Source organism: Trematomus bernacchii, unplaced genomic scaffold (assembly GCF_902827165.1).
Source record: "Trematomus bernacchii unplaced genomic scaffold, fTreBer1.1, whole genome shotgun sequence".
Classification (NCBI taxonomy): Eukaryota; Metazoa; Chordata; class Actinopteri; order Perciformes; family Nototheniidae; genus Trematomus; species Trematomus bernacchii.
In genome coordinates this window covers 4,394,897-4,466,985 of record NW_022987840.1, presented here as the reverse complement: position 1 = coordinate 4,466,985, position 72,089 = coordinate 4,394,897, and the positions used below count along the sequence as shown (strand labels likewise).

The 72,089-nt window shown below is 38.7% G+C and overlaps 1 long non-coding RNA gene across 1 annotated transcript; it reads left to right on the top strand.

The window, feature by feature from the left end:
- The first annotated feature begins 36,084 nt into the window (after positions 1-36,084).
- LOC117468611 lies at positions 36,085-64,552 on the top strand. Its single transcript, XR_004554497.1, has 3 exons — positions 36,085-36,166; positions 44,106-44,218; positions 64,297-64,552. It is a non-coding gene; the product is annotated as an uncharacterized LOC117468611 (long non-coding RNA).
- The last annotated feature ends 7,537 nt before the right edge of the window (positions 64,553-72,089 follow it).

Here is a 72,089-nt window from a genome sequence, read left to right as displayed (position 1 = left end):
CTTCTCATTTCACACTATGTGCTTTGGCTGGAGGCAATGCTTTCCTGGAGCCCCTGGCCTAGAGTCCAAAGAACAGCTCCAGTTGGCTTTCCTTTTTTTTTTTTAAGGGGGGGGGGAGGGATGGAAGACGCCACATGTGGAGGATTAGGCCCAATTTTTCATCCTCCACGCTCTCTGCTCGCCCTCTACAACCAGAGCCATTACTGCTCCCGGTGAGCTGGTGAACCAGGCCCATGGATATGTAGTTGTGCACGTAAGCTTTTTATTTCTACCTCCAACACACACCTGACTCTCTCTCCATCTCGGTCCCACCCTTATCCCCCCCTCCGGCTCTTTTAACCGTGCACAGGGATTGCAAACATGAACACACAATCTCTCTCTTTCTGCCCGCTCTCTATTTCGCAGCTCAGATTTAAACTTTTAGTTTTGCGGGGGCGCGAATATCCCCGGCTATTGTAGGAGGAAGTACTCCTGACTTTGACAAAAGCTGTACAGTTGTGATTCTGAATATACTTACAGTAAAGTTTGCGGGGTAAGCTGACACAGTTTTAATTCCATAAATTGTCCTCATTGTGTATTTGTAGATTTTCACAAACACCCGTGCCTGGCACCCATAGCATACATCAGCAGTGTACATATGGCGCTTCAATGGAGGAACCTGAGCCATTGACTGCAAATGTATTCCATTTCAGAAGTGTATAGCTTGAATAGACTTAACCTGTTAAATGTGTGCGGTGCAGCAGATGGATCGAAGGATGAGAATAAGGTAAACATGATACTTAATGCTCTTTCTAATAGAATTGTCTGGGTTCAGATCTGAAGGCGAGTGGCACCCGTCAAGGCCCTTTGTCTCCAGCTCAGCAGAGATACCAGAGCGGTTATAAGTGATGCGTGTGAAACGCTAGCCGAGGCGCGTGATGACCCAGGGGCCTTGCCTGTTTCAGGGAACAGATGTGCCACCCACTCGCAACAGTTGTACCCTATACCACAACGGCCTTGTGGGAGACAGCGGGCTCGCTGCGGACTGAAGATGATACCTCACTTAACTAGCTCCCATGTTGGCTGCAGGGGAGGGTGCATCTCTCTGAGAGGAGGGAGAGGAAGGGAGAAACATGGAGCGGGTGAACAGCACACATATTTACAGGATCAATATTTACCAAAAATTCTTCTTCGGGGCCAACACCTGCTGCATCTTTGTGTAAAGTAGAGAAGTTTCTGAAATTAATTCGGCTGATCTCTCTTGAAGATTTCATTAACTCCCCTCCCAATATGAACTTGGAAACTTGATCAAGTTATCAAGGCATTAAAGTCTGCCGTAGATTTTTCTCCCCGCTTATTATTTTTTACTCAGACAGCTCATTAAAGCAAATACAGCTAATAATGAACATTTTAAAGGCTCCTAGTACAGACTAATTTTCTTTATTATTTCTTAATCCTTAATGAAGAGTTTCATTTACACCATGCTTAGAAATCATGCATTTCAATGTACTGAAAGTTAATTCATTCCCTTGTAATGCAATAGTTAGTTTTAATTGCTTTTTAATGTATTCGGTTGACTGTAATATTGCAGAAAACAAACTTTGTGTTGCATTCATTTCATTTCCATTTTGGATTCACAGACATTATTTCAGAATCTTTAATGGCTCACTATGATATGCTTCATATTTGCTGGCTTCCCTTCGCAGTTTACTGCTCCCTTTTAAAGAGCAGAGCGACGGAAACATGCTATATTATGATAATTCTGTACAATTCTGAAATATTATTCTTTAATAAAAGGATGTTTTAACTCACAGCTTGCTGTCAGATCAAGGCAGAGATATGTGTTGTGAGTGTTGGCACTGACAAGAATGAACTGTGACACCTAAATCAACAACTCGCAGAAGGACTTTGCCCCCAAATTCATTTGTCAATAGATTGAGTCAATATGGGTTGATCTGTGTGCAGCTCCTCAGCCTTCTGTCTATCCGTCAACACACAGAGGACAGTGTCTGGCTAGACGTCAGGCCATTAACTGCATTATCTGTGCGTCTGTTGTGTAAATGCATCAAAAATCTGGTGCAGTTTTTTTATATTTTTCGTTGCCTGTCCTGACGTCCCACTTGTTTAAGTGAATGAAACCCAATACGACATAAATGGCGTCCAAATTCAGTCTTTATAAGTGAGGTCTCGACTGATTTAATTATACTAAGTGGTAGGAAGCCACATGCGCCATCAAATATTAAAGTGGTAATCTGTGACAGTGTTGTTTGTATTTTCACTCTCTTCTGGTGTGCCCTCACTGCTGCACAAACTTTAACTGTCAGTCGAACAAAGTGGGCGGGGCTTTGATGTCATTTAACTGTGGTTGTTGTATTAAGGTCAGATTTCCTGCCAGTGGTGCTTCAGTTTTCTCAGTTACAGCAAAGCCAGTTCTTCCACGTATTGCGTGGCTGCTAAACTTTACTAGCCATTTGACGGTGGACTAAACAGTTATGTTGCACCCTTTTGTCCTCTTCATGTACCAAAAGTGTTGAGGTCTTTTGCAGGATATTCTGGTAATTTTTCATCCTCACTTCTGCAAATAATGTGTTCAACTAGGCAGAAGTGCTAGACATGGTGCTTGAGATTGACACCAAGCGCTGTGCCATCGGTCTTGTTCTTTGAGGTTTACAGTACACAAAATGGACTGGAACCACAACTTTGGTTGTTTCCTGAAAACATAATGAATAGCTTTCTTTGATGACATATACATGGACCGCACTCTGCCAGTGTCTGCACTTTAAACTGTTCCCTGCCTCCCAGAGAACTAAGAACACATTTACTTATTGTTTAACTCTACCCTAGTATGGCCGTCTGTAAGTGCAGTCTAGAGTTTTCAACAATCGCAATCTTGTCTAGTGGTTTTCCCATCTTCTTCATGTTTTACTTTTTGAACTTTTAGGTTAGGGTTGCTCAGGCGCTTCCAGAAATAATTATACTCAAATATTGATTGTAAAAACTATTTTTTCATCTTTTTTGCCAATGTATTAATTCAGAGTAAATATCACAGACTAATAATTAAAGGTGAGTTTGAACAATATGTAAATATTCAGAGATATATGAAACTTATTGTTGTCCTACTTTCTTAAGATGTATATCGTATTATTAGCTGCATTTATTTACAATTCATTTCAGTTAAGATAGAATAATTTTTTAACAGTTTTTATAATTTTCAGGCAAAAATGCAAACATTCTCCAGTTCCAGTAAATAACTTGTCTGTTTTTACTCCCCTTTATTTGACTAAGTATCTTCAACTTTTATCAGTTGGTTGGACAACATAAGTAATTTAGTCATATTGCATTTGATGTAATTGTGAAAGTGTTTGTGAGTTTTGCATATTCTTTTACCTTTTGACATTTTAGCCAACTTTTTATTGAAATTCTTAACATATTATAATGACAAAAATGCCCCAGTTTTTTGTGTCTTACCTACAAGATACAAATAATCCTGTATTTAAGCAATCGTGAAGCTCACAGATATAAAGCCAGAACCTACTGAAAAGACGATAAACTGGATGTTTTGAACGACAAGCACCCAAACACCGTTCACATTTGAGACAATAAATCATTAGTAACAACCATGGCATCTCTTTCCCTCTCATCCTTTCCGCTCCCCCCTACCCTCTTAATGCCAATCAGAGCAAGATGGGAAGATTCCTTCCAACTCTTGAGATCCAGCATGTGCTTCTCCCAGAGGGGAAAAATTAATTCCTCCTCCTCCTCGGCATCCTCCTCCTCCCTTTTCTCCGCCAAGGTGCAGCGTGCTCCCTCTCTTTTTCTCTCCCCATCTGAAAGAACACAAGAGAATGAGAACCTCTCCTGAGGGGATCCAGCTTATATACTATTTCATCCGCATTTAAATCCTCTGATAAATGCGAATGTGAATGCTTTAGTGGGGAACTTGCGAAATAAAGAGAGATTATTTTCTGGAGATACTAATATTAGTCTTTTGGCATGGGGTAGAGTGAATACGACACCCGAGCGTGGGGAAGTCTATTGATGATGATTTAATCTAGTGTAAGCATTGCTCGTTGTCAAAAGACTGGAATAAAAGGAAAAGGAATATGGGTTGTTTTTTTATTTACATACCTGTGAGAATGATGATCCATTCAAATAGATGACTTATCAGGCCAGAACAGAACCTCCTTCTCCCCACAGGCGATGAAGAGGAAGAAAAATAAGTTAAGTCTCACATTATTCTGACTGAGAGCCGTTATATTGAAAGCTTTTGTTGGCAGGATGTCTATATATCTCTATATACTGCACAGCACAACTTTTTAACTACCTTTAGTTGGCATTTTGTAACAAGTATCCCCATTGTTCCATCCTGTTAAGTTTTAAGTTCTTCAAGAATTTTTGTCTCCTGCGTTTTGATCATCCAGGTACCGAGCAGCCCTTTTTCTTTCCCACTCCGATGCGAGGAAAAGCAACAAACAAATCCTTAAGACACCCATAATAATCTATGTACTTATTATGTGCTCATTGTTCCCCAGGACTGACATTTCTAGCAGCTTCTGTACGAGGAGACGTGAAGGTTTTCGTTACAAATATTCCTTTCAGGATCCGTTAGGCCTTGCTTGTCATCTGGATGAAAAGGAATCGCAGGGATTTTTGTGCTTGCCCTTAATCCCCCTAACTGATGCTGGGAGTGCAAATCAAATCCAATTATAGGCAATGTGGGCCTTCAGCCTCTTTGAGGAACGATATTGGAGACTCTGATGGTTATCTAATGTTTTTTTTTCTCCCTCTGCTTTGAAATAACCAGCAGTCAGTGAGGTCATGGGAGTAGATCTGATATCTCGAAGGACCCCACTGGAGATGCTTTTGCATGTTCCACTTAATTTCTTTCTCTTTTTATATAAAGATTATTAGACCACCAAAGGCTTTTACATGTCAAAAGAAGCACTCGTATGCTAAATAAAGGGATCAAGAGGTACTCTTCTTCAAATTCACAATTCTACATTGATAAATGCAAGTGAAAAAAGCAAGTATCAAATAATCACTCGCAGGATTTTTTTCTAACTTTATTAATGTAGGCTGCATAAGCCTAAACTTAGGTAAAAGTAGTAATACAACATGATGACATACTCTGTTACATGTACAATTGCTAGATAAGTAAGTGTTATTGTTTGAGATCAATATTGTGAATGTATAAAGCTGTACTTGGTGTGGTGTAGTAACTTCATGGGTAATTTAATCTAAAAATCTATCACATTTTATAAACTGATATGTTTGTATGTAATGTAATCAAAATCTAGTGTAAACATATCAATTTATTATAGGGGAGTGATAGCACCTCAACATTTTAAATATGCTTCTGACCACTGGTTGCCAAGATGTTAAATATGCTCATTTGTGATTGGACTATTGTTGATTTCAGTCTTTTGAATCACTTCAACCAATTCAGATTCTCTAGAACAATTCAAACCAGAGATTACCAGTTCATCTGCCAGGTTTTCTGATAGAGGGCCATGAGCAAGAGACTGTGTCGTGTTGTATTCAGAACTGGGCAGCATCCCGTGAAACGGTGAGAGAGTAAAGCTGGGTGTCACTGAATATTAAACAACTTTACCTTGAAGAATTAAGGTCAAAAATCGAAATACAACATGAGCCAATAAGAAGAAATCGTTAGGGTGAAAAGTCCTGATAGGGCCTGAAATACAGATTTTGGATTGACTGACACAAACTCATATCTTTCTTAATCCTAGTTTTGGAGAGCATGGTTAAGAATGTCCCTGTTAAAACTAATCTATACGATTACAAAATATCTCAAACTAAATAAACTACGATTATTCAAATCCCTCGTGGTGTAATCGCACCCAAGTGCCACCATGTAATCTCAACTGAACGTGTTTTGCATTCATCTGCCTCTTTCTTACCGACTCTCCCAGACATCATGTAAATAAACCTTCCTGTGGTGTGGAACGGTGTAAACTTCAGAATTTGCTGCTTATTTTTGTTCATTAAAATATTAATCACAGATTAAGCCCCTTAATACCCAATGGATTGCCATTTTAGAAAACAAATACAATAGTTCCCCCACTCTTTTCTTTGCGGAAACCTCCTGGCATCTCAGGAATCAGCCACATGTTTCGGTGCTGAAAGAAAGACAGGAAAGGATAGAACTGTAATCCCTATCAATGCACTTTAGAAACCACCTTCTTGCTAAAATGTGTGACTAATGGGCACAAATCTGCGGCTTTAGAAGCTGTCAGCGAGGACTGCCGAGGCCGTTGTTCCACTATTCACCGCATAAACGTAATAAACCCGTCCCGTTTGTTTTTGCCATTGCTCAAGCCTTTTTGTCTCTGCTCAGAGCAAATGTACCTTGAGGTCTTGTGTAGGGTTTCTCTTTTCAAGCTGCAGCTCTTCTTTTTTTGCTTCCCTCCTCCCGCCCGGTCTGTTTGCTGCTTCGTGGTGCCGTAATGACATTAAAACACGAACACTTAAAGGGCTTTTGGTGAGAGCGGCATTGTCTGCTGTGAAGGCTTCCAAAAAGAGGCTTTTATTTTGTGGTGGGATTTAATGCCAGTGTGTGTTACCTGATAACATTAAGGCAGAGCAGGGAAGCAGGAATATTCCCTCACTGGCAAAGCTTCAAGAATATTGACCACCAACAGAATTGCAGCTGATGTGGCCATGTATATTCATGTGCTCAGAACGGCCTGATTATAGCTATTACAGAATTACATCCGAGACAGCAAAATTCATTAGCCCTGATTTTTCTTTATCTAGCGTCAGTATGCAGGGGTGACTTCCTGGAGCTGTGCTAGAACGTGTAGCTATTTCTCATCCTGGTGCGCAGAGAAAGTTAAAAAAATATATGTCAATTTCTCAGTTTCATACAGCTTCTTCTATATGATAGAAAAATATATATTTAGTGGAAGGTTTAGTCTAAAATGTATAAAAGGTGAGGTCTCGCACATCAATACTGAATAAATCCCAAAAGTTCCATCGGAGTATATCCAGTTTTTTTTTACCCCGGCAGGTGAGATTTAGTGGATCCAAATCAATTTATGTTGTTGTTTTCGCAATGGCGGTTAAATACACTTTGGGAAATGAGGTGAATGAAACCTATAAAATGAAGTTTGCTTCCAGCTGAATAGTTAATTCAGTGGATCCAGAAAAAAATAAAACATCTTTTTTTTCCCCCTCCCCTCGCTGCCGTATGTGAGGGAGAAATAATGACAGTGTTTCGGCGTTGTTTGATCATCCTTAGCAAATTTGAATGCCAAATTTGTTTTGCAGGTGTTGCTCATGGAATAATTGAGCTGCATAATGTGGATAAGGTGTTGCTACCATACTACACTTAATACGCATTTTAAGCACCAAAACAGCTCCAGCCGGTACAGGAGCCTGAAATCATTACAAGTTTAGTTTTGGAGGCAAAACATTTGTTTTACAACGAACAAAGTTTGTCTTTATAAGGGAAAACAAGATTAGATTAGAAAGACAAAGATAGAATAATCAACCAATTTAACTACACCGAAGACATTAAAAAAGTGACCCACACTGACATAGTTGGTTAGTTTAGCCTACCTTCTTACATAAAACATGACATTGTAACTAAGTACATTGTCTGCTATATAACACGTCATGCAGTTGAAGAATCAACATAACTTAAGGACATTCTTTTAATTTATGTCTTTAAGGATAAAATACTTACATTTTCCATAACAGGAAGTCAGAAAAATCAGCTTGAACATACTTAGATTTCACTTCCTTCTCTGTGACTGACAGCCTATCAGAACAAACCTTACATGATAAACCCCACCCATTGGTTACACCAGGGAAATAAAATAAATGCAAAAAGGAAAATCCAGTCTCTTTCTTAACAAGGTCTGGCTTGCAGTGTGAGCATAGCTACTTTAAGTAGACTGCTGAGCGATTTCACCACAGCTTACCGTAGTATAGGTATAGTGGAGATATGTACACAGCAGAATCAGTCTGCTCTGGTGTCTTGGGTGCATTGTGCTCCTCCTCTTGTCTTCCCAGGCAGAAGCTCTATAAACACACTGAGCCACATGTAAATACACACATGTGCACATGCACGCACACACTCAAGACAATAGCTATTACCAGGCACACCTGGGTTCCCGCCTGCGCCATCCTCCTAATATCTTTTAAATCTTCACATAAGGTATGCCTTCCATAGGGCTTACAATACCATTTGCTCTAATAAATTCTTTTGGCAGCGCTGAGTGCAAGCTGCTTCTCCAAGGCCCCAGGAGGAACATGGAGAGGAGCAGGAAGGGAGAGGCAGCGCAGAATATGAGGATAAATAGTGGGGAATCCTCCAGGACCCCAGCCCTGGTAATCAACATTCTTCCAACTGGAAACATTTTCCAATTCTTCATCTTCATTTAGCTTCCTTACCTAGTAATTCTAAGCAGCGGGCAGCAATAATTTGCACTGACGCCTGAATTGAAAAAGCAGGAAGGGTCCAAATTGAAGGTTTTGGAAGGATAAAGGGAGTGGAGAAGAAAAAAGACAATGAGAGGAGTGATGTGATAAGCAAATGAAATGAATGACGGCGAGTGTTTGTGTAGTCAAGAAGGGAAGGAGCACGGTGTCGGGTACCATGTTAAACACTCCTCACATGGTAAAGTAGCTAATCCAGGCTCCCTCCATCTCAAGCCTCTGTGTGATTACAGCGAACAGTCTCCTCATCGTGAACGCCGTGGAGCAGAGCGGCGGCCCTAGTTACCTCTCCAACAAGAGGCTCATTAAGAGCGAGAAAGAGTCAGGCAAAGAGGAGAGATAGAGAAGAGGGAGGGGGGGAAAAAACGATTTTTAAGTGTTGACTAATAGAAGAGGCTCCAAGGTATTTATTTCTTATTGTTTCCCTGCAAAGTCATTATGCCACACATGTAGGTTCTTCTTTCCGCTCCCCGGCAGAGAGCAAGAGAGTGAAGTACAGAGGATACGTGTGTGTGTGTGTGTGTGTGTGGTGTGTGTGTGTGTGTGTGTTGTGTGTGGTGTGTGTGTGTGTGGTGTTGTGTGGTTGGTGTGGTGTGTGGTGTGTGTGTGTGTGTGTTGTTGTTGTGTGTGTGTGTGTGTGTGGTTGTCGTGTGTGTGTGTGGTGGTGTGTGGTGTGTGTGTGTGTCAGTGTGTGTGTGTTGTGTGTGTGTGTGTTGTGTGTGTGTGTGTGTGTGTGTGTGTGTGTGTGTGTGTGTGTGTGTGTGTGTGTGTGTGTGTGTGTGTGTGTGTGTGTGTCACCCTCCTTCACTCCTACTCTACTTAAAGAGAGAAGGTGATGGCTTGAGGCGAGCCTGGATCTCAAACTCTGAGATGCACTTCTATTGTGGCTCTTTGCTGCTGCAGCATATGAACTGTCACTTTCTACGTTAAATTATAGATTGCCTCTCCTAATTCCCAGCCTGATATTTTTGGCAGTGGGCAGGACGATGCGGACAGGCAGCATCTGTTAGAACCACCGATGAAGGCCAAAAAAAAAAATCGCTTTCTCTGCACCCCTTCGTCATCCGCTCTGACAATGGCCGCTTCACCTGATGTCCTGCAGCCCTCAGAGCAAACTGCATATTATCTTTATCAAAGGCAAAAATACATTCCTGAAGAAGAGAATAGTTTTATCTTCATTAAAAAAGTAATTTAAAGAAACGTTTTGTATGTGTTTTTCACCAACTTTGACATTTCATTATTCTCTAACTTAACACCAGCTGCCTGATTGAGCTTCAGCTCCCCTGCTGAAAATACTTCCAGGTTAAATAGTTTAATGGTAATTATAGTAAAGCAGCACCGTAAAATCTAATATTACATCGTCTAAATACAGTTTTATCAGTTCTCAATTGTCTTAACAATAGTTTAATTGTTAGCTCTGCCGCCCACACAATAGTTGGGCAAAGACAAAACCCACTAATGGCTCAGCAAAGAAGAAGATGAATACAATTAAAAGACACCTGCACACCTCTTCTTCTCTATTTGAATAGATTGCTTTGTTAATTTTGGAAGCAAGTTCAGTCATTACAGAGAACACCTACTGTCCCCTAAGCTTCAGTTTAAAGCATTTAAACATTTATCAGCACAATAGCCTATTCAATTACACTGATAACAAATGCAAAGTAGTGCATCTGTTGCTTCAAACTTTGGAAATACCTTATTCCTTGCTCCAAAAAATAAAACTTGACATTATGGAAGGAATTCTGAAACTTAATCTGAATTAATTTCCTTCAGTGTACGCCTGAGTCTGCCGTCATTAATCAGTCTGTTAATAGTGTGTGCAGTTAATTGTGGAGAGGCGCCCTCGACTGAAATAATCACTTTGACTTTTTAGAGCGTCAAAGCCAAAGGTCAAAGGTGTTTCTGAGGATAAACACTGCGAGGGGTTTAGGAAGACGTGACTACTCAGAGAAAACAGCATACAAGTGAAGCATGATGGGAAAGGGTTGCCTATAGTTACAATATTGTTTTTGACTTGAATATATTTGAATATATTAAATACAAACAACAATTATTTTATTTCATGGTAATTAAAACTGGTTGATTCTAAAATGTGTCATATTTCACAGTTTTTGACTTATTTTGTACATTCAATATTAACACACTTTTAAATCTTACAAAGATATTATTTTCATAAAAATTCACAATGCATTTATATCAAATGCTAGCTGTATTCACACTTTCATAACATTCAAAGCGCTTCAAATAATTCCCCAGCTACTTTCATTTGCTTTACGTACCTGATGGGTGGAGTTAACCAAGGCAATATGAAACTTTAATGATCATGTCGTGTAGCTGCAGCGCAGAAACAAGAATGCAGGAGAGGGAGAAAAACAGAATATGAAAATAAAAAAACAGGAGTCGGGACAAACGCGTGCAGCCGACAAATTCAAGGCATGTTTAGTAGAATGGATATGTGGGAAGACTGGGTGACAGCATGAATAACTTACACGCATGGATTGACTTACAGTTGCTGTTACAGATGGTACAAAATTCATTGCTCACTAAAGTATATATTATTAAATGTAAAGAGGTGTATTACATTTTTTATGCACAATAACGATTAAAAATATCCTTATAAATTAACCTTTGAAACAATTAGCAGAATAATGATGTTTGGATCCAATTGAAAGACAGCTTTGAATAGAGAAAACTATTTTGCACTTGTCTTTTTGCTCTCAATTTTTTACTTGTCCTCTAATACATTTTGGGGCTTTGAATATGTCCTGCTTATCCATAAAAATGAAATTGAGACTCTCAGTTTGTGATCGCTGAGTTTTAGGAGATATTAGTTTGCCTCCTTCCTCTGTGTAAAAAAATCTGTGCATCCTCTGGTTTTTTACACGACACCTCCTGGTAGAGACCGAGGCTGCAGCTCAGAGGCACACACTCACACACTCACACAGTATGGGCTGCTGTGTGTGCATGTGTGTGTGTAGGGAGAGTTTTCGTGAATGCGTGAGGGTCCATGTGTGTACATATGTTGGCAGTGTCTGTTTGTGTCTTTAAGAGGGATACAACAAGGCGGTGTGTGTTTGAAGACGCGTGTGTGTGAGTGTGTGTGCATATATACATACCCCCACTTAGGAAAGCCAACCACCCTCAGTGTCTCCAATGGCTTAGGGCCCTTTTCTCTCTCCCATGGGGGCCCTTGATTGAAGCCAGAATTCCTCCACGTGTGTGTGTGTGTGTGTGTGTGTGTGTGTGTGTGTGTGTGTGTGTGTGTGTGTGTGTGTGTGTGTGTGTGTGTGTGTGTGTGTGTGTGTGTGTGTGTGTGTGTGTGTGTGTGTGTGTGTGTGTGTGTGTGTGTGTGTGTGTGTGTGTGTGTGTGTGTGTGTGTGTGTGTGTGTGTGTTTTTGCGTGTGTGAGAGTGTCGGCCTCCCTGGGATTGCATGAGACAAAAGAGACGCACTTGCCAGCAGCTGTGGAGAAGACAGCAGCATCCCCACCCCACCTAAAGCACCCCATTGGTTCCTCCTTCCACTCCCAGCCTCCCTCGGTCCAGTTAGGCAACTGGATCGGTGATGGCGTTTGCTCAGGAGAAGAAAAGGCCCCTCGGGAGGCTGGAAAGTGAATAAAGGAATACGCAGAAAGAGAAAATAAGCATTTTTCATGCTTTTTTGTGTTTAATGCCATTTCCAAAAATAATGTGGGCCTCAGAAAACAGAAGGTAAAGATTTATAAGAAAAAACACGCATACACATACATGTCCGCACGCAGATACACACAGCACATACACACAGCACATACACAAAGTGCCAGTTTGGGGTGGGTTGTTGTGAATACCTGATTCTTCCCCCTCTTTTTTTTCTCCTCATCTCCCTTTAAAAATCTGCAAATCCATTTGCTAAACAGCTGCACCTCTGTAGTGCACAGATAACAACCTGGGCCAGGCTGGCTTTGCGGCAGCGAGTGGAGGCAGATAGGCCCAAATCTCTGGCCCTTTTTTCAGAAATGCTAATGACGAAGGAACCACTTCCCTGGCCAAAAAAAAAAAAAAAAAAGGAGAGAGATGGAAAGAGAGAGAGTGAGGCAGAGAGAAGGCTCTTGTAGATCTGTCAATTGCTATTTTGACAGATATTTGCTTGTAAGTACACACAGCACTTGTTCCCCGTGTCTTATCTGGTGCTGTGCAGAACACTGACCTACATTACATCAAGCACAATATGATGCACAAACATGCTCTGTTCAATAGCCTGCTTTTTTTTTCTGTTGTTGTTTGTTTTATTTTTCTCACTCCCCCTCTTCTCTCTTTTTCACCTTAAAAACAGATGGATTCAAATGAAATGGCTGCAAATCCTATGAACAGAAGGTATTCTTTCTCAAATAAAACCTTGTGGCTTAAAGGGAGAATCTTCAGACCATCTCCGGATGTTTGATTGCTCCTCAAAGGCCTCAGCAACTGCACTCAGTGGAGGAGAGTAAATATTGGAAATATTGCCACAGCTGCTCGTTCACTCCGTCTCTATCTCTCCCTCTCTGCCTCCAAACAAATTCTCATTGACACACTCACCCAACACATGCAAACAATGGCACAGAATGTATACTGGATAGATAATTATTTTGTTACCACGTTAACAGGTAATTACTTTTTTCAGACCAGCTTCTTCCAGAGAGGTCAGAGTTCAGCAGCCCTGGAGCTGGAAGAACTTTAGTGTCTCACTGAAACACACTTCAGTAAAATGGATGATTTCCAACGTTTTAAATGTAAGTGCATTAGTTGACAGATTGGCAATCTAATCACCAGGGGCTGCATTATATAAACTACGAATCTCTTTATTTGTTTGGCAACCATGGAAGTGTGAGTTATTACCTGATTTAAAACTTTATAATTAGTCGAGAATTTCAACTTTAAAAAAACAAAGCAATACAAGGTCCAACTTACTTTTTGTTTATAAAGCTCTCAACAACATCTCATGGACTTCGTCAGCCCATGGAGTCACAGAGGTTACCACATGTATGGAAATACAGTTATTGTGTTGAGACATTGATAGCTTTTAAAATGAACCCTCACGCTTAAGAATTGTATTTGATCAGGAGGTAGAGTCTACAGATGCCAGTCTACAATAGTAGATGATCACATTTCTATTTATCCAGAGCACACAAAACATTGGCTTGCTAGTCCTAAATGATCTTTAACTAAAGCATACAAATCGATTACTTGACCTATGAATACTTAACAATTGCCTTTTGGGATTTATTTTATAGGGTGTTTCAACTTCCTTGGATTGGCCTCAGGTTGATTAGCTTGATCTGTAACACCTGTCCTTGTTGGTATAAATGGCTTCCAGGTGACTGTTGTTCTCATTCTGAAGAAAGCTGTTGGCTGAAATGTCAATCTTTATATCTTGAAATGAATGAATCAGAGCTTGAGTCTTTCTTTTGTGTGTCTTGTAGCCTACCAGTGCATACTTCAGGCACAGTTGTATTACATATTTGTCTGACAACTAACAAACTTTTTCTGACTGCACTTAAGGAGTAAATATATCTTCAGGTAAAGGCTAACTCATCAACTCTCCAATTCAATTTCTATCTTAGAAACAGTTGATTGATCTGACCCAGATTTCTGAAGCCAGTTAGGATTCGCCATGCTATCGTTTCGTTGCAAGTAACTTTGGTCAAGTCTCTTGTTTTAGCAGCATGAAAATGTAGTGTCTCACAAGTAAAAAGAGCATTTTCGGCAGCTTCAGATGTATTACCGCCATCTTCTCATATTAAATTATGGCAAAGTTGCTGGTTGGTGAGTATCCGTTTACGTCAGATGAGAACTCAAATAATTATCTTGTAGTACTTATAGTAAACATGAAATCGAGAATAGAAAATAGTGTGAATTTCACCTGGTTCATGTTTTCGCTCATGATACGTGACTATTGTCCCTCATCAGTTTGAAAGAAATAAAACATTTGCTGTCAAAACAACCACGTTAGCCAAGTAAAGCCACTGAACAGAAAACCACTCATTTACTATTTATAAATTGTACAAATAACTCGCTTGGAAGATTAATAACAATGTGACCACACGATCATCCATAACCAGCTATTATTTCCCATCACTTGAAGTTTTAATCCTCAAAAAGATAATTACATGTTCTCTTTTCACTGTAATTGTCATTTCACTTAATTGTGTTTTGATATATTGTAGAATGTATAGTTTATTCCCGCCCCCCGATCCATCTTGCATAATTAGATTGTGTCTTAGATTCGATGCCCTTTGGGATTTGACCCTACTTTATTTTGACTGGCAGGTGTGTTATGAGGCAGCAGAAGTGGGAGGTTCGCCCCTGCAAGGCCCCAAGAAAGGTGTGTGTTTGTGTCTATATCAGAGTGTGCATGCAAGTCTGTTAAAGTTCTATATAAAGTTTGTGTAGAAGCTAAAGTGAAAGCAGGAATCATGTTAAACTCATTGACTGTGAAAACTTCAGCAACATTAGTCCTTATAGCACCGTTGTGATGATTGAGGTAGAGGCCAAGGCAATCATCAATCATTTGTATTTGAGAGGTTCATCTACTTATTTATTTGGGTTCCTTTCCAACACTTGAAAGGAATAAGTGTGAAGAGGAGAAGAGTTTACTTTAACAGCCACCTGGACTGAATGTAGTCTGTAGCCTAACTGCATTTTTTCACCCAAAACGTCTTGCATTAAAAAAAATACAGAGAATATGCCGTATGATTGTACAATATTACCTCCCTTTCTGCTTTAAATGTTTATATGAATCAGCCTTATCAAGTAGTCCACAAAAGAACATGTCAAAAAAGCGCGGTGCTGGCCTCATTCAGTACAATAGGCCTTAATGCTGCATTTTAGAGAGGCCGTCGCTGCGTGCAGCCCAGAGAAAGCAGGCAAGACAGAGTAAACAGTTTGTTCCTGTGAACAGCTCGATGCCAATCAGCGATTAATGAGGCGATGCTGGAACCACCGGCTGAGAGAAGTTAAACTGAGCTGAATTAAGGAGCAATATCATCCCTCATGCAGGTGCTCGCCGAACGAATAACTGCTTTAATTACTGTTATTCAATCATTTGCTTTTTTTCCCGCCGCATCCAAATACCACTCTGGTATTATCTCTTTTTCTTGTCAATTTACAAATGCCTATCAGAGACATCCTACCTACATGTTTTGCTCACGGCGCTAAAGCATATGTGACCCCTCAGAGAAAAAGAAAAAAAAGCAAGCATCTCGCCGTCTTGAAGTGTGTATTGTAGAAGAAAGAAAAGCTCAATAGCAAGGTGCAGTTTGCAGAGTCCCTCTGTTTGAATGGGTCCTTATCTTGGTTTACATACTCAGGGTGGAGAGGTTTGTGGGTGCCTTTGATGGGAAACATCTGTGTGTGATATGGGGGCTCGTCAGAGATGGGGGAGGAAAAAGTAGGCGTCTTTGCACCTGCTTCGCTACACTGCTCCACAATGCTTATTATTTCTGCTGGAGGTGCCTCACGTTGTTTGTGCCGCCACAGACTGTCAACATGAGGCGTGTTATATACTTTACATGGAGAATACAATGCTTGTCAACTTTAATGGCATGTGTAAATAGTATATCAATGTCAAAGTCAGTTCTAAATGGTAAATGGACTGCATGTATATAGCAGATAAAGAGTTTGATCAGGTTTGAATGTGTCATGTTATTCAGCATACTCTATTTGTGTGCATATGTAACCGTATCCACCTATTGGTGAAGTAACACATTTGCACTTTGTAAATACCAAAAAAACATCTCCTTTGCTGCAGCAGCTGCTCAGTCCAGCTGATGATCACCAAGGTGTGAAAACCATGCAAGATTGACAGTTTACTAATACATACAGTGGGCCAACGCCAATATGAGCTATTAATGAACGTAATTGTGGATACATTAAACCAAAGCTGCTGATTGACCATACTTTTACTGAGATACTGTAACCCGGCATCTTTTGCCCCATCAAAACTGACATGTATTCATTATTTTTGTCTTCATTTGTGTTCTTTCGTGGGAGAAAAAGCTTTGAAACACCATTACATCATTGTCATTGTCATCACATCTGTTAGTAAATAGACAAACAGGGACAAATCACAGGAACAAATAACCTTGAATGGGGCACCAACCTGGAGGCGGGAATGACAGCACAATAATGTAGTCTCATAAAATAGTCTCATAAATTATCCTAGACTATCAATTTGGAACACTATAATAATTGAATTACTAAATATGAAATACCAGATCAATAGCTAAAGTTGGAAGGATCTATGGATTTCTTTCATCATAGATTGGCAGCAGTCACTCTTGTAACACAGACCATATTTGTATTCCATAAAATAAATGATATCCAGATGATAACAGATGCAAAAACACAATATTCACAATTTCTAACTAGAGTAAGCTTTGTTAGCTTTGCAGGCCATGACCATAGTGAAGGATTTTGCCACTTAAGAGAACTATAGAGTGCTGAAAGGAGAATGACTGGAGGACTTTGTATATTTCAAGGCATGTTTATCGTAACAACTTTACAAGGTGATAATATGTAATTATATCTATAGCTTTTTGTGCTGCCCCCAAGTGGCCAAAAATATATTAATACAGCTTTTTTTTTTTTTTAAAGAATAGGGCCCAGTCAAAGAATGCTTTAACCACGGCAATCAACCCACGTACTTAGAAGAGGAGAACTCAAAACCTTCATCCATTTTTGTATCTTCTTTTGACTGATGTGGTCAATAATAGTCTGGGCTATAAATGCTTTTTCCTACATCGATTCTGAACCCACTCGCAGTCCCATTGTTTCTATAGTTACTCACAGCCTAAAGGACTGATTTATGAGAGTGATTTAACAATGCTTTACCCGTCAGGTTGAACCTGTTTAAGGTATTAAGACATATAGAAACGTTATGTCAACCAATTAGAAGCAAGTGTTGTGGATGGCAAAGGTATTTATTTACAACTGAAGTAATTACTGCTTAGCAAACACATTTAAACAATGTGAGTAAACTCTATATCTCTGTATTATTACGTTGACCTTTTTGACGTGGAGAGAAAATTAATGCGGCCTGCAGTCTCTAGGGAGAGCAGGGGAGGCAGCCGGAGCACAATGGCACCGTAGGATTTGAGGGGATTGACACAAAACAAACGAGGTGATTTCCCTTAGAGTCAGAGGAGGGATCTATCTCTGTAGAGCTGCACACTGACAAGTGCCGGTCCCCGGGGACGACAAATAGAGATGTTACCGCTCCACAGGGAACCAGGCGGCTTCCCTCCTTCATGTTACTAAACATTTGACACATTGAGCAAAGGAAGGAGGAATCTGAAGAGACTGAAAGGCATGTTTTACTTTGTGTTTAAACATAACAATTAAATAATTCTTTTTATTTGACAATTACATCAGATAAAAAAATGTTTCGTTGAAGGCGTATTCTTCATTTGTTGGAGGGAAAAATTGATTATATTATTTGTTTGCGAGAATTTTGTTGTAATGACTTCCAATATTTACCAAATGTTTACCAAATTTGTACCCAGGCTTTAACGGGGGAACATCCTTGTTCATCATTGGGCTGTTACTGGCATGAAATTGAAAGAAGATTGAAGAGGTTATTTCTGTGAATATGTCACAGATGAACAATGTATTAAGGATGCATTTTGTGTGATGTATCCACAAAACTGCAGCCAGAGGAAACAGTGTAAATGTTTGAACCCAAGAAAGCATGCACTGTGACATTATTACATGGCGGACGGCATGCCCATGATTGTTTACTTGGGCTGAGATGCTTCATAAGGAGAGAACTTCACCTCTTTGGTTTGTTCAGTCGCCTGGTAGGAAGTTGAATATATCCAACACTAAAATGTAATCTAGTTAAAAAGAGAAATCATTAGTGACTCAGCTGGTTTGGGGATGTGATGCTCTCACCTTGCTAGTGCCCCACTTTGTGCTTAAAGCTGATAAGAGAGGTATATTTGCAGGTACATTCGTGCCAAGAGTAGCTTTCCAGCATCCATCAATTCAACACTTGATTGACGCAGTCTGGATCTAACTGGTTTCCTCTCTATGACGTGATCTGTCTTTTTGAGACCCTGATGATTTTCCTTTTGGCCTCCAGCCCAACAACACATCCTCCCAGGTGGGCAGGGGGACACGCCCAGCTCTCTCACCAGGGCGTCACCGCATCTCTGAGCTAACAAAGCCCTCTGACTCCTTCATCCCCCCGGAGAATATCTTTCTGTTTCTCTACTCAGTAGCTGAGGACCGAGGAACACAGGCCCGCTGTGCGCCTTCCTGTGTGATCCACAAACAATCACACAATGGCTTCCCCTGTTGTTGTCACTGCATCTTGTTCTGTCTTGGCAACATTCATCTGTAGACATTTTCTCATTGTTGCTTTCGTCTATTGTTTATGGTCAATTTTGCTAAATGAATGTTTATTCTTCTCCTTACTGACAATTGAAAAACTATTTATTTTCCTCATTTTGTAACTTTTTTCTGATGATGGCTTGTTTGTTGAAAATAATTTAAATGTACAATGAAGAATCTTTGTTTCTCAAATCATAAACGCTATTTAGAAAATGTCATCTTGTCTTTAATGCTTCGTTGGATGACTTGATGGCTGGTGCTTGAATTTAGCAAGTCTCTTGGCAACAATGCTTAGTCTTGACAACTTTCATTAAAACGCAAAGGTGTATTCAACAAACATCTTTGTCGAGAACAAAACATCACTAATATTCTGGGAAAAAAACATGTTTGAACTGAGCATGAAGTCACAGTTAACTTTTTAAATATCAACTTACTAAAGTCCCCTTCCAAACAGAAATGTATTTTTCTAATTGTTGCTCAACCTGTTTGTTTAAGCTTTACCTTTTAGAAGGGTGTCAATGCAGACTTTGACACATTGTCGTTTTGACAATAATAAGCTGAAGGGGCTCACCTTAAATCTTTGTTTAAGACATGTACCTCAAGCATGACTTTGTGATATCAAAGTAGTTTGGAAGCTTATCATGGTCCAATATGCAAGTTACACAATGTGATGTGGAACCGTAAAAACACCCTGGTACACTTCATGAGTATGAACATTTTTGTGTCCAACAGCCTCAATTTGGAGGGAAAAAAAAGATTTTTCATTGTTAAACAAAGTTATTTAACCTTTTTGTGGAGAAAACACATATGACACATATATGAATATACTGATTAATTACTTTTTGGAAACAAAACCCAGAAACAAACAGCTTTTACTTTAAATAACTTAAGAGAGACACACTCAGCAGTTGCCCCACTGACAAAGAAAGGGTTTTTCCACTAAGGCATTTCCAGGGTCAGTTTTGAAATGTTTCCAAACCATTTTTCTGCAGTTTCCACTGCAGAGGCGCTGGCACTTGGCTCAATAATTGGTTCAAACTGGGCACCAACATTTTGCCACACCAGCACCAATAGCTCCCACATACAGAATATCCAGCCCCACTGGTCTTCAACCTTCTAAAGTTCTCCCACAATGCACTGCGGCTGCTCTATTAAGCTTCGACACAGTGGTACTGGGCTACTGTGAAGCGAATGCATTGGGCCAATTCTACCCTCAACAACAGGAGAATTTGCAGCAGCGATGTATGCCAGACATTGACATCCTTCAAACAGTTTTTTAGGAGCTTCACAAGTTCCTCCAACTTAAGACCAACACAAGCCCCAGTTCGGAATTTTAATGGGCATCTATTTAGTAGGAAAGGGCCGGAGTGGGACTTTTTTTAGAACCACTGTAAGAAAATTAGGTTGATTTAACTGTGATATAAAAGTGTTACAGTTCAACGCCACAAAAACAGTTTCAGGATTATTTGCCAGGGAAGCAGCTGTGGGTTTTGTCTATTGGTGAAAGTCCAGATTAAAGCTTTTGTTTTGTGGTTTTGTAGCTCAGTGACTCAGGGAGAGGATTATTCGTTTTCATCAATAGTGAGTGAACCATATCAGATCACAAACATTATTGTAGATTTTTTTTGATAGGGTTAGTGTTTTTGTTCCAAAATGTAATCCAACCAGTCGCCTAAAAATTCAGTATTTAATTTATTTTACATTTCTGTTTTATGTTGCCAATTATGAAGTGGGGACACTGTCAAATTAAAAAAAAAAAAATGTTCTCTTCAGCCAGAAAACTTTTAGAATTTCGGTATGTGCCTGTGAGTTTACTGACCATGTTCATACTGTAGTCTTTGACCATTTACTTGACCAAATGAAATATTAAATTATAAACATTATTTTTAAGACGATTGTAAGCAATCATTGTACTGCACTTGTAGCATCACATTAAAATCCTCTATATTTGACTCTTATATTGTATTTTATGTGTATTTTATATATATTTGTCTTCCAGTCGTTTACAGGAGTGAAACATTTGAATAATTTGATGCAAAATAGCTTCTACTCTTATCTAACAGGAATCAGACAGTCTTGCAGCATCTGGAAACCTTATTGTTGTGTTTTTTACTGTCCGTGTGCTGCAGACTAATGGTTCCATAGCACGAGGCATCGCTGCTGCTCAAGCATCAGCGTTGAGCGGAGTAATGGGTCCATAGGAGGACAGGAATGAGCCGGGGCCACTGCATGCTGGAGGCCCAGCAGTCTTCCTCATTCTGTAGAGCAGTGTTGCACAAGCCTGCTGAGAGTACAGTGCCATTACAGCTCCCACAAACATGTGGAGACAGGGGCTCCTCATTTAGCCAAACGATCACTTAGCTCCAAAGCTGCGATGAGACGCCACAGCCCATGGAGAGCAAGAAGTGTTTGAGGAGTTATTCAAACATTTGCAAAGCCAATAACTCCACTAAATCTACCAGGATGCCTCATATTTACATTCGATTCTCTGAACCCTCCCCCACAAAAACAATAATATGGCATCTAAAAAAAATTAGCCCTAAATAACGTAATGGCACCCTCTTTGAATCACGGTTGGTGTCAGGTTTAGACATTAAGCAGAGTGGGTTATAGATGGAACTTTATTAAATGTAATTGTGCTGATGATGGAAAAAGAGTTTGGCAGGCATTATGGGGAAAATTGCAGAGATTATAAACTGAAAAATGACAATTAAATATGTTAACCCATGGAGCAGTCAATCACCCACAGGGGTCATCTGTAGATGTTCCTTAAGTGCCTATTTTGATTAACTCTCAACAGAGACCACTGGTTCTGTCATTATGTCTTTCATTAAAAACACTTGAAGTCTTTCATCCTGTCAAGTGATTGTTTTGTTTATTCAGAATCAGATCTTTGTCCTATGTCATCTCAGAGTATTTTGACTGGCAAGAAAAATAAGACAAAAATGTTTTTTAAAGTGGTAACCAAAAACTTCCTATAAAACAGGACAACACAGTCATACTGCTGCTCTGAGCTTTATATAGTCAAATACCAAACTGCAATACTCAAATCTATGTCAAAAGAACTGAGCATCCAATGTTTGCTAATAAATCCTCCTGGGAATGACTAAATAAATGCATACATTTTAGAAAGGTTTCCCAACTAGAAACTTGAAAAACGAGTTGCAGTTGTATCGAATACATTGTATAATGTGACAACATATTAAACAAAATATCAACAAAGCAACATTTTTGCAACTAACATTTAATGGAATTTGTCTGTTCAGATAAAACGTGGGTCACACATTTAGACACCTTTTTAACTCAACCCTTCTCTTGCGTTTCGGGTCAAAAGTGACCGAGTGACTTGTTTTTGATCATAAATATTGTGTTTTTCATCCAATTGCCTCAAGACCTTATGACACACTAGGCCTCTGAACATATACAATTGATGATCACCACTTGCATTGATTTTTTTAGTGATGTATTCAACACCGATGTTTTCGGTCAGAATTGACCGCCATAGGAAATGAACACACACACACACACACACACACACACACACACACACACACACACACACACACACACACACACACACATGCACACACACACACACACACACACACACACACACACACACACACACACACACTTCTTATGCTTATGTCCCTCCACACCTTCCAGACAAAACAATGTACTCTAAGTTACGGGAACCTCTCACTTTCTCGCGCTGCATGATACAATGTATCATACCTTCTCACAGGTGCGAGCTCTGTGCCCCTCGAGAAAGAAAAACCTCTCAATTTCTCGCAGTAAATGCCCCTCCATTACTGTCTCTCATGCAGTTATATTTGTGCCTTGCTCACATTTGACTCATTGACACAATGAGTAGGCGACCGATTTGGCGATTTTCTGTCAGAGAGGCTCTGGACAAATGTTTTGAACCAGATGAAGAGGAGATTGAACCAAACATAGAGGACGATGTCTCAGAAATGGAAGACAACAGCGATCCAGACTATGAGCCTGACCAACAGTCAACAGACCAGGAAGAGGCCCCTGAGGGAGAGGCCCCTGAGGGAGAGGCCCCTGAGGGAGAGGAGCCCTGAATATTTATTTTTCTTAAATGTTCATTGAGGAAAACAGTATCAGTATCTTAATTTATATTCATCACAGTGAATGCTGAACTTGATGGGCCCACCAGTGGTTCCGGACCCTATACTGTAGTTGAAAGTACACAATGAAACACTGACTTGCTTGTATCAAATCAATACATCCCATACATCATTGGAACGAGAAGAATCTCAGCTACAACACCAACTAACTTTCCATCTCCAGTAAACACAGCCTACAAGGCAAGCATTTTTATAATATACAGTAATGTACAGTAAGCACTATCTTTGAACTTACTGCAAAATTATAACATGAAATTCACCCCTTGATTCTACTTGCTTTGACTGTTGAAATTAGATGTCAACAATCAAAATTGGATAAGGGGTTCCAGAGATATCACTGTGCAAAACACACCGGTCAATTTTGACCGAAAATAGTATGGGAAGGGGGGTATGACCTAACGCAAGAGAAGGGTTCAATGAACAAATGAGTGTCATGTGTTGTTGAATATTTTACATTTGTTTTCTGTGCTCACAGGTTATTTCTGTCTTACTTTATTTCCACACATTTTGGATTTTTTCATAAATCTTACTGTGACACCTCACATGAAGTATTCTGTGCCCCAGATTTCCCAATTGGGACACTCACTGTGCAGGAAAATACTATTTATACTACACCATGTTGCTAAAATAATCTCTTGGAAAGACAGGAGGACATGTTTTTGTTACTAAATAGAAACACTTTTGAAGATGTACACCCAGCAGGACTTGTATGTTAAAATATTTATGGAATGACATTTGGATTTGTTTTCCATGGTGGGTTCTGTGATTTATAAAAGATATATATTTTCCTTTAAATTACATGTTTTCTTGTTATACTGGTGTTCTACAGTAAAATAATATTATGCTATGGTATTGTGGGTATTATTTAAGGAGGGCTTGGGTAGGGCTTATTCAAGGATTGATACTGTCACTCAACACACATTCTCTGCACTCACCAATAAGTAATAGCTAGGACAGTGACCCTAAGCTTCAAACCAATGCGCTCTAGGGTTAGGGTTAGGGTTAAGTCTAGCGTAATATTGGACTTGTCAGGGATGGCTCATTATAAAGCATAATGCAAAGCACCAACGAGTGAAAATTAGTCAAGCTTGACTAATATATCTGAACTTCTTAAACTTGAATATTTATTTTTCTCTAAATGTTCATTGAGGAAAACAGTATCAGTATCTTAATTTATATTCATCACAGTGAATGCTGAACTTGATGGGCCCACCAGTGGTTCCGGACCCTATACTGTAGTTGAAAGTACACAATGAAACACTGACTTGCTTGTATCAAATCAATACATCCCATACATCATTGGAACGAGAAGAATCTCAGCTACAACACCAACTAACTTTCCATCTCCAGTAAACACAGCCTACAAGGCAAGCATTTTTATAATATACAGTAATGTACAGTAAGCACTATCTTTGAACTTACTGCAAAATTATAACATGAAATTCACCCCTTGATTCTACTTGCTTTGACTGTTGAAATTAGATGTCAACAATCAAAATTGGATAAGGGGTTCCAGAGATATCACTGTGCAAAACACACCGGTCAATTTTGACCGAAAATAGTATGGGAAGGGGGGTATGACCTAACGCAAGAGAAGGGTTCAATGAACAAATGAGTGTCATGGGTTGTTGAATATTTTACATTTGTTTTCTGTGCTCACAGGTTATTTCTGTCTTACTTTATTTCCACACATTTTGGATCTTTTCATAAATCTTACTGTGACACCTCACATGAAGTATTCTGTGCCCCAGATTTCCCAATTGGGACACTCACTGTGCAGGAAAATACTATTTATACTACGTACACCATGTTGCTAAAATAATCTCTTGCAAAGACAGGAGGACATGTTTTTGTTACTAAATAGAAACACTTTTGAAGATGTACACCCAGCAGGACTTGTATGTTAAAATATTTATGGAATGACATTTGGATTTGTTTTCCATGGTGGGTTCTGTGATTTATAAAAGATATATATTTTCCTTTAAATTACATGTTTTCTTGTTATACTGGTGTTCTACAGTAAAATAATATTATGCTATGGTATTGTGGGTATTATTTAAGGAGGGCTTGGGTAGGGCTTATTCAAGGATTGATACTGTCACTCAACACACATTCTCTGCACTAACCAATAAGTAATAGCTAGGACAGTGACCCTAAGCTTCAAACCAATGCGCTCTAGGGTTAGGGTTAGGGTTAAGTCTAGCGTAATATTGGACTTGTCAGGGATGGCTCATTATAAAGCATAATGCAAAGCACCAACGAGTGAAAATTAGTCAAGCTTGACTAATATATCTGAACTTCTTAAACGTTTCCGTTAAAACTGGTTGGTAAAAGGTTTATGTTTGTCTTGTTTAGATTGCTGAGGAACCATTGTAACAGCTTTTACAACTGACAGAAAGGTTGCAGAAAAATAATACAAAGACATACATTAGTATTAGCAGCCAATTACACCGCAAACAATCATCCTGCAAAATCTCACCAGTGTGAGTGTGTGTTTAGACAGCATGGTGGGTGGGGTGCAAAGGAGGTAGGGTTGGGTCTCCAGCAGTATGTTGAACCAGTGCATAAAAAAAGACCATAACTAGACAAGATCACTGGTGTACGAGAGTAAAAACAGAGAGTGAATACTGCATCCACTCCACCATTATGATGAAGCCTCCCAACATGGCGGCTGTAAGGCGACCAGAAGCACAGTGAAAAAACATCTATTAGGCTAGTAATTGCAGCACGATTAGCAGACGTTCTGTTTGGCATGGTTTTAGGTTTTTCTGCAGAGTTTGGAAGAAATACACCTACTGGTGCCTCCTGATACAATAGAGCTGCCTCGGCGGCCATACATCCTGCATGTCTTACTCCCTTTTCCCCTCTTTTTCTCTCTCTCTCCACCCACCCCCGTGGGTCTCTCCCTCTATCAATCCTTCCCCCTCCTCTGCCTGTCTGGACTGGGACCAGCTGGCTTCATTAGGGGCCTCCTCCATTCCACATTGCCTGGTTTTGTCTGTTGCACATTTTTCGACTGTTTTATCTTAAGCGCTGTCCATCCCTGGACCCTCATACATATTTTCTTGGCATTTCTGCATCCACACAACTGGCTTCTAATGAAACAATCCATGTGGCCATTGTACAGCTTTTCTTTTTTTAATTAATCTTTGTGTCTGCCACCTCTTTTTTTCATTTTTTGGATCCTCATTGTTTGCAATCATTGGGAGTGAATGTATTTTAATGGCTTGAGAGAGCGGCTGTTGGATAGTCAGGCACTAGTTTAAAAGAATATCGTAAGACGAACACTACCTGTGCATTTTTTTACTTTGATGTCCTACATCATCAGAGGAAGTTAAAATCATTTCATAGCTATAATTATTCCCAGAATACTCTAAAACTGTTTATAATGCACTTCTTTATCTACCAGCCTTTATAAAAAATCTCTCTAAATCCACAAAAGTCTCTTAAAAGCTCAGATTCTAGCTGAGAAGCCAAAGCCAGTACTTTCTGTCACTGTGTTTCTGTTTGACTGAGCTCTCTGGTTGGATGAAACCCTTCCTTGATAGATACACCAGTGACTTACTCACCCTGCTTTTTCCAGTTTGTCATTATTTGGTTTGGAGGGATAACAGGACTGGTGACTAGACTGCAGATGGTTCTGTTGATTGTTTCTTGATAGGGTAAGGTTGATAGGCAGATGGCACGAGGAATAGGCTAAGTTTTCATTGTATAAGCCTTAAGTATAATTTTGAAGAATTTCTTGTTAAACTCTGGCTGACAAAATAAACATCAACAGGACTCAAGAACACTTGGATGCTCTCCTGCCCTTAGGCCTCCCTAAACACAGACGTCTCCTCATCAATTATTACGGATATGATGATGCTCTTTTGACATCATTAAATCCGGACGTTTATTTGCACTTGCTGCAAGTGAGGCGAAATTATGGATCCACCAGGGTTTTGGGCTGAATTCCCTTGATTGGTCAAAACAACAGTGGTATAGATTAAGCTAGCCTATGAAAACAATTATATGTTCTAGCAATCAAGAAGCTATAGTCAATTTTTTTGTATCTACATCCATTAACAATGTATCACATGAATACTGGTGTAATTATCACTTGGCTTTTAGGACATTTTTTGATACCATGACCCATAACTTTTCAGTGAAAAAGCTCTTATAAACAGAAACTACAGTTCCTGCTCAACACCAAACCAAAGATATTTAGATAATAGGTGGTTGGGGTTGGGTTAATGTTAAAATCAGGGTATGAAGATGTTTACAACTCCAATAACACCTTGTCAAAATTGGCCTGGCGATTGACCATAAATGCAGACAAGGGCAAACAGAACATATAATATGTAAAATCCCTAAATACCATGTTTTACAACCTAAGCTAATGAAATAAAAAAAGAGATACATACAGTAAATATATGGTTTAATTCTGAATTACCATGATCTTAACATCACTTTGAAAAAGCTAATGTGTTTGTGGTGATTACCTGAACAAACATCTGTCATGCAGGTCAAAGAAAAAACAAATGAACAACAGATTTCAAATAAGATGTATCTTCTAATACTGTACCTTCTAAAACAATAGACACAGATTTCTCTCTGGGTCTATTTTTGTTTGCTTTGCTTCGTGCATGAGGCTGCTTGGTGGAAAGATTTAATCTGATTCTTTATTTATGGTGTGTCATTATTTATTTATTTGATTATTTTGTAAATTATTTATCTATTGAATTATTAATTCTTCTTCATGACTTTGCCTTCCATTATTCATGACTTAATTTGAGATTATTGCATCAAGATGCGGCATTGTTGCAGTGTTGGGTCGCCTTTTCACATCAAGTCAGACAAGGATATTAAATCTACTTCTCAGGCGATTTTTCGTTGAAGTGAAAGAAGTAGAAAAATTATCCTGAAAGCTCGCTATTAACATACAAACTGTCGTCACGCTAGAAATAGGAGGAAGGATTAGCTTCATGACAAACACTGAAACACCCATTTGATTGGATGTTTTAAGACAAGAGCTGTAGCAGAAACATCAGTATGTTCTACAGTGGATACAGTAATGGGAAGCCAATGTGGAGGAAGCATGTTTTAGTGCAGAGGTGTCAACCATATGGCTCAAGGTTCAGAAATGGAGAGTCTTTTTTTTTCTCGTAATTTTTTTTAACTTTTTGTTGGGAAAATACTGAATGTATTCTTCCAATATCAGAGTAGCACATGATAACAAAGGCCCTACGTAGCTGTGTACGTAACAGGATGTATGATTACCTAGAAGAGCGTCAGGACGTACTGTTTTAGGAATATGATAGCTATGTGACAACGATTAACATGATGATTCAGCCTCTATGGAGACAGACATATGACAAGCATGATCATTTCTGACGTGGGTCTTAGCTAATCTAAAACTAAACATTGTATACTGCTTTGAACCGGTATTCCTGCATCCTGTGACTGTGTAACACCCTCTCTTATATATCAGCATGTGAAGGACACTGTTCTAGGAACTAGTCGTACCATATTCTCTGTATGTGATGACTACTTCCATTCTTGCAAGGATAATAAATACATGTATCCTGATATTGAAGCTCAAGTCGGTGACAAGTGATATTTTTAACAGTAACACTTTTCCTATTTCTTTTTAATTTGGGGTAGCACTGTCCTTATAAGAGTAGCAGGCCCTTTGCTGAATACACTATTACAGATCCCATGTTTTAACGTCAGTCTTGGTGACATAAAAAGTGTCAAGGTTACTATTAGTGCGCGAGCGGCCAGTGGTAAAGTGTGGACGCAGATTGGGGGGTTATTGAAGAACAATTATCTGATTGATGTCATCACACAGCTAAACTGGTGGTACAAGAACATAATCGTGACAGTAATTGTGTCAACAAAACTGATTCCGTTTCCTTGAGTTTTTGCTTATTGCATCAAACTTTCATTAGACTCCTTTGATAAACTATGCAGGCTTCAGTTATGATCTTAAACACTTTAGAATAAACCATCCTGGATTGAGATCAAACATGTAATAAATAAGATGATCTTATCAGAGATCCACTGCCTTTATTCACTCCGTATGTATATCCATTAACTCTTTGCTTCTGCTCTATTTTTATGTAAATCTCTAATCTGTATGAACCACAACATTACGCACACAGTATAAATAGATTCTATTCAGCAGATTTTTAATCCACAGATGAAACAGAGAGAAGAATGAAGTCATCTGGGCGCATTATGTATGCTATTGTAGGAGCATTATTTTAATAGGGACGTAGAAACTTTTCACACTTTCTCTTATTTCTATTAGTCACTCTGCAGTAAATCTTCACAATATGGAGGCGTATGTCAGTGCTGCATATACAAGTGAGTGTTGAGAAAAGCATTGACAAAAAATACCTTTAAAATGTAAATAAAAGACTGTGTGCTCTTTCTAAAGCAAATCAATTTCCTTGCTTGTTATGTAAATGTAAATAATCAAAATGTTGTGGGCTCTGTTGCTTTATCAATCAGTTCTTGAATAGCGCTCTGGAAAGACATCCTGAACACTGATAACATAATCTCTGTATCAAAGAATATATGTATTCTTTGGGACCTGGTACATTTGAAAAGCCCAGTGTTTTGCTGTACGCGTTATTGACAGTTCAATTCATATCAGTCGACATCTCCTAAGCGCTTCATGCCGGATCAAGACTGCCGTGTTATCTGAATTGGAAGTGGGAAACTAAAGGAACCTGTCATGTTGCATTCAGAGGGAAGAGGTGTGTGCATCAGAGTCTGATGTATGTGCTGCAGAGATAACAGTCCCATAGCGGCGCACTAGGGCAACAGGAATATTCCTCTTCATCACTCCAGCTCTGCCACTAGTACTGTGACACAGATAATAACTGTTGTTTGCAGCCCGTCTCAAAGCAGCATCATCCTCTTAAAAGCTCTCAGGAGCCGCTCTGTTCTCCTGCAGTACTGTGTGTGGCAAATAAGGTTGTCAAATGTGTTTTTATCAGAAAGATCCAACAACACCACAGTATATGTATTTATATTTCACCCACATTACATCCAGATAAAGTCACTCTTAACACCTTTAGAACAGGCCAATAATTAAATGATGAATCCTAAAATAACATACCAAAAAACTTTGCTAAAGAATAAACAAATACAAATTACACAATCAAATTAGAAATTAAATTAAAAATAAATTAAATTTTATTTTATACATTTCTTCTCTCACTAATTTTATAAATTAGACAAATAGTTTGGAAGTGAGATCTGAGTTAATTTAAATGTTTTTTTGTACAGATATCCTAACTAAATAAAGAGACCATGCACCATATACAATCCAATTACATTTTTCAATTTTATCCAATAAAACCACTTTTAATCTACTTAAATCCTTTGTATTTACACTTACTATTTGCGTTTATCAAGTCTTTTGTGTAAAATGTCAAAACATTTTAGCATCAAGTTTTCGTCACAGTATAAAAACGTATATATTTATTGCAGCAATAATATATAATATATTATAATATAAATGAGGAAGTACTGTATTATGAATTCAAGCTTGTTTATTCTCATAGTTTAGATTACGCTTAGGTTTTTATCTAAAGTCATTATGTTGACAAATACATTTCTTTGGAATAATGCATTATTTATAGTGTAACCTGGAATTTTGCTTATTTAAAAAATGTTGTGTGCACAGAAGTGTTTTTAACCTGTTTAATAGGCAGTAGGGCATCAGTAGTATGGATAAAGAGGTGTGGATCTTGGGTTTGAAATAAGGAAGTGTTACCTTGTGTAAACAAAAATAAAATGTCAAGTTATGACTTAAATAGGCTTTTTTATGTCCAACATTTAGATTTTCTAGGGTAGCGCCCCCATAAGGCTAATTAAGACCATATTTAATGAGGACATTATCTAACATACATATGACAAACAATGTTTCAAACATCTACATCTTCAAGGAAATGTGCATTCAATGAAAATAAACTGTTAATAAATGCAGCACAGGTAGTCTGAGAAACGTTTTCTCAAGGGGCTCTTTATGAGTGACAGGGGACTCGGGCTCTGGGGTCCAAACACCCCTCACACCCACTTCACATACAAGCCTCATGTGCTTCGTATGAACGCATGTCATTTCACAAACATCTGCCTTAATGAGGCTTCCCCCACACTTCTCCCCTTAAACTTGTGATTGACTTGACTATAAAAAGTGGATGAAACTGTAAATCACGAGACGTATTGTAAAATGTACTTCTGTCTTCCGTAATGAAGCAGTCATTATGATTATTTTATAGGACTGAAGTTTTTAAAAACTACAAGAATGCATTACTCTGCATAATGAACAGATGTTGTGGCAACAAGCACATACATTATGCATAAAAAATTATTTCAATTTTGATTGTAGACGCTGATTTATTGAGACAAGTCTAGCTTACAACAGTAATGGATTTAGGATGTGCTTTTGTTGTGTTATTTCCATAATTAATAATAGGGAGGCAGCACATTATATATGCTTTGTATTCATAAAGATGAGAGGGCTTGAGTTATAACAGATAAAATACTGCTTGCTGAACTTTAAAACGACACCAGATTAATTATACATAAAACTAAACTCTTTTGAATGAAAAATAAGAGAAAATTCCCTTAATGCCATACTGCTTGTTGTCTGTGTTTTGATATGTTGAAAGAGAATAACTCAAGTAGATAACATAAAAGGAAGTAAGGAAGATAATTATTCCAGCATGATGCACTGTACTGCACAATGACTCAAAAGGAAGCCAGGCTGCTTCATATACTATATCTTTATTCTTCACTGTCAACATCAGGAAGCACTCGACTGAATGGAAATACAGTGAGAGAGCAGATGTATCCCACTCTGGTTAAGTGTAGGTTGAATATTTTCAAATGCTCAGTTGTTAAGATTTAGAAACAAACTGTGTGTCGTCTCTGTGTTGGCTGTTATCATATGTCTGCATCAGAAGTCACCTACATGTGGACAACCCTGTCTGTATTCTCTGTACATGTATATGCCCTCTGATCCTGTATAAGGATATAGTATAGTCTATTTTTTGTTATTTCTACAAACTGTAAAAAAGTCAACTGCAGTAAATAGTCTCTTTATTTTGTATGAATGTAAAGCTTAGAAAAAAAGCATTATTTAGTACTTCTCAGTAAGTTTAATACAAAACAGCAGTACCTATTTAATTTAGGAAATTACTTTTTTTTATGTTGGTACCTCTTCTTACGTAATTTTAACATCCTTTAAAGGTAGGGTAGGTAAGTTTGAGAAACCGGCTCGAGATCGCTAGAATTTGAAAATACACAACCGGAGAAAATCTGCCACTTCCTTATAGAGCCCCTCCTCCAACACACACGAACGCGCACATGACCAATGAGGGCACGAGATAAGTTTGTGCACAGATGGAAGGCTGACAGGCAGGTAGGCCAAAAGTACGACCAATCATTTTAGCCGGCCCGGCTAAAATGATTGGTCGTACTTTTTACAGTACTACGGCTTCCACAGATGACATTTTTTTATGGATTTTTTGTCAAAGCACTTCAGATATTCATTGCTATCGGGATGTTAAGAGCGTTCCATGTAATATAACAAAAAGTGTATCTCGAGCCGGTTTCTCAAACTTACCTACCCTACCTTTAAGTAGGATACAATAACACTTGATGAGAGTACAAGGGAGTAAGAAAGTTCTGAAGAATATTGAAATACAGCTAGGAAGATGATGCCCTTCTTAGAGTGTTTCAAATGAAAGAGTGACATAACTGAATGCATATTTGATGACAGTTTTGTTAGACAGTCTGGGCTTGATTTGATTAAAGCTTATGCTCTTGTTTTTATTTTATGATCGAAATTGTCACACCAAAACATTCCTTTACTAGTTCCTTCTCTGAATCAACATTTTTGACCAATAATGCTGAATCTCTCAATGCTAAAAACACTAAACCCATGATAACCCATTTCAAATCATAATTAAAACCACAAAGTTAAGCATTGTATCCATCATATGAGAGCGGACAACAATGACTGGCTAGTATCCAATTTGTAATCAAAGTAATATCAGCCTGATAAATAATACTTATATATGCTGCATATGATGAAATCTGATGTTCCTGAGCTTTTCATTCGTGGTGCACAAATGATGAATTGCATAATTTGAATGGTAAATCTTGAATGGGGAAATTAATTTGCCTTACTATAATGTTTTTTATCTAAATATGTCCATGTGGCTCCTCATCCTCAAAGTGCTACAGATGACCTGATGTGACCCCGTTGTCACTGTTTCGCTGCTGGACACTCAGATGCAGATGTCTTCCAGACGGAGCACAACCTGGTGGAACAAGTCCAAGGTCTGGTACGCAAGGAGGTACATGAAGTGGGACCGCGTTTGGCTCCACACAGTAGAATTAATGATTTGAAGACACATAGTTGGTGAATAATTGATTCCAGCCCCGAGGATGGTTAGGGGCTGAGTAAAAGACTAATAAATCATTTGTGGTGCTGCCAGTTGTCACTTTCAATTATTTCTGGGTTTGTGATAAACTGCTGCACCTGCCAGCTGCTGGTCCCACGATTCCTTGGAGCAGAAAGTGACGACTTTACCCAAACTTTGCTCTGCCACGCCTGATACAAACATCTACCCTTTACAGGCACAGTGTGGAAAACAAATGGGTGAAATAGAGCGAAATATATACTTATCAAAACCATTTTTTACAACAGCACAGTAGGGCATGATATTAAAGGGGCCCTATAATGCTAATCTTCAGGTTCATATTTGTATGTTGGGTCTCTTCTGTGACCTAAACCTCAACTGTGTTTACATGCTTTAATGTTCAGAAAGTGATATATTTTGGAGCGATAGTCAATAAAAGCGCAAGTGTTAAATATTGATGTCACCAAGGTTCAAGGTTCTTTATTGTCAATCTGACATAGCTACAGAGTAATTATGCAGTTGAAAATCTTATGTCACAGGCTTCTCCAACAATGCAACATAATAACATAACATAATAACAATAAGAGCAAGAGCAATACAAAAATAATAATAGTTATAAAAATGAAATAAAGTTATGATGTGGAATAGTGCAGTACGACCATGTTACGGAGGTGAACAACAGAGTCCAATCGATGCATTTTTGGGAGGGGATGTGTGTGTGTGGGAGAGACACTCTCTTGAGGGAACTTCTGGATTTTAGCCTTTGCAGACCCTTTACATGCACACAAATGTATACACCCTACAGGGAAGGGAAACAACAAAAAGCACAATAGGACCTCTTTATGTGTTTAGCTCTGATTTACCCAGATCAATAGGAGGTCTAATAAACTATTCAAACTAATTTGGAAATGTAAATACATACATCATTCACTGATCCTGATCTGGAATATATACGATTCACTCAAAGAAGGAAAAGAAAACCTCTTTTTGCCTGGATTGATAGAGGAGTGATCACATTCTTCTGTCCATATACAATTGTGTATCTGATTCACTTCTTGTGTTTGACAAACATTCCTCTGTAGCAGCTGCAATCAAACACTAGTCCAAAAGTATTTGTAATAAAGATGTTTAGTGGATTTTATTTGCCAATGACGGAGTTGGAGAACGTAAAGGTGGGGTAGGTAATTTTGTAGAAACCAGCTCGAGTGCGCTAGAATTTGAAAATACACAGCCGGAAAAAATCTGCCACTTCCTTACAGAGCCCCTCCTCCAACACACACGAACGCGCACATGACCAATGAGGGCACGAGATAAGTTTGTGCACAGATGGAAGGCTGACAGGCAGGTAGGCCATCCAGTTATTTTAGCCGGGCCGGCTAAAATGATTGGATGTGCTTTTTACAGTATTACGGCTTCCACAGATGACATTTTTGTATGGATTTTTTGTCAAAGCATTTCATATATTCATTGCTATCGGGATGTTAAGAGCATTCCATGGAATATAACAAAAAGTGTATCTCGAGCCGGTTTCTCAAGCTTACCTACCCACCTTTAAGTACTGTATATGCAAAACTGGATGAAATAAGAAAATAAGGCACAATAGTGTCACATTTCGCATGTTATGATGTTGTCGTTCCCTTTCTCCGTCTGTCTATCTTGATTGATTGACTGAATGGCAGATGGATGGAAGCAGATTGATTGATTGAGCGGTTTTAAGAGCTTGCTGTAATGGAAATGTGATAATCTTCTAAATAAATAAATAAAATCAGGTCTGTCAAACCCTCCCACATCTGACAAGTATAAATCTAACTGATTAACACCGTTGTACATTCACATTTCACTTGCTGTTTGCTGTTTATTTGAATATAACAGATTGCATATTGTAGCATTATGAGAATGTGTCTCAAGGTGTAAAGATGTCTTTTTAATTCGCTGCTGCTGTAACACATTGCCATTGTTAACATATGTGAGACTTGTAAAAAATGCTGGTGTTTTGTCACTTGTTTAAATGAGCCTAATGCACAATGTACTACATGGAAGACCTTGTCAAGTGAATAATTACAGTTACGGATCACAAGGTACTGCAGGCCTTCTCCCGGGAGCGAGGCTTGTCGAGGTAAACTAGGTGTAGCGCGCAGTTCATGCTGTTTGAATAAGGAGTTTTAAAAAAACCTCAATTGTACGAACAAATGTTTCTATCCTGAAAGTAATTTGATCAATGTTAGTCTCTAATAGTAATTCCACATGGGGCTAGTCCAATCTGTGAACAATCAGTGATTTGTAATTACAATCAGTGGTTAGGGATTTTCTTTCTTTGCTTTGGAACAAACTTTTTCTACAAAATCATTATTCCTCTAAACACTGTGAAATACTCTCAGACTATACCTTTTATTTCACAGCAGTTAAGGAATTTATCACTGCTTCCACATTGAAATGTACCTATTTAAATATTGGTTAACCTGCACAATTAAAGAATAAAACTGCTCTGCTATAATGTTTCTTATTGTCGTAAAGGTTTAAAAAAAAAAAAGACATGTTCTAACATTATTGTCATAGTTAGTACAAATAGCATCGATGTAATGTAGAGCAGATTATTGTTTATGGAGATATAGAGTTACAAAATTGGTGTGTACATGTTGTTAAGTTGAGCTCCTTAGCTGTAATGTTGGTAGGTGAGACTTTTAGCCAGGCAAATCTGAGGACACCTTTGTCACTGGAGCTAGCCACTTGTTACACCTGCAGGCAATGAACTGATTGGCACTTCCTTGTTTGTGACAGCGTTAAAGACTGAGCCCTGAAGTTAGGTGAGTCATAGCTGAAATGTTTGTATTATTAAATATAAACTGAAAGTGAAGTGCTCTTTACTGGTTTGCAAAAATATTTCTCCTTAGTGTTTTTATCTTCTGTTGCTATGTTTTCCCCCTTTACACTAGTTGTTAAGATATTATCAACAAATCCCATGAAAAGTGATCCTTAAAAAATATAATTTGTCTCACCTTTAACATAAACCAACTAAAAACACCAACAAGCCACACGGTTGGACTAGGTTTTGATGTTACTTCATTACAATGAACATTAGTGTTGTTGTTTATTTGTTGAGTCAATCCCAGATTAAATATCCTCTTGCTAAAATACCCTCACCAGTGTATAAATCTGCAGGTACAGTAAAAGAACACCCCAGCAAATGCACCTTTTCCTCCAATTTGTGTGTTATTTGCCAAGTATTACTATCCAGCTGTTTACTAATTGCAGTTTTTAAATATATGAAACATATATATTACTTTTGACTGAGTGCAGAACAGGGAAGTCAGACTATAGACTGTCCTCATTTTCAAGGGATTGTTGACATAAGAAGACGAGTGTGAATGGAACATGTCTAGAGAAAACACCAGATTTGTCTCATAAAGTGCATTTCAATCAAACATTACATGCTCTGTTTCGTCAACATGTGGCAAAAAATACGTGTGTGTTGCAACTACACTCCTTTCAGCATTTGTGGTGAAGCTCCTGTTGAGTAATTGCTATTTTGGTTGTATAGCGATGTGATAGCATTGCATTTGACAGTTGATAGAGAGCAGGGAAGCGTTAAGTAGACAGTGGTGGAGTGGGGTCCATCTGTGAGGGGGAACAGAGAGCTGAGGCAGAGTGTGAGGCAGCCCCTCAGGGCCCCCAGGCAACTCAAACAGCATTAGCAAGAGGTGTCCCTGCCTTTACCGCAGCTTTCACGCCTCACTCCTCTTCCAACGCAAATCAGAGGCAACACAAGTTGTCCATTTGGGATATTGAGTCGATATGGAGATAAAGCCTGCACTTATGAGCCATGGTCATCAAAAAGATCAGCAAGGGACCCACAGCCTGTTTATCTGTCTCTAACATTAGTGTGAGCAATTGTCGCTGCAGGTGGCATGAAATATTAAAAGGTTAACCTCGTTTTGCTAACTGACCAGAGCCAAGTCGTCACATGTCCTCAGGTTGTGTGAGGCCTCTGACTTATTGATTGTCCTCTCTTTAAATGTTTACAGTTGGGATGTATCATTCAAAATCTCCCCTCAGGGGCTTGTTTCTCACCTTATTAACTACGAGCTCTTTATATCGTTTGTTTAAAGGTCCCATGTCATGGCCATTTCTACTGATCATATTTCCATTGTTGAGGTCTACTAGAATAGATTTAAATTGTGCAATTTTCCAAAATCACATTGGTTTCTCATACAGCATCTCTGTATAGTATGTGTATTCACCAGGTATTCACTCTCTGTCCTAAACGGCTTGTTGGAGGAGCTCCTGCCCCCCCCTCCCTGTGAGCCCAGTGTGCTCTGATTGGTCGGGACGTTGCGAGGCTCGTTGCGAGGCTCGTTGCGAGGCTCGTTGCGACGCTCGTTGCGACGCTCGTTGCGAGGCTCGTTGCGAGGCTCGTTGCTGCTCGCCGCTGCTGCGAGGAGCGGACAGGTTTCCGGGTTGGCGATACAGCGAGAACAAGCGAAACTCATCCTGAGCACACACAAACACTCACAGCCGAAGTAAAAACAATAAGTGTGGCTTGATATTGAGTAAGAAAAAGGTTTATAACGCTGTGAGAATGGGTCTGCGGAGAGCATTTCTCCGCGATCCCAACTCGTCTATTACCAGCGTTCAGGGAGCTCTATGCAAGTCAATGGGACTCCCTGTTAGTTAGCCAAGGGATCCTGGTGTGTGAGGTGCTCCGTGGATTGGTCCATTTGGGCCAATCCGGTCATTTGTTGTTGATCTGGGTGTTCACACGTCACAGAACCCAGGAAGCAAACAATGGAAAATGAGAAATCTCCAACGAGGCGTTTTGGGGCAGCATGTAGACAGGTCTTTTCTGTGTTAGAGGTTTACTCGCTACAGGGTGTACTTTGAGGGTTTTTGACTCTGCACACCGTTTACATGCATAAAAACCTTCATAACACACAAGGGGACGGGTAATAACCGGAAAAGCATGACATGGGCCTTTTAAAAGGATAGATTGTTTTATTTTTAGCAACTGCACATCGGCAGTTAATGAGGTTTTATTTTCGTTAGCATTAGATTTGAATTGTTTGTGCTGTTTCTCACTTGTGCAAGTAACCAGTGACTCAGCCTGTCCCTATGAAATCACAGTCTTATGGTCAATGTAGATGGATAGAGGGATGGATATAGTGCTAATGAAAAATAAAGAACATTAAATATTCTTAAATGTAGTTTAAAGATTTAAAAAAAACAGAACCAGATATTTTTAAACTACCAAACATTTTTGAAGGGCATGTTTCTACCCTCTATAGAATTTGGAGGCACGGATGTGATTCACAGCGTTCACTGCTGGCAGAAACTCAGCAGTGCTTCGAGCTGCCAGCCACGTGACCGGCTGGGAAGCGGTGATGGGTCTGATGGTTTTGGAGTGAGTGGCAGCTGAGGCGGGCGGGGTGGAGGGGCTGCGAAAAGAGTAAGCAAAATGGGGGGGCTGTGTTTTGAGGGAGGCGTTGGTGGGCAGTAGTTTGGGATGTGTGAGGAACAACAGCGTTGCTCCTGTGCGTCTGCTCCCTGACACTTCCCTAATCTGATAACGGATGAGGACAGGTTGCCTTCGTTGTACCTGGCAAGTACCTTCCCCAACCTGCACAGGCGGATTTCGGCGGATAAGGCCAGGCTTGGCAAATGCTGGCATCCTCTGGAGAATAGTTAAAGGGTGATTAATCATTGTTTAGGCGAGGAATGTGCGGGGAAGAATGGGAAAGCGGCGTTTCACACCTCTGAAGCAATTAATCCCTGTGATCTCTACCGGGTTTGTCTTGTAGATAAGTCAGGATACAAAACTGTTCCTAATTTATCAACCCACTCATGCCATCCAGCATAAAACACACCATTTATTTCCAATCATTTATAGTCAAATTTTAAAAAGAGTGACTTTGCCACATCCAAGAGTGCCTTATATTAGCTTCATATAAACTAAGTACCCCAGATTACAATGGGAATCTTGTTTTATTGTGCACATCTGGTGGAGTCACAATGCATTTTCACATTCGCTGTCTGAATTTTTGAGTGATTGTGGCATAAATCATTTTGCTAATCAGAAACATAAGTGACATGAAGGCATCTCCCCTCTTGGAACAAAGGAACAACATATGGCTCTAAAAGCACTCAGGTCTTTTATTTCCAAGGTATATAACCTGTGCATAAACCAATATTATTGAACTAATTTGCATTTTTCTTTCATTCCGGGCTCTTTTTCAGAACTCATATCTTTGCAGATGACTTCAATAATGGATAAGAAAAGCATTGCTTCCTCGTTATATATTTGATTCTCAACTTGAGTGCAGTTAAGCAAAACATAAGACTCGGCTCAATGGTTTGTTGCAAGGTGAATTATGGCAATGTACTCTGTGGTTTGAAGTAAACGTAGACCAGCGCATGCATGATAGCTTTATGTAAATACGCGAGCCACCGCGAAAAGCAGAGTTCCTCCCTCTAATAAACGGCATTAACAGATGAACCAAAAACGACACTGATATGACAAGATGAATTCCTTTATTATGAGTGGGTTCTCTCTGGATCTCTCTGCATTGCTTCCAAATCATATTTGCCTCCTAAAATGGGAGGGGGGGGGGGACACACATTCCTGCCAATAATAGTAAAATGGCTCCTGTTTTAATTGCATCATTACGTACCCAATATCAGCAGCCTGCCTGCCAATATCAATATTGCCATAACATGGGTGGAATATAGATGACCCAGGGTATGCGTGGGTCTTCCATGAGTGCCTCCATGCCAGACTCATCCCAATGCCCGCTGTGCAGGGAATGGGAATGTAGGCCGGATAGCAGCTCGTCTTCCTAATGTCCCCCCGTATTCCCTTAATTGCTGACGGATCTTGTTTGGATTTTGATGGCGGCTTGGATTCTGTGGTTGCTACACATAGGAATTGATAGGCCTTGAGGGAAACATCACGTTACCCACTATGTGTGTGTGTGTTTGCATGTCTGCGTGTGCATCCGTATCTGTGTGTCTACATCTGTTGGTCTGCACGTGCAAAGATCAAATCTATTGTAAAATCAAGAGGCGGAGGGCTTTGCATAATGCATTCGTGCATTAGGATGATGTAACTAATATAAATGGTGGTCAGTGGGGTCAAGTAGGCTGCATGAGGATACACCGAGCAGATGTTTAACTGATGGTGAGAACACACAGGTTCTTCTAAACATGCTTTTACTGGCGTGCAGAAAGAGCAAACACTTCTATAGACCGGAGATAGGTAGAAATAAAGGCTGTTTTGCATTTTAATCCAGCAACACTGCACATATGGCACGGAAGAAAACTTAACAATTAGTTACTGCTTTGATGAAGGAAGATTACATCTTGTAGGTCCCACTTCGAATGCACTTCACATATTCATATTAATGCATTCAGGACTGGAGTGAAAGATAATTTTCCTGTTTAAATATTTTATTCTAGTTTAAAACTTAACCCGTAATTAGAGCTCCCTAATGGCAAGAGAATCCAGTTTGTCCGTTTTAATTAGATTGTTGTTTAACTATTAATTATGTATCTTTGTGTCATATAGTTTTGATGCTACCAGATGGTGCAATGGTTGGTGCGCAGGAATGGGTGATGATTTATTTACCTGCACTCTGTTAGTAAGATCTATACTTACATTATGTTTCCACTGTAGCTTATGACAGAATATGATAAGAGAAGATGTACAATATATACATGAAGCATTCTGTACAAATAGAACAATTATTTTCATTATTAAGGATTTTCCACTTAAATATTTCTTTGGTTTATAACTTTTTTTAATTTAGTTTGAACAACCTTTCAAAAATCTAATATTGTAAAATGTAAATGGTATAAAAAAAACAATAAATCATCTTATTAGAAAAGCTAGAACAAGGGGAATTGTGTATACACTTTAAATGCCATTAAAGATTTGTTAACCATAGTGATTTTAGCTCTAGATATTTATTTTCAGAAATATCATTCAACACATATTCATTCGCAGCATGGTGTTCAATATGGTGTTAAAATGCTTTTATCCCAGCCCTCTGATGCACCACTGCACAGTGAGGTGCAGTGTATTGGATTAGTTAAAAATGAGGGTTGTTAACGTGGTTCTAAGACTTGAAAACAAAGAAAAAATGTCTTGAACGATATCAAATAATAAATAAATAGTAAACACTATTGTCTTAATTAAACTTTATATCTATGTTTTGTAGCTAAAACAGGGACCGACTCATAAAAACAATTGCAACATCATGGTGCTGGAGGTCAAAACTCATCAGGGTGCCTTTAATTGAATAGTTCACGCATGTTTGAGTTGATTGTTGCACACATTGTTTGATTCATGATTTGGTCATAATTATTTATAGTTTATTTATAGTTTAGTTGTACATGCTGTGCTGGCACAACATTAATTTGAATTAATTGTATTAATTAAATGAATGGCCGCGCAGCATTGTTGTGTTTTGTTTAGTATTACCTTTGATATTACAAGAGTCATATAATACATTAATTGGTTTTACTGTAGAGAGCTTATTGAGTTTACATGTATGTGAAAATGATACACTCTCACAGTATCAAAATAAAGATAACTTCATTGTGCAGCTTTTGTTTCCTTTTTAGGGGGGATTTTTGTAACAAACATATTAACATTTGAAGCTTTACAAAGCAGTGATTTATTTTTTTGCAGCATGAGTGACCTGAGCGAGAGTCAAACTCAACCTGGCAGCGTTGTTGTGATGCTCTACTGGGGAAGGGCACATCAACTTCACGCTCTGCTGAACTTTTGACCTTTTTTAACACTCTGTCAACAACTACATGAGACGTGAGTTTTCATTCAAAGTTGAGTCATGTTTGCATTTGTGTCGGCCTGTTTTGTTGCACCCGGTTTGACTCTGGGCTGTATATTTGGCTGGCTGTTATTTGTTTTGTCTCCTGATGATGGGGGCCTGTGATTGATGGACGGGATCCAGGACATCTCCGATCGACAGCTGTTGATAGCTCTGAAATCGAGAGCAGCAGTCGGAGCGTAACAATGAGCTCATTGCGCTCTTGGCTTGGTCGCCAGCCCTGCAAACCCCAGCACTAGGGGGACTTCATGAATTTCAACTGGGGCCACAAATGTGAGTGCACATGAAAATTGTGCTGGGGTGAAGGGAAAGGGACTAAACGAGGAATATAGCCCTGATTATCTAGAAGTTAAAGAAATAATGAAAACTCAATACATCACGTGAGCAGCACAGTTTTCCTTGAACACAAACATAATTGTGTTAAGTTCAATTGAAGTCTTTCCTGCATGTAATAAAGCTTAAAGGACAATTTCCACTGAAAGACTTGGTTCTTAAATTCAGGAAAACTATGATCTAAAAGATGCGAGTACACTTAAGTGTTGCCTCGTCAAATCAAAAGGTCCATAGCTTTCAGTGATAATGTATGTGTGGGGCTTGTTCTGGTCTGCAGTGAAACAGGTGATGGTTGTGACTGTCGTGGGAAGGCCTGTTAGCAGTGACATGCGAGGAAGGAGTTTTATTAAAATAATTCCTCACGTTGGTGGAATGCCTCGTTGTAGTGACACCAGCACATTGTCAATCACAACTCAACAATAGCATTCATACAGACTGCCGTGATTCAGATTTATTAATTTGGTGGCTATTGTTGGAAATCGTCCTGTTTGCAGCCGATGAAACTGAAAGAAAGTAACTCGCAGCAGATAGGGTGTTATCCAATGTATGCACTGTAGGTTAATGGAAAAGGTTAAGGAGTACATGTAAGAATGAAGCATTGCTCCATATTGTGTTTTGTCTTATAGCCACCCATACTTCAGCTTTAATTGGGCAGCATCATGCTGTAATAAGCTGTGGTTGCATGGGTTTGATGCCCGAGCCCTCTGAGGTTACCAAAGCACCGGCACCACATCTGAGCTCAAATTAGCATTCTGGGCAAGCATAACTCCCCAAGCTTAATTAAGGTAAATTCAACATTGTAGTTCATCATCGGGTTTTATACAATCTTAAAACCAGTTGCGCTTGTTTGGCAGCTGTTTATTTCTTATATTAAAAAAGAAAACATTACACTGTAGATGATTTGGCATCCCAGGATTTTGAATTTGAGCCCTCTATTATGGGAAATCTGGGTTTGCGCAATGATTAAATGCTTAATAAAAAATTCATTGTTGTTGCCAACATCTGTATTGTATGGGCTAACGGCTCACTGGAGTGTGCGAAACTTGTAAAGTTTCCAAAAGCGCTGCTGAGAACCCTGGAAAGTTCACCTAAGAGTTTGCCTTCCTCATTACCAAGCTACTTCTGTGTGTGCGATTAGACTGAGAACATCTTTAATTGCTTTAAAATCTGAATGCATGATAAGAATGGATTAATTTGATTTTGCTGTTCCTACAAGTAGCAGATGGTTTATGTCTTCAGAATGCTCATGTTGTAAAATGAGATCCCCAGCTTGTCTCTGATTGGTCACTGTTAATGAAGCATGCTGGGCTGATTATTGATTTAGAAAATGAGGACGACACAAGTATTGTGTGTGTTGCTGTGATAAATTAAAGACAAGCGTTGTTTTATTGTTGACAGACAGACACGTACCTTAAATAACACAAAATATTTGATTTTCCATTCAGGTGTTCTCTGGCCCGTCAAAGTAATTGTATTGTTTATTTTAAAACAGGCACTTTTATAGTTGCCACTAACAAGCAGATGGTCGACTTGACTTATTTGTGTTTTGTGTTTCTGAATGACCGATCAGATGCATGATGGGAAATGCAATGAGCTGCTTGTCAGGGAAGAGACAATTCACGGGAGAGGCCCCGCGAAAGCTGTATACATTCCCAATTTACTCGCATCTCTGCGGTTTTTAAGGTTAGTAATTTTTTTTTGCATTATTATTGGCTGTTGCGAGAGCAGCTGTTCCCCAGCCTCCTCCCGAATTACCATCCGCACACTGACAGGCAGGCAGCTGATGGGGAAACTCACTGTGTGCATGAGGTGATCCAATTCAGCAATGAAACTAATGTGCTGCATCAAGGGGGAGATGTGGCGGCCCTGGAGGAAGAGGAGGAGTCAAAGGTTCAAACACAGTCTCGGGAGCAGCTTGGACTGATGAACATCCCTGTTGTTCTGTTGTTCTGTTGTTCCAGTTCTTGCCTTTATTATGTATTTGTTTATTCATTTATCTATCTATCTGTCTGTCTGTCTATATGTCTATCTATCTATTTCTATGTAGTATTTATTAAATGGTTTATTAATTTAGCTCCCAATACACTACCTTCTTATCTTTGCAGCAGATTCCAAACATGCACCCTTCTGCTCTCTGGTTTTATAAAAGGAAAAGACAATACAGATACATTTTTGATGTTTGTAGGTACTATGAGGGGTGGGGACAAAATAATGGACACATTTAATTACTATAACACAAAAATTAAGTATTTTGTTGTGTTAGGGGTCTCGGATACGTCAACATAATTATAGACAGTGTATGTGGACCATGAGGGTCTTTTGGCAATTTAGGGTCTGAGGGAGTACAAACGATGAAGTAAAGCCAAAATCAACACACAGAAACAACAAACAATACATTCCTGACAAATTAGGGTACACATTAATACAAAAATCATATAAATCAAATATTGTTATTTTCTAGCCAAAAAGGTTCATGTACTGTTGATGACTTTTGTCTTAAAGCGACATAACTTGAACATATTTGTTGTTATAACTGTTAATATCTATACTGCATATCCTCTGATCCTGGTCAGCCACTAATAGAAGAGCCGGAGAGGTCATTTCATTGTAAAGTGAACTGAGGACAGAATATGATGTGAGTACTTGCATTATTCACAAAGTAGCAGCAGTGGATTCCGTTCAAACCCCCCCACTGTGCTCCGTTTCCAGACATGCAGGCCTGAAGTTTGTCCAGCGCAGTGAGCTCCTTTGAGCATAACAACAAAGTGCTCATCGCCTATTTGCTGCTGAGGTCTTATGTTCACGTCTACTTCTATTGACATGCAGTGCAAACATTTATAATTACCGTTAGCTCTGTGATATCAGCCTGCCTTGAATAACCTGCTGTGGCATTTTACCACCTGTTACTAATCGCTCTGTGAATTCGTCACGGCACCGGCAATGATTCAAACCAACACTGGGCGCCCCATAAGACCCTCCAGGAAACGTATAGCAACCGGCAGCAGAGCAGCGTTCAGAGAGCCGGGGGAGCGACTTCATGGATGTTTTGCATCATTAACTATTTATGAGTTGCCACTTCATGTTATTTACACTGGACTGATGGTAATGCTGTTCAGAGCTCAAACGCCATACCCGCTGGGGTAGCTGGGTGGAGGGTGCAACGGGAGGCGAAGGCATGTGTGAATCTGTTAAATATTGTACGTAAACGCCACCTGCAGCTGTGAACGAGGCGCAGGGTAAAAAGGGCGACTTGAGAGCAACTCTTGGGGGACAAAGAAACTCGGCAGACTGCAGACAGGACACACTATGTTACTATATAATGTATAAGTCAAAGCCCTGCCACAAGCCACAAGGAATATTCAGTTGACCTGGTTTATCTTTAGCTTTAACCCACAAGAGCTGATTGCATCACCATTTGCAGTAAATGTGTCATAGCTGAAGATAGATTATGCATCATCTGCTTCTGCACTTTCAAGTCTGTGGAACTGCTAGTTTTCCATCTAATCTATCTATCTATCTATCTATTCGATGGCACACAAAGAATTGTTAGGATCTCGCATATCTGTTTTAAATGGGCATTGTTGGTCTATGTACCTGACTTAATATTCATGTCTCTACCTTACTCTCTCTTTCTCTCTTTGAAATTGAAAGGCAAATAAACAATATGTGCAGTTAAGTAGAAATGTATCAACAAGGAAACGTGTCAAAATCAGTTTTGCAACATGGCATGCAAACTGTAAATAAAACACTTGGAATGTCCAATCAGACAAACAGCTGTCATACACTCAGTGCAGATGCTCAAAGAGAAACGGCTGGACCTGTCAGAGTTAAATGTAGGTACTGAAGTTGAGTTATTCTTGAACCACTTCAAAGAAAAGTCAAGCAGCACGGTTGAACAAAAACAGTACATTTCGGTTGATATGATGAGCAACGGCGTCCTTGGATTTGCGTCAAAACTGTTGCTTCGAACACTGAGGGACTTCTTGTTGCCAGGAAACATTTGATATGATTTTTTCAATTTTGTTGATAACTGCTGGGAGTGTTGCCCATCTACACTGTTTTAGTTTATCAGCACCCCGAGGCTTTTATATAGGTTGCCAGGAGGGATATCATCTTTGTGACTGTAGGATTTTCATTAGGTCCCTGTTTGTTGTTCAGTTTGCCTGTGGCTTTAGTTTTTATGGACATGTTTCTGCTCTTTCTCTGCCCATTTGTTACCATAGTTTTATTGGATGATTACTTTCAAATTCCTCCAATAGGTTGAAATGTGTTTGGTTGTTTAATAAAAGATTGGATTTCGTGTTTTACAGGGGTTAGATTTTTCAATTGTGCACATTCACACACAAACTCAGTCTTTACAGGTAAATTAACCTTATTTACCTGTAAGGTAATTATTATATGTACAGCACTTTGGCTCAACCAAAAATCGTTTTAAAAATGTGCTATATAAATAAAACTTGATTTGATTTGATTTGATAGCTGTCACTAAAATCAGTGGTTGTTTTCCTGTTGTAAGGTTGATTTATCATGAAAATCATCAGCAATGGAAATCGAACTGTAGTTAAAGATTGAACTGTGCATCTTTTGTGGACATTAGTAAATTCATGTGACATATCAAACCGGTATTTATAACAAATTAAGATCATATTGGTTGTCACAATATATATCTGATAACGATGTTCAATCCAGGAGGTAATGCTCCCTTTAAATCTGATTGAATCAGCCATGTTTACCATCTCGTCTTTAATTGTGTCTGTCTGCTGTTTGGTAGACGAGCAGGTACATCGTTTACAGTCGGTTTCAGAGCATTTTTGCCGTAAGACAATCACTGCTGCGGGCAATAACATCTCTATGAGAGCCGTGAGAGTGAACTGAAACACTGTGAAGGTGCAGGCCGGACAGATTAACAATGAGTTGAAACTCACTGAGCTCTTTAAAGCCGAGGGGAGCTGCAGATGCGGATAATAATCCTCTGAAGGATTATCACAATGAGCAAACCCTATCACATCGTCATTTGATACAATGTTATCATAAAAATATTGATTGCAGCTGCTTTTATTGAAATAGATATTCCAGTTTTGTCCAGTCTCTACAAATACAAAAACCAGTAAGCTGTAGCCTTATAAATGTCTCAATAGCTGTACTGAACAGTGAGAACATCAGGCTCTTTATGGTGAGAAACTGTGTAGACTGAGTCTCTTAAAATGGGTTTCTGTTTGCAGAGGAATTAGTGTTTTCTTTAAAACGACATATTGTAATTTCACCAGTCCAGGTTTTGCTGGAGGGTGAATTTGTTCCACGCATAAATGTGTTGCTTATTAAAAAGATACACAGCATCCTCAGTGATCAGCAGCGTCATGCTAGGTCTGAGTCACTTCCCATCAAATTTATAGAGATGAATGCAGAACACGGTGTCTTCTATCCAAATATCCCATGCTTGTATCCACTCGTACTCACCTGCATCCTCTTGATAATGTTGCCTTCACTGCCTATGAGGGCCTTGATGTTGGCTCATTAAATACCCTTTTCAGACAGTTATTTGTACTCTTTTAGCTCACAGTTTGGAGCCATGCATGAATACTGCCTGGGTCTCACCCGTGGAGCTAAAGCAGCATAGATTTGTTCATGATCCCCTCATTTGCCCATTGCTATCATCTAAATAACATAAAACAGGCTGTAATTTGACCAGTGTGATTTGGGCTGGTGCTCTTTTGCAACAACAACCCAGAGCCATTGTAGTGCGATGTTGACTGCCTAATCCAGCGCCAGACAGAATTCCCTTTGAACTCGCCTGATTGCGAGGCTAATTTGTATTAAGTAAGTGCACACCATAAACAGACTTTGGAGCTCACATTATTTGTGGCAGTCACTGAAGCTTCAAGGCGTCGTTGTGACTAGCGGAGCCCAAGGGCTCAAATTACAAACTCTCTCCACTAGCACGCCTATAATTAGCCCGAAATTAACAATAAATGTTTGCTTTAGTTGAATTATTCAAAACATTTATTTCGCTTGTAAAGCTTAGATCAAATTGTTGTTTTAAATGCACTTTTTTTCAATGTCAAATGCAGAAGCTTTTGGTCTTTCTGTTGCTTTTGACTGCAGGCGTGTCTTGTTATAGACAGATTGTGTCAGAATTATTCAATATTTAAAAAAACTGCTGGATCATGAACAACTTCATTATTTATTTACCTTACTATTTTTGTAGTACAGTACAGGGACCAACTACAAACTCAAGTAGACAGATTTCCAAAAGGTCATTATTTTGGGGCTTTGATAAACACAGATAAAAAGCCCTGTTTCTTTAGCAACAGTTATTTTTTCCCTTTTATTAAAAGAAGCCTCTCGCGAAGAGAAACTGTTACACCCTGCAGTTTGAAGGTGTTTCCATATCGAACAGAAAGCTTATTGCTATGTGACATTAACTGTTACCTAGCAAGCACACACTGGACAGTTGTGTGTAAAGTTTGGCCGTGTGATTGTTTTTGAGATATCTCAGATTCTGACTAATCTCAGACTTAATAAGCAACTCTAGTTATCCACTTTTTTTATTTGAAGGTATTACTTTCTGTTGCCGGCCCTCAATTTTTAAAAAGCGCAGAGTTGTTTAAGTGTAGTCTGAAATAATCTTCCAATGCATGAACACAATAACAACAAATCACTACCTTTTTAGTTGTTGCCGTGAACGTGTTGGCAATCAGTTATCTATTTACAGATCCAGCCAACACAAAGCAGCATAAGCATTATTATTGTTTGTTTTACTCTTTCAAAGACTGCTTTGGTCTGTTTTGGACCGCAAACAAATATGTGTCTTTAATAATGCTTTTAAGTGCTCTCTTCTGCTGGGATTCTTTGTGTCAGGATACTCTTTTGAGTAGTTTTGCTTTATAATTCCTAATTAAATCTAATTAAATCCCATTGTTGTCATCTACTGGTGAGAATGGGCCTTCAGTGAGGTACAGAGAGTGAGCCAAATCACTCTATGAACTAATAATGAACACTAATATTACTTATTTCCCATTAGAGTTGTTGTGTCAGTTTTTGTCATTGTTGGTGAATAACATGTTTCATGGTGACTAATGTGCAAAAGTGTCAAATCCAACGTATTGATTGCAAGGGGAATAATCAAACGCGACATTTGTGTATTTGGCGAGGGCATATTTGGGGAAGTTCACCATTTATTAACAACAAGAAGGACCCGAGGCAATGAGGTAATCTGTTTTTTTGCACTCTAAATGCAGACTGTGTGTTAAATCCATTTTTAAATAAAAACAAGGCGGGGGAGAAAACAGCGCCCAGATTCTAATGCGGCTAGATTGACAGACAGATAAAAGGGATACAGTAATACAATGACGGCATGACAATCTTGCCACGCATTTTATGGTGACGAATAATCAAAAATCCTTTTATCGATGACACATCAAGGAGCATTTAGTTTCTGCTTCAGTTAATCCTATTGACTATTTTGTGATTTCTCTCCCTCTTACTTGTTCCAATGTGCTATATTTATCTCATAAATACTGGATATTTTGGCTTGACAAATTGCTATACAGGCACAATCCTATTAAGGGATGCGGTGTTGTGTTCCCTGCCAGTGACATTCGGTTTGGGTGTTGCATTAGACACTATGACTACTGTACCGTGTTGTCATTAGTGGATAATAACAGCATTTTGTATTTTTAGATAGTTCTTTCACCATACCACTATTTTTCATTATCCCTTAACAAAAGCCTGATGCAGACTTTTGTTGTTCTAATGTGCCACCAGATCCCTTTCATCAATCAATCAATTAATTAATCTTTATTTATCCAGCACTTTACCGAAACAAGGCATCTAAGCCGAGGCAGAGTCCTTTACAAGAGACAAATGAGCAGTGAGAACCGTACATTTGAATCAAAGAAGACGCATGTATCAAAGAGCCAGTTAGACTGAATTAATAATCCTTAATTAGAAGGAAATGTTTAACAGTTTTAAATAGATTGTGTGTGCAAAAAGCACATTTGAAACCCTAAAAGCACCATCAGACCAATGTGCCACCTGCATTTCACTTCAAGCTCCCCACCTCATGTTTAAATCGGTCACAGAAAGTGGAAGGATGCAGCTGCAGGTGGTTTTGAAGTTGTTGTGGGTAGATATAAACATCTTGTCATTTTAAAAACCAGCTCTGTTGTCCTCGTTATGGCCGATCTGGTCTTTAAGAACCATGTTTGACTTGTGACTCACTAGTTCTTTTGGGGGCTAGAGTGTGACTATTGATAGATGCAGGGTTGAAAGGGGGAGACAGAGGGGAGGATAATGCCTAATAGATCCGCAAGCTGGAGTCGAACCTGCGTACTGGGCAGCGGATACTGAAAATGGGCTGCTCGCCCTCTGCATTACTTGATTTGGACCTATCTGGATAATGTCTTTTGTATAGTGCACATACATTTTTTCTCACTGTAATATGTTCGGTTTACAGTATTCCTCCTGTATCGTTAATAGTTTTTTGGACCTTTTGATTCAAACTCCTTTGCCTTGGTTTTTGTCTCGACTACAGCCTTTATATACAGTTCATATGATTCAATTGAGCCATTTGTTTTTGTTCTGGTTGCATTGATATTGTCACCACCTTGACATGCAGTAGTCTCTGCCTAGGTCACAGGCAGGAGGAGGAAATTAAGTCCTGGAGAGCATTACTGTATTTCAGTGACATGAATTATGATAAATTATCGGTCAATAATTCAGCACGTGTGTCAGATAGAGTATATTTACAGGACCACCTGGCGTTGCCTGAATAGAGGTTACACTATAGGGAGTAAATAAATAATACAGTTATTTTTTTTTTACCCTGCGATTTAATACCATTAAATATTCAGCTATTTGGATGATCAAATTTGCTGCTAAATTACAGCTTCCCTGTTGATAGGACTGGGAGGAGAGGTGGCCAACGGGTGCTGCAGTGGGAACCCAGCCAGAGAGCGAAACAACACACACACACTATCAGACACCCATATGCATGTCTGTGTGAGCTAGAATGACACACACATAAATACGCAATTTGTATAGTTACACACAAGCCGAGGCACACACACACACACACAGCCCCAGGTGGCACATGCTGGCATACACCGCCTTACCTGATGATGCTGTATGCATCAATGAGCGCATCTGAAATAATGCAATGTTTACCCGAAGAAAGATGGTTGGAGTTCAGATTCTGTCAGAATATTTCACATAGAAAGAGAGGATTATTTGATAAATAATATATGTAAAATACATTCACAACCATCCTGTCTTTTCCTATTATACAATATAATAGAGTGCTGTGACAAGACTCATTTCTCCAGGATCTGCCCTCTGACAGACTGGTGCAGTTATTACTATTAACCACTGTTAGAGTCATCAGCAAAAAAAAATTGGCATCCCTAAGCATGATATGAGAATTGGTAAGCAAAATGAGAAATGAAGCAATTAGAGAGGTTCACATACATTATTTAGCGCTCATTAGCTTCCTGTGACACTGTAGGCTCCACACCAATGAAAAGTGTTGGCCGGGCTCAGGCAATTAGTAAAATTAGTGGCACAGGATTTGGCGTTGATTCAGGCCACATGGCCCAGAAGATACCAGACTGGTGTCAGTCGTGTAATTTATAACTTTGCACGTGAAATAATAGGTTTGAAAAATCACTGGGGCTACCAGTGTGTCAACCTGTATTATCCAGGCAACAAGGGTTGTCCGTTGGACAGAGTGAACAGCAGAAGCTTCCTCTGATTTTAGGGAAGTGCACGGTGCAGTCGGCCATTTTGTGTCTCTTTGAGAAAAATAGGGGACAGAGGTCCAAACGGATGGTAATTAGCAGTCTGGGTTGTGTTTGTTTTCATTTTGTGCATGTTTGTGCTGATAAAGTTTGACTTGCCAAAAATCCCAGTCCCGTGCTGGATTCCGCTCAAGCTGTTCCCCGGCATCCTTCAGGAACGATGGGAAATCTTGTACACTGCCACTGGTCACAGCACAAACAGACGGTGGTAATCAGTGATTAGTGGACATGTTACAGTATACAGAGATAAGCCCACACCCCAACCCTTCAATCTGAATCAATAGCAGCACATGAAATACATAAAAAGTACATGTTTGGGGGCAGATATTCTGCGATTAACTGGCAAAATAAGCACTAAGGGTTTGTAGAAATCTATTCATGAGACTTAAATTGTGCAGGGACATTTGCATAAACATCAAAAGGACATAAATAAATTGTTTTACTGGTCAGAACACAGTGTGCTGAATGAAAAGAAAGCCAATTTTGTTAAAACAGGCAATTTAACAACACAGTTTTGATCCCTTTTGGTTTTGAGCTTAAGGTCTGCAGCCAGCTTCAAATGACTGTAGGTCCACATCAACACCAGAGCGAAGCTAAATAACATTTTGCAGCCTCTTTATCATTGCGGGGAAAAAAGGAAGGCAGAGAACAAGCAAACCAAATAAACAGGTGTTGTGTGCTTTAGAAAAAGCTAATGCTAACGTGTTCTGGAATAGAGAGGCATAATTATACTGTGCCGGATTATGGAAAACATTGTGCATGTTAATTACACCAGGTATGCTCATTGATTTTCTGTTATAATACTTAAATGTGTCATTAATAATTCATTTTCCTGCAAGCCCATTCCATTTTTCATGCACCTGTGTTGTTGATGTGAATGACGCTGTGTCATTGCTGATGATGGCTCTGTAGTTCATCAGAGAAAGTAATTTTCTGCAGTGACACCTACTTATTTGTCTTTTATGAGCCACTGACAATGTCCATATTGTAAGGAACGACTCTCTAATCACACACTGACCGTGAACCGTTTATTTTTTTCTACTGTCAGAAGAGGCTGTTATTTGTCTTTTTGCGCTTATAGTTGTTTAAGATTAGGGCAAGGACAAGTTGAATAGGGGATAAATGGTCAAATTATCCTTGACAATAAAACTGCAAAACATTTGCCAGTTCTTGTGAATCTCTCAGGCCAAAAGGTGCTAATTTAATGCTTGAGTTCCCTGAGCTGCTGTTTCCACAACTCTGGACCTGATTCTTTGCTTACTGATTCTCTCTAAGCTCAGCGTTTGAAGAAAACTAATTCCCTTGTTTTCGTCTTTTAAGAGCACCCATTCCTCTCCTGTCATTTTAAAGCAACGCATTCCTCAAGGAGTGAATCTGTCAAACAATAGTAGAACGATGAGCACGACAAGCAAACAAACCCCGAAACAACAACAGCAGCGGCCACAGGCACAATCAAGTTTGTCCTTGAATTTCCACACCTGTGAGCGCTGTACGTGGCAGGGCCATTTGTGAATTGGAGGGAACGCGACATGTTTGTCCAGCATCAACTCGGCAGCGTGTTTATCCCCTCGTTTTTCCAGCATTGTTTGTCTTTTCTTTGTGGCGCTGAAATGCTCAAATTGCATTTCTCAGATGTTGGTTCCCTGGAGGTGTGCGCTTCTCGGCAGGTGTCTGCGGGAAAAGTGAAAAGGGAAGGGGAGAGGAAGAGGGACTGGAAGAAAGAGAAAAAAAAGGCAGAAAGAGAAGATGGAGCATGAGCAAGAGAGATCTCCCACTCATTCTCCGATGTGGATTTGAATTTATGCCGAAGTGCTTCATCTGCCATATATGCTCTTTAGCAATGTAAATGCATGCTGATGAACTTGGATCTTGCAACAATATGGCACATGTTTCTTATACCGCAGAAACTTTTTCACAATTAGTTGTTTGGCAGGAGATGATAAACTATTCAGAACTCCTGTGAGCAACATCCAAGTTACGGAAGTTTAGAACAAACACGCTTTTCTTTACTCCCTGAGGTACTTCACTCTGACAAGCTAAATCCTGCTAAAAAGCATGACACAAAGTGCTGCAATAATAATTCAATTTTCCTTATTTTATTTCAAATCAATTAGCTAACCTTGAGATGAGCTTTACTGCTGATAAGTGCTGCTGTACAGTACAGCTCAATCCCCCCTCTGCTTTGAAAGAGGCTTCCTCTGCAGGCACTGAATAGCATATAATAGATATTGAACTGTAAATTTGAATTGAAAGCTCGGGTCATTGTGCCTCATTGACTTTCGACCACAAAAACCAAATGATGTCTTAGTTGAGAGAAATATATCAAAGGATATCAACAATTACGAGTCATAAACACGCCTGGAGACATGCCTGGCGGGCGTATAGCAGCGGGAATTAGCATGTTGAGCTGATAAATATGCATGTAAAGACGCTCCCAGGGGAATAACACGCATGTGATTGATAGCTTTGGAATTGAAGGATGTGTAAATTCCTTTTATTCTGGGGGTTGTGCTGTTGTACCGCTGAAATACATAGCACTTGTTAAAAGTTTTACCAACTTTATAATCCTTAATGCCACATCTGTTTGCTGTCTTTATAGCGCCTGTAAAACGTCATTAAATTATTACCACCAGCTGGCCTCATTGCACAATAACCTCACTTATCTGTTATTCTCTGGGAATACTTTTGATTTATAGACCCTCTTAGAATAAATGATATTTTATACATATGTATATATAAATAAACAAGGGGAAATGTGTTCTCTTAAATAATTCATGAGTTGTACTTTGAATAAGTTACTTAGTAGAAGTTTTTTTTTTTTTTCAGCATGTATAAAAGAGTTGTTTGTGGCAGATACAGAATGAATGACAAGGCTGGACAGGTTTGTCTGCTGGGAATAATCTAAACCTGAAATATGATACCTAATCACATGTTAAGAATAAGCTTTTTTAAAGAAACGTAGCATCTTTCTGAATTGATTTTTGACAAATATTGTGCATAAACCTTCACACTTATTTGGTCTTTATCTACAAGATTTTTAAGAATGATGAAAATGGTTTGCACATTTAAAAATGCTGTATCTAATTAATTCTCATTATCACCATATTATATTTGGTGTAAAAAAAAGATTTAGTTGAACAGCTTTTCTGAAGTTGTTGAATCTTTATTGAAATGATAACTCTTGTACAAACTGGATGTTTTAAATTAAAAAAATACACAGAAATAAACAGTCAGTTTTCAATACTGCTTAAAATCAACGCCTCATAACTCAACTCTAAAGAATTCCAGCACCCCCTAATGTCAATGTGAAGCTACTGAAATCACACCTCAAAAATGGACAAACTGACAGGCATTATTTCAGCACACAAGTTCTCTGAGAAAAGCAGAAAAATCTGAGATAATATCCACACAAACAAATGCAGCTCAGGTACAGGGGTGATCTCTGTGGCTGGTGCTTATAAATAGCACTCGCCCTGGAGTAGCAATAAAGGCTGTTTGCGTAGCTGCTATATGTTTAGTATGTAATGATATATTATTGCTCTAGGTAGTGGGAGCATGTCCTATGTGCTCGGTCCTCTTGGGTATAATTGCTTCAGAAGAGATAAACTGAGCAGAGGGGGGGGGTTGAAAGAAGGGGGAGAAAGACAAGATATTAAAGATTAATAAGGTGTGTGTGTGTGTGTGTGTGTGTAAAGCTGAGTGATTCTTTTCATTTAGCTTGTCTTTTATTTCCCATTGTACTTATTTTTTGTTCACTTTGAAATTCAGACTATTTGTAGGCCTCGTTGGTGCCGCTGTGTGACTCTTCAAGCTGTTAACCGATTTCAAGCTATACCTGTCAGTCATCACAGACAAAATGCAGGACGCAATGGTAGATCTGTTTTGTGTTGGTCCATGGTTTGAAATGAGACCATTATTAATAAGTTGTCATTAAAAGATATCTTTAATATTTCACATCTTTTTTTATATTCGGAATAAGACTTTATTTTTTCATTTTATTATCCGAACAGTTTGATTTCTATACACAAAAAAGCTACACAAATCCACCAAAGGACAAACCTTAAACTACTTTACTTATGACAAATAGCTGTCTTTCTGCTTTCTGTGGCTAACAACTGTGGGTTTCTTAGATAATAAAACACATATTTTTGGTAATGTAAAACTCCAAATGTTCACAAGCTTTGTCCCCCAGATGTAATAAATGAGCTACACTTTTGTTGTTTTTTATAACAGATTTACTTTAAGTCTAGCTTGCATTAAACATTTTAAGTAATATGCATATTTACAAATATGAACATTTCCAATGCAAGAAAATATTGTGTGGATGAGAGAAGCTTATTGCTTTAAATTCTAATTAAAAAAGTAAAGTAAAACATATGAGATATTCACATACACATGCTCACGCACGCACGCACGCACACACACACACACACACACACACACACACACACACACACACACACACACACACACACACACACACACACACACACACACACACACACACACACACACACACTGAGAGTATCAGTGTGAAGCTCAGAATAAAGGATTCTGTGAATTTGGCCAGGTTTCCGTGTCAGAAGCAGCCTGTATGTACGTTTGTGTTCGCAGGCTTTAGAAGGCTCTTTTTTCACACCCTGCTGTTTTCCCCTGATAATTTAATGTCCATATTCTTCTCTTCAGGAATTAAAACCCTCTGAAGTTCATTCTCTGCCTTTGTTCTCTATGAGGCTGCACAGTGGGGCTGGGAAACACACACCACACTCCGTAGGTCCTCTGTTGTATTGCCTACTGAGTAACCAACCAATTACCAAGTTCAAACAAGCAGCTATCACTCTGTTTTTGCTGCTATCCTCTGATTTGGCCAGTGTTTGTACCAGACTTTTTTCCTCATTCTTTTCAAAATGAGCTTCTAATGGAGATGGATGTTGATCACGGCGTGTTACTTGTTCTAAGAGATGACGAGGCAAATCTTCAAACTTTAAACTCCTACTTGTGGAATATTGACAGAAAATGTATGTTGACAGCATAGTGTGATTGGTGCATAGAGTAAAAGGGAATTGCTTTCTGTGTGTTTTCACTGTGTCTGTAAGTCACAATAAGGACTGATGGACTTGCTAACCTGATGTAGCCAAAATAAAAACAGGAATAGCACGTTAGAAAACGACACAATTACACTAAAAGAGAATCTTTTGAGCATGTGACTTTGCATGAATGTCTCTCTTCTTCACAAAATCACATAGATTAATCTAGAAAGAAAAGTCTGGTCAGAATGTTCTTGGATTCAAAGGCCTTTAATTGGCAGTGTGCTACACAACACAGAAGAAAAACCATGAGAGAAAACTTTTCTGAAGTATGCATTTGATGACTGACCATCATAATAGAATAAATTGGCAGCGTTTATTCCTTAGACTTCACCCAAAGGCTAGAAAATGGTAGTGTGGCAGATAAAATGTTTCACACAGGGAATTCAAATAAAGGTCAGGTCAACAAAATGTTCAGTACAGAGAGCTTAAGTTGTTCAACAAGAATGCTGATCCCCAGATAGTTCTCTCCATTGTCCCCTTCAACACGTTCACAAGCTCAACAACAACACAGGCCTTCCCTAAGTGCAGCAGGGTTTTTCTTCTTCTTCTGTGTGGTGAAAATGTGCATTTTGTGACAGGAAGGCGGCTCATGATTTCCCCAGTGAACCATATGGCCTGTAGAGATCTACCTGTCAGCACACCTGAGCACCTCAGCACAACCCAGTCTTTCCTGCTGACTCCGCCGCCTCTGTTTACAGACGAGACATGAAAAATGCAACAGAGGTCTTCGTCATACGGTGTGTTGGGGTCAGGGGAAATCACCTTAGCCAAGACTGTGTAGCGCCAGCATCTTTGACAGGATGATATTCGTTTAAAAAAATGCCTTCCTCATACAGTGACTGACGTGTCTCAGGAAGTACATTTAAGTATTTTGTTATGCAGAAAGCGCCAAAGATGGATTACAGGAAAATCAGGCAGCACTGAATAGACCATTGATTTGATAAAGCCGAGTTTGAATGCTTATAAAGCTATGTTGACAGCCGTAGGGAGTGTGACAGCATCTTCAATTAACAATTGATGCTTATAAGAACATCCGTCTGTAAGTTATTCATGATTTCTTATGCCAGTTGTTGTCATAAATCCATATGTAGGCAAGTTAATAGATTTCCGCTGCTGTTTGACAAGATTTTTCCTTCTCCATCTGACCCTGCCATATGCCAAAAGACGTCTCTTTTGTCCATATTCACTGTCTAATTACTGTACTGTATATCCAGGTGTTTTCTTTTATTTGAGAGTACACCTGTGAAGAGAAATGACCATGAAAATATCGCAGAAAATATTAACTAAATATTAACTAACTAACTAACTGAATTCTTACATTATTGAAAATATAATAATATCATGAGATAAGTATTATATAGTAATATTTTATGAGGCTTGGGTTTATGAAACCATACAAAAAAACGTCTTCTATGTTAGAAACCTTTACATAAGATATTGTTTTAAATTCATATTATTATTCACAGATAACAATATTCTGTCCTTTGTCATAATACAATTAATATAATAAAGCCATACAAATTGTAATCTGTAGCACAAAGTACACAGATGCTGAACATATAGGATTTCTAACTAAAAGGATCACTCTGTAATTGTATTTTAACCACACGATTTATATTTACATACATTATTACATATACTTCTACAACATATTACTCACTCATAGATGGATAATCAGTAGTTTGTTTGATTGTTTCTCAATTATTAGTATACATTAATGTTAGTATTTTGAATAAAGCTGGTTTTAATTGTAAAAATATGTTCTGCTTAAAAAGCTAAATAGCTTATTTATCAAGTGTTGACCTATTAATTTTAAGGTGAAGATAAAATGGCAAACATTTAAACTGAAAATGGAGTCAGTCTTTCTCTGAAAATGGACTTTATAACTTAGATCAGGTTGTTTTCTCTAGTGTTAGTCTTAGCTATTTATTTAAGAGTGACATGTTTCCAGTCCTGTGTATCTTTTAGAGTTAGGTAACCCTTTTGATTAGATTTGTATTGTACCGTTATCCAGTGGTTTTGCCGAAATCGTAGTATTTTTGACTAAGATTCTCATAATGTAATGTAGATGCAATTTTCCCACCACCATGACACAAAGAAGATCATATTTATCTCTCATCCGAACCTGAAGAGACAAACGAGCCGTGCCAAGTGAAACACAGATTAACATGCTGTCGTGTTTGCAAGTTCATACGATGACAGAAGGGTGGATTTGATGCCCCCCATCCTTCACTACACCCACCCAGCCGCATATTAACTACATCTCCTGCCACTGCCAGCGTATTGATTCATCGCCCCCCACCTCTTTTCTCTATTCTTAGGGACAAAATGTCACAACATGAGCATTTTACTATTTAGTGTGAAAGAATAAGGAATAAGCCACAGTCACCTCGCACGTTATTAAAACATCAAGTTCACATATTGCAGTTTACACTTTGCACTTTATTAACTTGAGAACTGTGATGTGTGGCGGACAGGTGTGAATATAAAAAACAAAGGGAAAATGAGAGAAATGGTAGATGTGTTGCTGTGTTGCTATACTGAGCTGGAATATAAATCAACACAGAGAGAATTATGCTCTTTCAAACTTATAAACAAATCTACAATTGTCCTGGATTTTGACATGTTTCCAGTTCATTGCATTACATTTATATTACACTTTTATCCAAAGCAATGTAAAATAATTACATTCAACCATGAAGATACAAACTCATTAACCTGGAAAGCAAAAGTCAAGTGAGAATACAATGTTATGATCTCAGAAAAGACCTCTGTTGAAAATATTGTCAATACACATTTATTTGGTAATGCTTTCGGTACACCTAAAGGCAGTTTCACAAAATGTACTAAATGATAGAATAAACATGCGGTTTCACCGTGTCATTAAAACCTACAGTGTGGCACTACTGACATACTGTAAAAACTGTATGTCCAAGCCTTACTCCAAATAGAAATGGCAATGGATACAAATTTAGTTTAAACTCAGAACTGAAAGCGGAAACTTTTGATCAAACTCTTTATTGAGCAAAACAAAACAAGATCTGGTTTTCCTTGTGACGGCGGCTCCAACAGTAACACACGTCAATGGGAGATGTTGAAAAGTAATCTCTCTCCACGTTTGGGGTTCTTTTGCTAAAAAGACATATGAGCAACTTGAAGTAAACTAAACTACATTAGTAACTATTGCTGAAAATATTAAAAGGCAGAAGACAACATTTCAACTAGCTAATGTTAGTGAAAGCTAATAAACTCAGCTAGCAACAATTTTCCTTTCAGCCTCTAATATCGACAGTTGCCAGCAAGACATTTTAAGTCTGCATGTTTTGTCTTTATTTCGTTTAACCAAAAACCAATTGTTTTAAAAAGGACTAAACTGCCCTTAACATGATCAACGGTAAGTCCGCTCAGTGTTGGCTATGCCATTTTTTTTCCTATGGTAGCTATATCCTTGGCACGGTGCACCGCTCAGTATTGCTACCCAGTGCTGTGCTCTAATTTCAAATGTATTCAACTTTTGCGCGACGTATTTTCAAGCGACACAGGCAAGAAGGACAGTCAAGCATAAAACACAACTGTCTAGCTGCCTTCACCACAAGGCTTTGCGCCTTAGTTAAAGGTAGGGTAGGTAAGAATGGAGAAACCAGCTCGAGTGCGCGAGAATTTGAAACTACGCAGCTGAAAAAAATCTGCCCCTTCCTTCAGACTTCCTTTCAGAGCCCCTCCTCCAACACACTTGAACGTGCACATGACCAATGAGGGCACGAGATAAGTTTGTGCACGAGATGAAGGCTGACAGGCAGGTAGGCCATCCAGTTATTTTAGTCGGGCCGGCTAAAATAATTGGTCGTGCTTTTTACAGCGCCACGGCTTCCACAGATGACATTTTTTTATGTATTTATTGTCAAAGCATGTCATGTATTCATTGCTATCGGGATGTTAAGAGCATTCCATGGAATATAACAAAAAGTGTTTCTGAAGTGAATTACCTACCCTACCTTTAAGGGGGAGTGGAAACTAAATGTAACGGTAAATAAATGTTAACGGCATCATTATGTGAGAATGGAAGGCTTAACAGTAGAAGTAGGCTTAGTATTTTGTTTAATTGTTAAAATTGTATTCACACAAAAACTTTTGCCATCTGAATCTTTAAATATGTGAATCTCTAAACAACAACAACGTTTTTCTTTCCATGTCTTCATTATGAATTGATTTGACCTTTTGTGAAAGATTATCAACTAATACATGTAATTGAGATATCTTGCCTTGTGTTCATGTATTTCTCGTGGCATTTGCTTTGAACAAATAATCTAAAAAGACCGGAATTGGAGGCATGTAGTGTTACATGACAGGTCACATGCTGTTGATTACCCTCATCAGATCATATGAAATGGACCTTCCCACAGTCTGTTATGATATTATCCCATGTCAGCTCCACTTATCTTCAACAAACAGTCATATTATTGCTTGCATGAGGACTCAGTAGTTGTGACAGGCCGAGGTCATGGAGATGTTCACAGTGAAGTTTTCAAATTAGTCTGAAATGTGACTTAATACAATAAAAAAGTATTTACATAGCAGCTACTAACATTCATTTAAATTCATTTATTCAGTAAGGAAGTTGCCTGGAAGTGACCCAACAAACAGGTTTTATTGCACCAGGAAGCTTTTTTTCTCTCGGAGGGAAGCAGCATTACCAACTTTCCAAACCGGGTGTAAAAACTAGAGCGTGACAGCTGCATTTAAATATGAAATAGCTGCAGATTTGGTTTCAGACACCTTGTACTGTGTGCAAACAAAGCCACCGATTCCACCAGAGAAAAGAGAATGCATTTAAAGCACCTCTTTGTCGTTGTTCAGAACTGTGTTCCCTTTGTTTCCATTTGTCTCTTTTTGGGGGGAAAGAATGGGATGAAATATTTTTAAACGGTAATTACCTGGCTGGGATCCGACATGCAGGGATTAATGGGTGAGTGTGGAGCACCAGGTTCGGCAGTGTGTTGGAAGGTAAGGGGGTTGTGTGGGTGTGTGTGATGGAGTAGCGGTGGTGGTGGTTGTGGCAGTGGCGGGGGGTGCCGGATACGGAGAACCAAAGACTGGCAGAATTCTGCTGCAAGTGTCTTTTCTTTATCCAAGCTCAAGTCACTGCTTCACGCCAAGTCCGTCACAAATGAACAAGACAAATTTAGCTCTCCCGCCTCATCCCACTCCCTCCAAATCCATTTGCTAAACGTCTGTTTTCATGCCTCCTGAAACAATATTGTTACATGTTTGTGGTTATTTTTACCTTCTTCGCTCTGGCCCACTCTGTCGCACAAGTCGAATTTCTACCGAGGAGTTAAGCAAATCTGTAATCGTGCTTTGTTCCAAACCCTTGTTTGGCATGTAATTGACGATCGCAAGCAATTTCCGATCAATTCATATCACCACAAAGCACTCGAAACTGCCTCCTAGGCCAAGCTCAAATCGCTGAAGTCAAAGAATGCTGCAGTGCACTTTGTGCTCAGAACTCAATTAGGCATGTCCTTGGAGTACAATATCTCTGGATTCTTTAAGTCGTTTGGATAGCGCAGAGAGGCGATGAGGTGCTCTTACAGATGGTGTGCGACTCAGGCTGTAATTAAACAGATCAGTGTCTAATACACAGTCTGATATCCAGCAGCAGTGCAGCCAAATCTCTGTGGGAAGAACTTCCTGAGGTTCTCGGGAGGTTCTCAAGGTCGCTGAAGTCACTGCAGATGCTACAGAACTTATGTACTCTGAAGAGTCACAGCTTAGTTACTTAAAATAAATGTTGTTTGCTACAGCAGTGAGTTGGGCAAACAGAGTGTTATATTTATAGTATAAAATGTGTTCGAGCATCCTGATTCCAGTGTGTTTTGAAATTACTTTCATTCGAAATATAAATATAAATATCTGTAATTTTTACAATAAACATGTGAGCATTTGTTATGTGGAATGCATAGCCATTTATCTGCAATTATCTTTTATAATTAAGGTTGCAAAGGTTAGAAATAATGTTTCTGTTTAAGAGATTGTGTTAATGTTGTTGGGAGTTTTTGGGAGAAGCTAAGTTGGTCAGTTTTGCCATTTTTCCCACTGATATTCTAATATAACATAATATATTGTCAGTACTTGAGCCAGCAATGTGGACAATATACTGTAGTCAAATCTGCATAGAAATTAGATGACGCCGTCATATGGTGAATAATCTGTCTATTTATCTCTCAAACACATTTCTATTCACTGCCTTACCATATTTGTACATTAGCCGGCCAATGCTAGCTTCGTCAGAGACACGCAACATTTAAACTAGCTGCTGCTTAGTGAAAATAATGTGTTCTGTAACAACTAAGAACTTGTTTCTGTGTTGCAAACCTTTTAAAACACATTTACCATACAGTAGGACAGGTGAGCCTCCTCTTTGTGTAACCCCTAGCCATAAAGTGGTTAAAGCTGATAGGCAGAGACACATAAAACGTTTTATGGATACACAGCACTTCAGTTTGATACTGAAAAGTCAAAAGGTGCCAATTAATGAGAAAGGCTGTATTTTACTTTATCAAATCAAAGTGTAAAGAAGATATAAATACATTCAAACTGCTAGTTTAGTACAGCTTTAAATCTAAAGGTAACTTTTTTTTATGAATCATTCAATTTGAAAGTTATTTTGTTTTTTAAAGGTGAAAGGCAAGGGTGCGAGTCAAAGCTGATAAAAGCATTTACCGAAATAAATACTCATAGAGTGAATGATGCACTTAAAAAATCAAGGCTGTAGCTAAATGTATTTTTCTCTATTATTCCAAGCTAATGAATCAAAGTCATTAATAATTTTATGATGTTTTTTTCTTTTTACTTGCTTTTTTTATTTCCTTGGCAGAGTTTGAAAAGACCAGACAAAGCTGCTGAACAGAAGGAAATCAAAGCGCATTTGGTTGGACCGTTAAGACGTGTGAAATTGTCTCGCCTGTCATTTGAACAGAGTCCAGGAGAAGTTTCAAGGTTGCTGAATTCTTCCTTGAATCTCTTAAATGCAACTGCTCAGTGGATATCAGTTGCCGAAATTCTGAGAAATGTTTGATGGAAAAACATTTCATATGATATTTAGGCTGTCTATACAGCATTTTAAAGTTCAACATGTGTTCCTTTTACAAAATAAAGTTAAAGGTTAAAGTCATTTGTTGGTGTTTTATAACCTCCATGGCCCAAAAAGCAGGTTTTAGCAAGTTTATTTTTTCTTTGTCAATAAAAACTACTGTTGTTCATCACAGATGCAGGATAAATATTCTGGATTTATATCAGGTGATAAAGCAGCAAGTCTCATAACATGCTCCAATAACCTACCTGCTCTAATTACAACAGCAATCGTAAAATGTCAGAATGAAAAGCAATATAAACAAAGCATAACATTCAAGGCGACAATATTGCACTGATTAATATAGCAGCAATGATGTTTGAAGTCATTCCTGTATTAAGTGTAGATGCCCCAGAATAAAAAAACTACATAAAAACTTGTACACTAAATTTCCAAAGTGTTTTTACTTCCTCTATCAATCTATACAATTTGAAACACGACACTTTGTTAATGACAACAAACAAATAATGACAAAGTGATTAATTCAGACAATGGAAAAGACAAAGTCTGATTACAAAAGAGGAGACAGATATTTTTTGTGAGCAGATAGGCTGTTATCTGACAGTCTGGATGATAAGATCACACTGAAGCCTTAAGAAATAATATGTTTTAGGCAGGGTGAATCAAGATCAGCATTAATGTGATCGGTGCCATATGCCAGAATGAATCTAATAGACTGATAATCTTCTTCTCACTGCTGGCGAAACCAATCTCTTTACGATAAGGAGCTCACATTTAGGGCTGATCAGCTGCATCGTCACATTGGACCAGAACGTGAAAATATCTCCCATTAAGATCAGAAAACAACAAGGAGAAGCCAGAAAACCGAAGAGAACACGGGAGATGATCAGATACACTCTGCGGAGTGATAAGATCTACGTCTGCTTTGAGCTGTTAAGGCACCTTTTGTCACGTCTGACTGTCAACACGATGTTTTGTCAACTTGAATTAAAATAAACATCATAAAATAGATTCAGATTCTTAACTTAAAAGTACTAATACGACACCGTACAAATACTGAATTTCAAGTAAAAGTATACTGCCTCGAGAATGGTACTTAAGTTAAAGTATGAAAATGTGCTTGAAGTATTACGAGTAAAGGTACTCATTGCAGAAAAAGTATTATTAATCTACTGTACATCTGCAAAGTAGTTAGTAAATAAAGATATAAAATACATGTAGTGGAGTAAAAATAAAGATAAATGCCTCAAATTTTGAAAGTAATGGGTATAAATTAGGATAGCATGAAAATACTCACGTGAAGTACAAGTACCTGAACTTTGTACTGAAGTACAGTACTTAAACGAGGTAAATGTAATTAGTTACATTCCACCACTGTAAAATCATGTATACTGTATAGTCTCACATTCTATAGAAAGCACTACTGCGGTTTAATTTAACTTGATAAACAACACAGATAACATTTATAGATTCATGTTTTCTCTTCCCTTACCACCTTCAGGTTCACTTTCACATGTGTTTACATTGCTGACCCTTATTTGACATTTTCTTTGATATGATCAAACAGAGCAGCTTCCTCCTTCCCTCTCTCCTTCTCCATTATGGAAAAAATTATTAACATCTGCTGCACAGACATCAGGAGAAGTCATGCATGCCTTAATGGCCCCTTGTTTAGTCATTTATGGGTAAGCATGTCATTATTTCAGGATTTATGATCAAACAGATAGAGAATGCATTCTCCCGGAGTTTCACCTAGCAATTATTTATTTTGATTTTTATGGCAACAAAGTTTCCTATCCTCCCTCACTATCCAATTAATGCTGATGATCAAGCATGTCTTAGTGCTTTAGATTTTATTTTGTATCTGCGTTTATGTCCTTTGATGGAATGATGGATCATATTGTGATGAGCCTGTTGTGGAAATAGCTTAAAGTGAAATATACAGTATATCCAAGGACAGCCAAATAACCAAAGTAAGTGAATGAACACAAAATCAAAGCATGTTTTATAGTTCAAGGTTTTGATAACATGTTTTATGCTTTATTTAAAAGTTTAGTCCAGTGACTAAAAGGCATATTGTGTCTTTTACTCTTAGTAAGTGTTATTTCTGTCACCCTAACTGCATTTATTATCAAAACGTACAACAACCAGGTATCTTTTGTTACTTGACCTCTAACTGCAAAAAACTATATGCAATACATATTAGTACATACTATGTAAAATAAGTATGTACTATGAAGTATGGGTTTTGTAGTTTAAGCCTCCTACCATTTACAGGCACTTATTCAAAGGTGCCAAATTTAAATTTAGAAATGACTAAATATACAGCATGAACAGAGGCCATCCTGAGGTGACATTAGCAAGCAGCACGTTAGTGATATGTACCTTTCTTCTCACACACATGCATGCACATACTTACACCCACGCACACTCACAACACTCGCACACATTCCTGCAGTCACAGCATCTTGCACAAACCATTCCTGACATTTTGCCCCTCTGCCTGGAGCAACCCTGAGGAGCCTGCCTCAGATCAAGGTCATCACATCACTCAGCGTCCCCGAAGCTACAGTCAATGAATGTTGTAAGGCCTACGAAAACAGCCCTTACATCTACAGATGACGAGTTTCTCTCCAAAATGAGAGTTGACATGAAGTGCACCTGCTGCTTCATAATGATCGATAGCACAACATCTCAAACAAATGACTCTAGGTGATCTCAGTGGACAACATAAGACTATTTTCATACATTTTGTCTGCAATTCTGTAAGCTCCAATCATTAAGGTGGTTATATCTGATACCAAAATTAACACAGAATTTTTGAAATGCCTTCCTCAAATCGTCTTTGGCAAGTTTCAAAGCAGAAAGCCTCTCTCTGACTTGAACTGAAATGAGAATGCACAGAGGGTGTGTGGGGGGTTTCTTCGCAAAAGCCACCATCTGGTGTCAGCGCGTGGTGTTGCTCACCATGACCAATTGTGTCATTAGATTATTGAATAATTAGAGGAGGGATCATGTCTACCCAGAGAACATGGCTTTCAAGTGTATTAGTGTGTGTTTGTGTGACTGAGGTCTTGATCACAAAGAGCGGCATTATATCTGCAGAAATATGTTGGGGGGGGGGGGGGAGTTTCAACTCTGAGGAAAGTTTGAGAGAAACAGACTCATGCAACATTCATTAACTCAAAATGACAACAACACAATTTGTTAGAGTAGGTGTAATGCTTTTTTTTGGAAATAAATTTGTAGTACAACCCTAATGTGAGAATCTAAATCCCAGTTTCCCTGGTAGTCCTCTTATCTCCCCGTGAATAGAGTGTCCCTGTTAAGTCGAAGGAGGACTTTAAATGAGTTGCTCTGGGCAGTAAGGAATCTTTTATTAATGAAGGTTGCACTTTGTCTCAGGTGAAATCGTCTCCAAAACGTCAAGGGAATGCATTTGAAGCCACCCACTGCTACAACACCAGGCTGAGTGGGTTTTCATCCACTTTAGATCATACATTTAATTGTTTAAGTTTAGGAAACTCTGGTTGTGGATTTTACTTTGTAGCCAGGTGGGACAGCATAATGAAAATAAGGATATGTAAAGCCAAGGCTATTCTAAATGCGTCACTTCCGGGCAAAAAGTACGGCTCCGCCCACTTTTGAGGGAAAACAAAGCTGTCATTTGAATGGCGGTCAATACAAATTCTGAAGTTTTTGCCAATCCGATCAGAAATGTAAGAAAACCGTGGATTTTTGGATCTTCAAAGAGCCCGATTACAATGGCCAGACGGGCAAACAATTACATCATTGGAAATCCAAGATCGGGCTCGATATATGGTTAAATATAGCAGTAGGCGATCGATGTCCATAGATGAGAGTAACATCTACGTCACTTTACGGCCCCGCCCACTTTTGGGGGAAACCAACGCTGTCATTTGAATGGCGATCGAGCCTGAAGCCACAGAGCTCTTCTTTTACTGTCCTTTTTTCTTAGAGGAAGTACAGAAACACTGAGCTCTGGATTTGTTTTAATGTTTGAGGTGCAAAACAAAGCTTTTTGGCATGATGAAACAATTATTTTCTGCCTCGCTCATGAGAGTAACAGCTGGCGAAATTACAGCCTCGACTACTGATTTTAATTTAACCATATATCGAGCCCGATAGTCAATTTCAAATGATTTAATGTAATTGTTTGCCTGACTGCCCATCGTAATCGGGCTCTTTGAAGATCCAAAAATCCACGGTTTTCTTAAATTTCTCATTGGATTGGCAAAAACTTCAGAATTTGTATTGACCGCCATTCAAATGACTGCGTTGTTTTCCCCCAAAAGTGGGCGGGGCCGTAATTTTCGCCCGGAAGTGACGTAGGTGTTACATCTATACTCTCAATAATTTAAACAAATATTTATATATATTTGTATATATTTTCAAAATCATTTTTCATGACTGTTGGATGTTGTAATGTGTATTCATTATAAATAAAATGACGTAGGTTACATTGTCTTTTTCTCCTGGGTGACCGATAGGGGTCCCCATACCAGAAGTGGAGGTTTATTTCACAAACAAACATGGCGGACGGAAAACACACGCAGAAGTTTAGCAACTGATTACAGATTACAACGCTCCTGACATCGATATTGCAGAATTTGTGCAACTTCTCTAAAACAAATTGCACAGTGTGTGCACACCTGCTGAGGTACACATCGTGTTGCACCTGTAAATTAAGCAACCACTCCCTTTATAGTTAGCGAGCTACCATTAATGCTTTGACCTGAAAGTAAGAGATAATAAATCGGGATGAAGCCTTCATTGCATTTGCATGGATTTGAGCCGAGACTTTAAGAGACAAGCTGCAACTGTTTGGGAAACTGCTTTCTAAATTACCTGATGGATGGACAAGCTGCTGGACAGCGAGGTATGTTACCTGAACAGTTAATTTTTCAATAAATAACACCTTCAGAAAATGTAAAGTGTCTCCTTGTGTCATTTTATGTTAATTCGATGATAATGTTCACCTAGCTGTTAAATGTTAATATAGTCTAATAAAAATCCCTAGCAAAACCTCTGTTATCAGAAATATATATAATCTGTGGTCTTATTGAACTGTCCTGCTTCATACAGCTCTCTTAATATTTAGAATACCTTAGTATTGCTATAGATTGGGTAAAGTTATTGGAAGCACCTCCCAATATACAGTAATGCAATATGAAACTAAAGACTAAGGTTGGACGTAAGATACTACTATGCCATATATTGAGTAAGTACTTTAAATAGCATATATATCATACTATTATTGGAACTGTACTAATGTTACTGTTAGTACTTCTATTACTCTCACTACAGATGTTTACACAAGTCAAGAAAACATTTAACAATATAGCCTAGGGGCCTTTGTGTCATTCATCTTTTTAATGTAGTGGAGTAGTAGTGACTAGTCATGATTTTACAATAGTAGCTGTTATTATAAAAAATGTACATCCAGAATGTTTTACAAGAACATCATACTGAATGTATGGTTGTAACATCTGAGTTAATAGTTAGCTTGAATAAAGACTTGGAAACTTAAATTGAAAAAAAGGTAGCCATATTGCCTTGGGATGGCTCACTGCACTGGTTTGAAACGTACCTTTGCTTGTATTTTAAATTCACAGTTGACAGTTTGTGGTTTGTGTTGTTATCGTTGATGTTTTGTTGCACCTGCCAATCAGGAAATAATGCAGACAACGCAGTGACCTTTTTGTTGATTTCTGATGTGGTTTTAGCAAAAGCAGCGCACGTGACTCTTTTTATAAAAATGTAACACCCTGTCAGTCATTGGACAGGAAGTCTCACAGTTGATCATCTGTGATGTTAACTTAGGGCTGCAGTATGTGTGAGGTTGTACCCTCCACTATTTGTGTTTGAAAAGTACAACAACATTTACTACAATTGTCTCCTCAAAGTTAAAAATAAAACAAAAACAACATGGATGTCTTAGTTTGTATTGTGTGATGTCATTCATGTTTTGCAGCCACGTATAGTGACATTCCTGTCATGTGCTCAGCTTTTTTTTTATCGCACCAGTTTATTTAAAATAGTGAATTAAAGTGGCAGGTCCAATGTCTGTTATCTTGTCATCCGTGCTGCCCTGAGAAGCATTTGACAGGCTCTCTGACTCCTAGTCACACAGGTTTTATGGCGTTTCAAGCCTCTCGTTGAAATGATTTATGTGGCTGGCACAGATGTTGCTCAGATCCTGATTTTTCATTCAATTACTGAATCTATCTTGCTGTTTTAATTATGGCTATGAAAAGTCCCATATCCCTCCTCTTCAGCTGCACTCCTCAGCCCGTATTAAGGCCCTGAGATAATGTGGCCATCCATGCTGCTGTCAGGTACTCCTTCCTCTTCCCTTTATTATTTCTGTTGGCTGTTGTGTCTGTAGGAGCTATAGTTGGGAGGTTGCACTGATACGTAAAAAATAGATTCTGGGTTACACATGCAACACAACAATGTTATATAGTAACACACTGCCTTTCAGACAGAGCTCTGCTGCTTTCCATGTTGTGTGTTGAATGTTTTTGGAACGTTTTAATGCCACATGAATTCAATTATGACTTTAATTTACTTAAGTGAGGAGGAATGTCCACTTACTGTTGTGAGGCTTTTCCCAAAAAAGAAACAATGACAGTTTTATTTATTTCTGGTATTTGTCTAGCTACTTTGATGTTTATTAAACTTGCAAGTCAAACATTTTGAAAGTTAACTAAAATGGTGACAAAGCTGATTGCGAGTACAGTTAACAATTCAGCTGTAAATTAATGTGAATTACTAAATACCGTTTAGCTAATGTTACAAACTGTTTATGTGTGCTGATTGTATATTGTACAGTACATGGACATTTAAAATTCTTAAATATTTGTTCAGTTATTGAAATACTCTGCTTGTATACAGTAGATCTTATAATAGGATCCACTTTCCTTTCAAGAATCATTGAAGTATCAGTGTAGCGTTGTCTTTTCAAATTGGAAAACTGCAGGCCTAGTTATATTGAAAGATTATGCTAAGATAGTATAACATATTAAGTAATAATACAATAATACAGTACCTTTCTCAATGTTTGTCCTTGAGTTTCACCCCTGATTTATAACATCAAGCTTTATGCATATTGAATATGCAAACAGACAAAGCATTTTGAAAAATCCAGATTACTGCATCTAGTTTGTACTGTGGAAGTTTGGGGATTTTTCAGCAAAATCATATTGTCACTATTCATCTCTGATCTTTAAGTGTCACTCAGTTTGTTTTTAAATGAAGGGTGTCGCTTTCTCCAGACAGGGGCTAATTTATTTAGATGCAAATCTCATTTATTTATTTTTCAAAGTTCGTAACACTGCACCCTGTTTATCATTTTTGCTTTTGCTTCTTTGAAATGATATTCAAACATCCACAGAGCATTACTCTTGACAGTCAAATGCCAGCTTGTGTGGCATAACAAGATCTTAAGTTGACTTAAGTTAAGTTGATAAGATAGATAACAAGATGCACATCCTCAGTTCTCGGAAGTGCACACCAGCAGCCGTGGTGGCGCTGCACTCGTCTGAAGCTCTCCT